The following is a 72,089-nucleotide window of genomic DNA, read 5'->3' as shown; positions in this document are numbered from 1 at the left end:
CTAGCAACAGGAGAGATCGCTACAGGGGGCGTCGGGGAGGTGGACAGGAATATGGAGGTAATGGCGGAAATGGGGGACCAGGTCCCAGAGGAGGGCAAGGAAACTGTTGGAATTGTGGGAGGTGGGGACATTTCTCACGTGAGTGTAGAAGCAGACCGAACACAGCTTACCAAGATGATCAGTATTGCGGGCACCCCCATCCAGGGAGCCCCTGCGGACTGCCCCGGGATGGAGGAAGAGAACAGCCAGAACACAGAGGGCAAGAGCAAAATAGGGAACAACCACATAATGTTCAACAACAGCCACAAAGTAGCGAACACCTCCCATACACACAAAATAACCCCTTCACCACGGCACCAAATGGCGCACCAGGCCCATATGGAGGAGTACCGGTAGTGTCAGGTAATGTTTTCAGTCAAGGGGGTACGACAAGACAGCCAGCATAGGACAGTCCAGAGGGAGCACTTGCGTGTCCAATCCTATTGACAACCTTCAATACAAATGAGGAACCATTGATATGGGCAGAGATAGGGAATAAGCAGTTCATCTTTATGGTAGATTCCGGAGCCGAGAAATCATGTATACGTGAAGGTCGGTTTCTGCTATCGAATCATAAATTAGAGACGCAAGGATTCTCTGGGGTGGTGATCGAAGTTCCTTACACAGAAGATTTGGATTTGACAGTGGGGGGAAAAACTGTAAGAGCCCACCTATTGTATTATGAGCAATCCCCTGTCAACCTGCTAGGGAGGAATCTCCTCAGCAAGCTTAACATGACTATTTATTTTACCAGGAGAGGAGGGATTGTTTGCTCAACCCCAGGGATGTGCTCTATATGTGTGATGCTAGTGATATATTCGCGAGCAACATGCCCAGAGGTGCGCGGCATACCGGTGGACCCAGATATGTTCATCCATGGATTAAAAACATTGGCACGGGTGGTCCTAGAGTTGAAAAAACTGGACGGAGGGCGCCAGCAGAATTTGTTTTTCGTCCAATAGCCCGCCCAGAAATAGTGCCAGGGACAGTCATGTCACTGGACATACATGCAGTCCAAATCTCAGCCAAAAGAATAGCTGTAATTGCAATGGAAATACACGGTTGTGAGTGACGTACAGTGTTATGCATAAACGCTGACATTGCACTACAAGATCTGTCAGATGAGGAACTTTTTTCAGATTCAGAGAGTGATGGAGAAATCATAATGGAGATAGCGATCCCTTGTGAAATAATGATACAACAAAGACAAGTGCCAGTACAGCTCATGGCGGTAGTGGGGGCCCCACCGTCATTTTTTAAGGATGACATGCAATCAGTACCCTGGCAGTTATGGACATCAGGACCCCATGACCTAGGGCTACTGCACGGGGTCACTCTAGTGAGAATTAACCTCAAGCCTGGAGCCTGGAGCCATACTGCCCCGAGTAAAACAATACCCTCTGTCACGGGAAGCGGAAGAAGGGATAAAAGAAACAATCAACGCACTATTGGCACAAAGTATAATAGTACCTTCAAACTCCCCATGCAATACATGTATTTACCTCATCAAAAAAGCAAAAGGAGGGGCATGGAGGATGATCCAAGATCTACGCTCACTTAATGACGTAATTCAGAAAGAGTTCCCTTTGGTCTCAAATCCTGCATCTATTTTATGCAGCATCCCAAAAGATGCATCTCACTTCACCGTGGTGGATTTGAGAATGCATTCTTTTCCATACCACTCGCAGAAGAGTGTAGATACCTGATAGCATTCACCCTAGGGGGGAGGAGGTACGAACACTGCAGATTGCCCCAGGGTACTGTGAGAGCCCCAGCATATTCAACAGAATATTGCATGAAGACCTCAGAAACAGACTGCATTGCCCTCTTGACATTGCTGGCTCAAAAGGGGTACAAGGTAGACAGAGAGAAATTGCAATACTGTCAATGTGAAGTACTGTACCTGGGGCAACTGATTTCGAAAGACGGCAAGAAAATAATACCAGCCCGAGTGGCAGCCATTTTAGCTGTAGGAATACCAAAAACAGTGAAGGATATGCCAAAATTCCTAGGCATGTGCAACTACTGTCGTGCATGGATATTACACTATGCTGCATACACATGCCCATTGCTTCAGGCACTCAAAGAAGCCCAGGAGGAAAATACAGAGATACAGTGGGACTCAGAATTATGTGATGCATTCACCTCACTCAAGGAACTCATTTCAAGCGCACCAGTGCTCGCGAACCCCGACTATGAACGTGAGTTCTACCTGTTCTCGCACTGCAAGGGAACACTCATGACAGCAGTCCTAACACAAAAACATCACTAGGTCACAAGCCTCTGGCATACTACAGCGGGACACTAGACGCAGTAATGCAGGGACACTTCGCGTGTGAACAGGCCCTCGCAGCCGCCGTGTTCGCCATTGAGAAAAGTGCCACCATAGTAATGGGACGTTCAGTGACACTATGGCCCTCATTACAAGTCAGGCGGTGGACCATGGTGCTATTAGCACCATGGTCCATGCCGGATTCCGCCATGGTGGATGGTGGAATTACCGCTCCATTCCAAGGTGAGTGGGGCGGTAATTCCCCATTCACCATTTGCCTTTCCCCATTCCCATTTTTGCCCCATAGGGCATAATGGGGATGGGGAAGGTGCTAATTACGGCACCGTAAATTACGGTGCCGTAATTAGCACCAAGGTCGCTTAGCGCCTTGGACTTTAACGCCTGCAAAAAGCAGGCGTTAAAGTGTGAATCAGGCGTTAAGGGTTAACGGCGCCGACGGCACCGTTAAACCCTTAACGCCTGACTTGTAATGAATAGCTATACGTGGAACATTCTTTGTTCACCATACTAGAGCGATCAAAAAGCACAATGACCACACAGAGAGCCACTGCATACGAGGTAATTCTGTCAAGCACTAACCTACATGTAGTAAGGTGTAATGTAGTAAACCCAGCAAGATTCATTTCAGAACCATGCACTTTTGAGGATGTACAAGCACATGACTGTGCAACATATCAAGGAGAGGAATAGGGAGCAACAATAGTGAGTGAAAACGCACTAGCTGAAGGTGAAATATTTTTCATAGACGGATCAGCTTCCATAAACTCAGAACAGGAGAAAAACATGTAGGGATGGCTGTCGTGCATGATAGTGGTAGTGTGCCCATTCTCAAGGTGGGTGGAGGCAGGACCATGTGCACGCCCTGATGCGAAGTGTGCTGCAAAGTTTCTAGTGAGGGAGGTATTCCCCCGCTGGGGGATTTGTGACGTAATTCGCTCAGACAACGGCACCCACTTTGTTAATGACCTCTTTAAAGAAGTGACATCTATGTTGGGCATTTAGCACAAACCATGCTCGATTTATCACCCGCAAAGCAACAGCGTGGTAGAAAAAATAAACAGCCTGCTTAAAGGAAGACTCTCCAAGCTTTGTTTCACTCTTAAAAAGAACTGGGTGCACTGTCTCCCCTTGGCCCTATTCGAGCTGAGAAATCAGCCCAGCAAGGGCCACCATCTGTCACCCCATGAGATTGTGACAGGAAGACGAATGCACACAGCAAACTCACCCCTTCGCAGACACTCCGACGCCCACAGGAGCACAACAGTGCTGGGAGAGGAATTCAATGAGTATCTGACAAAACTCACTAAAGCATCCCGCATGATAGCAAGGCAGCTTGCACTGCCATTCACAGGCGAGGGAGAAGCAGACACATCAAATACAGAAAAAGAAACTCCAACAGGGCAGCTAGAACCCGGAGAAATTGTGTATGTCCGAAGCTTTGTACGTAGGTGGAATGCCCCAAGATTTCATGGCCCATATGAGGTAATTTATTGTACACCGACGCGGTAAAAGTGAAGGGCCTGAGATACTGGATACATTTAACAGACGTAGGGAAAGCTTATGACAGTGTGAACACAATTAACAGCACTGAAACATATCAGATTCAGGACACACAAGAATAAAAGGGCAAAGGGACAGCTGCACGAAAATTCACTTAAGTATGCACATGAATATAAATGCTGATATACGACGACGAAAAGTACCAGTTAAAAAATAAAAATAGTTGAAAAGAAAATCATAAATAAATGTTATATATATAGTTATTGTATGTGTGCCAGTCGTCAGGAAAAAGTGTAAATATGTGAAATAATGCTCTATTTCACTTTTTCCCCCTCTCTCTCTCTCTCTCTGTCTCTCTCTCTCTCTGTCTCTCTCTCTCTCTCTCTCTAGAAATGTAAGTTTTTTATGACAAAATGCTTAATACCCCTTTATGTTTCAATATGTAGGAGAATCCATGGCAACGAACAGGCCGCCTGAAACGACTAGAGATAGAGAATTTAGGAATGGACATGTACAATGTAATCTGCATACTTATTCATATGAGTGTGGCTTGACTGTTTGTGCAATTATATTTTTCACACTAATGTTCAGACTTGTCACTTACTGGGCCGCTGCATTTATCTCCATTGAGATAAATGGGGGGGAGGTAATGGAACCATTATGGAGAATGCAACAAAGCCATTTAAGGAGGGTAATTATTTGATATGGGATGGTTTCCAGCTGGTATGGGGGTACGGCCCTCACCCCGACCAGGCTAAGAAGCAAAATGTTACCAGTAATAGCCCAACTATGCTCCCAAAACCCCAACTCAATGCACATTTTTTTAGTGTACATGATTTAAATGATCGCAATCCCTCTGCTATATCATGTCTATATGACACCACTGCTACCCTGCCCACTCCAGCAGATAATCAACCAACAGAAAATGTTTACATCACAGATAGAATGAAAGAAAATGCAGAAATGACTAATACCTTCATAACCCTGTACGACGAGTGGGAAAAGGGGGGGGGAGGGATACACTACTACGAGTTGCCAGAAATTCAAAAGAATTCCTTAAAAGCAATAGAAGGAGGAGAGAAGCAGGTAGGAAAAGGTATGATGAATACTCCGGCCTAGGGCTAGATACAATAGAGCACCCCAGACACCCACACCAGTCTAATAAATGGTATGCAGACATGAGTTCCCGAGCAATGCGAACAACAAATGAGAGTCGCTATGCGTGCTCAGTGATCCCCCATGCCTCAGGTACACCTAAAGTCTTGCTTCCACAAGAATTGCCTCTCACAGATGCCCAATGTCTCCTTCATCTTACCCTGTGCAGAATTAAGAACAGCTTCCAGGCACACACGGTATCTTTTGGAATGATGCAAAATGAGAAAACATGCTACTCCATAGCAAAAGGAGTGGTGTGCATGAAAGAACCTTTTTTCTTCATACAAGGAACATTGTTTTCTGAAAACAAATGGAAGGATGACGTGATAACATGCAAGGCAGAAGAGCTGTGAGGATTGCCAGCAGAAAAATTACAGTGGATCGAGAAAACATGCACCCCGGTCTGGGCCGAACATATCTCTAAGCTAACATGGGTGAGCGCAATCGAAAAACCATTCAAACTGCAAAAAGAATTAGACTATGAACTGCTCTTCCAAGGGGAAGGAAAAATGGACATGGGAAGAAACAAAAACTGCAGTAAAATGCTCATGATTACTGATGTGAGGAAGGGAACGGCAGCACTCATGGACACTTACTGGGTGTGCAGCAAACGAGCATACCTGCACCTCCCTCCATCTTGGAGGGGCACATGCTCTCTTGCAATGCTGCACTCTGCTCTAATAGTAATACCAGAGAGCCACATCAGAGAAGGGCGAACACCAGCAGCTCGAGACACAGAGAGTGTACGACCAACTGAAGAGCCACCACTGTATGCCCTGTCGAAGGACAACATCCAAGGGGAGCTGATCCAACTAGCCAAAGACACTGAAGAAGGGTTCAACGTGATCAAGGTGGAATTAAGGGCTCTGAGGCTAATGACGATGCAGAACAGGTATGTCCTAGACCTGTTGACGGCGATGGATGGAGATGTTTGCCGAAAAATCGGGAGCGCGTGTTGCACATTCGTGCCTTCTGAAGACGCAGATAATGGGACACTATCGCACATTATCTCTGCAGTGCACAACTTGGGGGAATGCATGAAGAAGGAAGGCGGTACGAAGGCAAGCACATGGTTCGACAAAATCTTTTCATGGGTGCCTTCCTGGATGGGACTTGCCGTCAAAATGCTGATGCCCCTCATCGTGTTTTTCCTCTTGATTTTTTGTGTGTGCCAGCTGGGTCTTCGCTGCTGCGCAGGCGCAGTCCCCAATGGAGCAATGATGATGGTGACAGTGGGCAACACTAGAGGAGTGGCACGACCGCAACAGGAGGCACACGTGCAGACTGGCCAGGACTCTGAGGCAAAGTACAGAATGGTCCCAATGTACTATGATGGGGATATAGTGGATAGGTTATATCACACTATGATAAAGGAGCCTTTGAAACTAGAATGGTACACGGAGGTATGGGTAGACCTCGAAGGAACGGGGGACTGTATATATATGACCTCCACACCACATGAATACGCTAGAAGGGGGGAAAGCCTCCGGGGAGTATGCAGAGCCTGGATGCCTATAAAAGGAACACCAGCATGGGAGGAGGCAGTGTTAGATGAGCAGGAACGTGAACGGATGGGGGAGCGAAAGGGGGGAGATGTAGGGGAGGATAGGTCATTAGGACCCCCCTCACATGCATCTCTGGCCCAGGTGGAGACTCATGACTCGTCGGCGGCTCCCTCGCCCTAAGGGCCCAGGAGGAGGGGGGCTGCGGATTGACACGTGAGGCTACACGACTACAGGATAAGGAATAACATAGACTCCAATTTGTATTTAGACAACTCCATTTTGTGTAAAAAGGCGCTAAAATCCAGTCCATGCAATGTTGCTCACACACTCGAACACACAGAAAGATGCAGCCTGACCCCTGCTTGACTGCGCTCACAGAAGCATACACGTCCCCCCAGCCTCCACCTCATGGTAGATCCGCTGAAGGCCTGTTCTCACGAGCAACCAGACAGAAACAAACAACAAAATAAACACTGTATCACTTGGCCTTCCGCAGTGCATCATTTGCCCCAGCCGTGACCAGGCTTGGTAGAAGGTAACTGAAACCAGCCCGATCCTGCATGCCCTGACCTTGTACCAAGCCCTCTAAGTTGGACTGTGTGGCGCCCCTCACCCCCATCAAGCCCGAGGCACCTTTCGTAACGAAATGAGCATTTGTGTAATATATGTCGTGTTGAGTAATGTTTACTGCTATTCTGGTGACATCTGATTTAAGAGTAATATGTGATCACTCCTGTCCATGATGTAACAAAGCGCATTTGTAATGATGTAAATATCCAGTGCTCTTTCTTACACACAACCCAACCTAATGCTACCTCATGTTCGTATGTCAACTACTGATGCGAAATACTGTGTTAAATGGCAAAACCCTCTCCAGCCTGTGTTCCCATATGAATGTAAAAATATATGTATAATACCAAAAACTCCAAGTGTTTCCACCCACCCTTGCCAATAGTGCGGGAAGCTGCCCTGTGCAGGGAAACAGGCCCAGAGCTGCAAGGTTGTCTCCCTCCTCCTCCCCCTCCCAGGCCCACTAGGGATAGCTGGTGTTCGAACAGCACAGCCTCGCCTCCCCTCCCAATCTTGCTGGACCCGCTTCAAGCATTCACCTCCCCCATTTCAAAAGGCCGCCACATCCTGACTCTGTGAATTACGAGCTACCTGGTCCTAAATCCCACCATCTCCCGGGCACCGGTTACATGCCCCCCATGGCCCATTGGTATCCCTGTTCACCCCAAGTTAATGACCCTCAAAGGGGGGCGCCCACCCTTGTACTAACAGATCGTAATACCGTCCTTCATTATAACCACCAGGACAGGGCGATCAAATAACCCCTCCCCTCTGTGCCCCCGACCCTGCATATGGACACATTGGACTACCATACCTGAACCCAAATGTCACTACAACAGATGGATATGGATACCCCCTATCACATATCCATGTCCCTGTCTCCTCCTTGAGCTAAGGTCAATGTGTCACATGATGTATCAGATACCTGACATTGTAGAATGTGCAAATGATTGCGAATGTGTGACCACAAGGGCTAGTGTTAGAGAAGCCACCAATCATCAATACAAGTTATGTCCGACCGGTAGCTCCAACCCGAAGAGCCCAGCTGACCCATCTACCCCGCGTGGCACCGCACAGACGTCCACCAATCCTGGAACAGCAAAAGTATACATTGTACACTGGCTAGCCTTCACCACCCAATCCCTAAGACTATGTGCCCCCTAAGCTTGGTTCATGCGTGACGTTAGTTCTGAAATAAGTAGGACTGTCTTTGCTATTGTCAGACAGAGCGCTCTCGGAGTTTGCAGAGTCCTTTGCATGCCCTATATTGATTATATAAAACCCTTTTGATCTCACCCGCACTTGGTCCTGGTCTCATTCCCCTCCTGGAGTGTTTCCTTAACTGCCTCTCACTAAAGGGGGTGCGTTTTTATGGAAACACTCACATTCAATCTCTATGTCTTCGCTCTCACCGAGACGTGGTTCAATGCCTGCTCAGTGACTAATTTTGACTCTCTTTTCCCTGATGGCAACAAGATCATCTCTAAGCCTCACCGTAACAGTGTTGGCGTTGGGGTTGTTTTGATATTCCCTGAGTGGGTCCATTCTTCATGATACCCACACAGCCCTACTCCTCTTTCAAAAGCCTTGTCTGCAAGCTTGGCATCTCTCTTACATCCTCTCTGTCCCTTGCCACTATCTACAAGCCACCTGGCACTATCTCCCTGTTCCTCTCAGAATGTGCTGATAATGTCTCCTCTCTCCTGACGTCTACCCCTAGACTGCTCCTCCTAGGTGACTTCAACATCTACCTTGACTCCTCAATCACAGATTCCACTCTCTTCTGTGACCTCTGTACCTCTCTCTCCCTCTCTGCCCCTCTGGTTTTACCCACTCAGCTGGACACACTCTTGATGGCTTCATCCATGCTGACCTCTTGCTCTCTGCTCCACTCTCCACCCTGCTCACCTGGTCAAACCCTTCCCTCCTCTCCGCCCACCTGGGTCCCCTCGGCCCTCTGACCACTCCTCTCCCAGCTCTGCCAGCCTTGTTCACGGACCTCCGTACGATGAAACAAGTGTTAGTTGCAGCCTTCACCTCTACCTTCCTCCCCCCTCCTCTCGCTGCTGTCTCAGCTCTCAACAACCTCCATCTAGCCATCACTAACACTCTCAACATTCTTGCCCCTGTCATGAGGATCCACTTTAAACCTTCCACCAAGCGTAACACTTGGTACGACTCTGATCTAGCAGCCCTGAAACTCAAGTGCAGAAATGCTGAACGGAAATGGCAGACCTCAAACTCATCTTTTGATAAACCGGCCTGTCACCTTCTCCAAAGGCAAGATCATCTCTCCACTTGTTCAAATAAGAGGAGCCACATCTTGGTTTGCATCTCTGGAGCATCCAACAACACAGCTGAACTCTTTAAAATTTGCAAGGAGCTAGCCAATACTTCTGCAGTCTCCACCTTGCCATGTCCTTTCCCGGGCCCTCTAAACTGCACTGGCCGCCCACTTCAATGAACAAACTAAGGACATCATGAGTATGCTTTCTTCTTCCCTTTACCCTCCCCTCCTCCCATCTTCCGGCCACCCCTGGCTTCTTATTCTCCCTCATCCTCTCTCTCCTCCTTCTCTCATATCACATTAGAAGAGGTCACCAGAGTTTTCCTCTCTATTAAGGTCTTCTCCAAACAGGTATCCCCTGTTCTTCCAGAACTATTAAGAACAATATCGGCTCCCTTGCCCTTGCCCTCACTGATTTCTGTAAACATTCTCTTGCTACCCTGTCTTTTCTCTCTTCCCTCAAGTACTCCCTTGTGCACCCCTTCCTGAAAGATCCTTCTGTGGCCCCACGTGTCCGGCTAACTGCTGTCCCATCTCTATCACTCCCTCCCTTGGGAAACTCATGGAGAAGTTGGTCTTCCCCCAATGTACCCTGCATACTGCCTACAAGACCACCAATCTGTATTCCAAGCATCCAGAGGCAAAGAAACTGCTCTTCTGAACAACTGTGAACAACTGCTCTCATCTCTTGACTCGAAACTCACCCATTGTTCTCATTCTACTTAATCTCTCCTCTGATTTCGATACAGTCAACCACTCTATCCTCATAAGGCGGATTCATAATACCCTGGGTATCTCGGAGTGGGCACTAGACTGGCTGACCTCCTTCCTCACTGACCGTCCCTCACAGGTTATCCTGGGTTATTTCTCCTTCCCCACCTCGATCTCCCCTTGTGGCGTTCCCCAATACTCTATCCTCTCGTCCTGGTTCTTTAACATCTATCTCACCCTACATGCTCACATTACCTTCAATTGCTCCCTGCACTTCCAGTGTTATGCAGATGACACCCAACTCTTTTTTAAACTTCCCACTGAATGCCATCCCACGTCTTCTACCATTCCACAAAGCTTGTCTGCTCTCCAGTCTTGGTGCACCTCTAATGTTCTCTGTCGCAATGCCAGCAAGACTGATATCCTTGCTATTCCTCCCTTTACTCTGGCCAACCACTATGGACTCTCCCACCTCTCCTTCATCTGAAGCCAGAAACCTTGGAGTCATCTTTGACTTCTCCCTCTCCTACCTTCCTTACATCCTGGACCTTGTCAAGAAGGCCTATTTCCAACTCCACCTCTGCAAAGTACCCTCCCTTTCTTCACGTTTCCCCAGAAACTCAATCTCTCCATGGCTATGGTACTCTGTAGGCTGGACTATTGCAACAGCCTCTTCCTTAATCTATCCTCTTGCTCTCTATGCACCCTCCAGCTAATCCAGAATAGGGCTGCAAGGTGTATTATTGGCCTTAAGATCATGGACAGCATCTCTCCAGTCCTAAGTTGTCTCTACTGGCTCCTGGATCCCTCTGCATCATCCATAAGGCTGTCTGAGGCCTAGGATCACGCGATCTAGAACTTGCTCTCACCAAATACTCTCTGGCCTGATCTCTCCGATATTCTGGCTCCAACTCTCTGCTTGTCAAGCACTTGTCTAAGCAGCAAGCGGGTACCCAATCTCTTTCCTCAGCTGACTTACTCTTCTGGAACTGCCTCCCCCTTCCTCTATGTCTTGAGCCAGATCTCCTCAAATTCCACACGCTCCTCAAGACTCTCCTCTTCTCCTCCTCTTTCCCCCGCTCCCTCCTCTGCTATCCCCCAGCAGCTGGAATTGGTGCCCTGGGCCCTTTTTTGTCCTTCTGGACCCGAGCCTTCTGTCCAATTGGCTGCAGCCTCCACCCTCACCCTGCACTTGATTTTGGGCACCAACTGGCCTGTGGTGTCTCACAGGCCCACACTTATTGTACCTGTAGGTGACCACTATCCTACCAAGCGGTCACTGCCTTTCACTTTCCAGCTGCCCTGCAACTGGCTCTCTGACACTTCCCCCTCTGCGGAACCTCTAGCACTTACCCCCCTCCCCTGTCCCTTCTCTCTCGCGCCACTATGACATCATGAATGTTCACAAGGCCTAATAGGACTGCCTCTGCCTTTTGCTCATCATTGTTACGTTATTCCATTTGTCTTGTTTTGTTCGCTCCCTTTACCCAGTGGGCGTTTTGAAACACAATTTCTTGCACTATAAATACATACATAAGATAGTATTGTACAAGTATAGTGGCAGTGCTCTAAAAAATAATATAGTGGCTGTGGCTGAACGTTGTGCATAATGCCCATGGCTTAAGACTTTGGCTAGTGTGACAGAAAACAATATACGGAATAATAAAACCCTTGAAATTCAAAGGAACACATTTAGTTGCAGGGACGTTAAGGAGTGTAAATCATTGTGAAAAAAACCTTGAAATTCAAGGTTGCTGGGACGTTAAGGTTAGAATTTAATGCAACAAAACCCTGGATATTCAACTAAGGCCACATTAACATTGCGCCCCCTGTTGCTCAGCCTATGATCACAAAGATGACATCAAAGATCACATCACTGATGACATCATTAATTACATGTTGTATGTTAACACTGATGACATCACAAATTGCATCACTGGTGAAAACCCTAATTACATTGTATATAACAGATTACATCAAAAATGGCATTAGACATAACACCATTAATAAATTATATCATAAAATCGAAAGTATAGATGAGTATCATCTGCTTATTTGTGTAGCAAGATGTTGGCATCATTGATGAATGAATGTAGTGGATCCATATACAGATTGAAAAATCACTGTTTGATAATTGTGCCCTTTCTGCAGGTAACCAGATTACAGTAGGATCTGAAGATTCCCATTTGAACAGCTTGATGTATGTCTGATAGATTAAAAGAGAGCCAATTGAAAATGCGTTTTAGGCACCCATTATTTGGCCAAGGATGGTGTTCAGATTGTGGTGGCTGATTTTATCAAAGGTGTCAGAAAGGGCCAGAGGGAACAGAATGAATTGTCCCCTGTATCTATGATGTGATCAGTGTCTTTTACAGTGATACATAGGGTGTGTAGCCAGATTATGGGCTGATATCTTAAAACATTAGCGTAGTCTTGTGAGTAACAGTCTGTGCATCGGTCTGTACATCCATTTGGATTAGTCCTTGCCCAGGTATTTTTATTTATTTATTTACTTATTGGGTATTTATAAACCACCAATACACAATGTGTTTGGAGGTGCAATAAGACAAGACGGGGGCAGGGGGGACACAAATAAAAACGGCCCTACTAGTGACATTCAGATCATGCAAGTGCAGTAGCAAGACATGCATGTGAGAGGAAAAGGGGGTTGCTGATCAGGGCGGAACTGCCCATGAGAAAGCGAGTGCCAGGGGAGGCCAAGAGGACAAAGCCAGGGGAATGCAGAGAGTGCAGGGGAAGGAAGGTCCATGAGCTAAGTGCGAGGTAATTGGCCGGAGAGACTCAAGGGTGCCTGTCGAGCCACGCTAGTGCAGGAGGAGGGGGCCCAGAAGGGGAAGTGCAGGTTGTTGATGGCAGGGTCAGGGGAGACCCAGTGCAGGGGAAGAACGGACAAGGGGGTCTGGAAACCTCTAAGAATCTGAAGGAACCTGGCAGCCAGTCAAGCGGCAGACAGGGACATAAGCAGGACATGGGGAAGGAGGAAGAGAAAGGAAGGTCTTGAGAAGGTTCCAGAACTCAAGGAGATCCGGCTAAAGTATGAGAGGGGCAGAGAGGCCATTCCAGAGGGAGGCACCTGTGGAGAATAGAGATCTACCCCCCACTCTCTGCTCAGGAAAAGCATTTGATCTGCAGAGAGTTAGAGCTAGAAGACCGAACGGCTCGGGCAGGAATGTATTTAGGTGTTGTCAGCAAAAGCCAAGTTTTAAGAGATTAGCAAATTTAGAGAATTGTGGGGACATTCCAAGCCATTATGGGGATTGAGTTACAAAGGGTGGGTGTGTGACAAGAGGAGGATTGTTTGTGAATCCTCTCTTTGCAAGTGAGTTGTGATTTGAGCCAGTTGATTGATTTGCTGTGCAAGGTACATATGCCACTGGATATGTGGAGCTTTTACAAGCAGATGATTTGAGTGTCCAAATCAAACATTTCCCTAAGAACTATTAGTTAAAGTAAATGGAGCTGTCATAGAAATTAGCATAATGCAAAGATAATGTGTCCCTCAAGTAAGTGTTGTTTCAAGATGGATACATATAACATGTCTATTAATTCAAGGAAAAGTAATGGCTTTTCTGCACCAGAGGTCTCTTGAACTATGATATCAAGAATGCATTTTTCTGCATATTTTAGATCATATTTAATTACAGACTCTGATCTACAGGCTCGGTTTATGAAGCAATCCTAGTCTGACTTTAACCAGATTGATTGTCAACGATATCCTGGATTCCGATGTACATTTGTGCTACACATATGTGTGTGCCATGTTTAAGTCTCTTGACTTAGCGGAGTGCTTCAACATTAGAACTGGCCGGAGTAAGAACAGTGAATGACAGTGGTGAAGTCATGCTTAGCTTTTATGCATAATCAAAGGGAGGACTTTGAGTACCATGAATCTAGTATTCAGGGATATTGTGCAATTAGGTCTATGTTGGGTTTACCCAAATATATTTTTTGGTTCTCTGATCCCAGAAAGAGGGCCATTTTGTTACGTCTGAGAATGAACATCCACTTTTGAATGGGTACACCCCCCCTCTGTTAACAAACGTAGCAAAGAATCTATTTGATTTTTTGTGGCTGGCATGATGTAGATAACCTGATGTATTTCTTACTTGTTTACCCCATAAATCCTAGCTTGCGACAAAAGTGTCTTTGTTCAATTCTTACAATTTGGGGGATTAGTCACTTATCTACAGCTTATAACATGAGGGTATCCCTTCCTAGTATACATTGTGCATATAAACTGTATCTGTTTGTTGTGCTGTAACTTAGAATGTATTTATTGCTCTGCAAATAATTTAATTGGACACTGTGTATTGTTTGGTGTTTTAAAGTTTTACTATGTGTTCCTGTTATGTCTTGTAGGCACTATTTTTATGTGTTTGGTTATCACCTTTTATGGGTCTTTGTTCCCGAAATAATGAATTTTCCAAGTTATGATGTGTAGAATTCATCTCTTCAAACTAACATATGGAAAGCAACTTGAACAAATTGCAGCAATGAAAATGCTTAATTTTAATGGTCCTTTCAATTTGAAGAATATTAATAACTTGATACTGTCTTGTTACAAAATTATGGCATGCACTGTTTTTTTTAATTATGTATTGCAAAATATACATATGTGTTAAGAAAATGCACATGCAACTGTTGAATTCTGATATAATAATGCATTTTGCTGAGAGTTACAGTTGCCAAGAAATATATAAGGTTATATAATAAATAAATAATTGAATAGATATGAAAATCGACCTTAATATTGTGGGTGTGTCAAAGAAGTTATAAATGCATCCTGATGACATTATAAACTTTAAGACAAATGGGAGCCAGAAGATGGACATTCTGGGGGTGTCTTAAAGACAACATGCCAACCAGAGAGACCATCCAATACACAGATCCTTTTATTCTTGCAAGCTGACAATACAGAGGATGTTAATGAAATGAATGACACACTGGCACACAGGGAATTGAGTACATTCATTTCAGAACAAGAAGATGTGCCCGCAGAACCAGGAATAGAACAGAGCTTGACATACACAGGTACCTGGATCCATGGGCTGGGAAAGGGAATTTGATGTCCTACTATCCAGTGATTTGCTTTCCCTTCACCAATGAGAGGTTCCAGAGAGTTGACTTCCTTATGCTTTTTTTCTGCTCTAAAGAGATTTCCATTCAAGAACTTCACATGCATGTCCACCAATGCCCTATTTGTTTACTCAGATGTTATTTTCCTTTAGAAATTAAATATTGGTAAGGTCAGGTATTGCACTATTTGTTTTTAAAGACAGGATTCTACCTTAATCTGTGGTATTATGATAGCCTGTTAACTTCACGGATTGATAAATGAATTAAAGGACTCATAGGACCTGTAGCAGCCTTATGCAATTAAACACCCTAACTAGTATTCAAAACATTGGGTAGAGGGCTCTGTTAAAGAAATAGGATCCACATTGAGAGCTGGTTCAGCTATGTTATCCTTCTTAAATGGCCTTAATTTCAAAGACACAACTATTATTAATGTTTCATTAAGTGATATTATTAGATACTGTGAGTATCTGGAGTGCAACCATGCATAGTTTAGGTAGGAACAGTGATTCTCCCATACAATTTTCAAAACAATTCTGTTCAATGACATGTAACGTAAGTAAAAGAATGTAAAATGTTTCCACGTGGATTCACCATAAAATAGCTAATGTACAGTACAACAGTACATTATTCTGTCAACCATACCTATTTATGTAATTATGTTTCATATTCTTCTGCTCTTCAATGTTATGTCTGGTATGATTTATTGAAGAATGTTCACTGTATTTTCTCAAAGTGCAGCGAGTTGACCTTCTGAAAAGGTTTTTCGTTTAAAACCTAAATTGAGTATAATATAATCTAATCCTCTGTTTTATCAGGTCTGATAATCTGACAAAATTCAAACATAAATTGTTAATCTCAAACAGTTGAATTTAATTATCGTAGCCACAGCTGACATGTGTTTCGACTCGTTTTTTTTCTCAAGGCTGATATTCATACGACATCGAGTCAATGCTGCTACTTGAAGTGTTCCAATGTTAAAGTAAGTCGCATTTTTTATGGGTGTGCCATACTTTCTTTTAAAGAACATAGAACATTTCTGATTAGATTGTAATTTTCTATTTGCATGGACACATGTTACGACCCATGGTATTTCTCAAGGCTGATATTCATACAATATTGAGTTTTTCTTAATGCAAATCATATACAAACAGATGGGTATGCTGAGAGCCTGACACTCTTCTCAGAGATTCTGAAGAAGCATCTGGATGATATTACTTTTCCAGATGAATTGGTAATAGTGTAATAAGTAGATCACATCCCAAACATGTGAGGGGTGTATGCAGGACATGCTAGTACACCTTGCTGCATTAGTTAAAAAAGGGCATAAAGCAGACAAACAACAATTTCAGTTGTTTAAATCTAAAGTGCATTACATTGGTCATGGTATTTATGTGAGCATGCATAGCCTAAATGGCTCAGAGTATAAACCATTTTGAAATGACATAAGCCCACAATAATTGCACAAAAGTGATTCTAACTGCAACAGTTTACTGTCAGCATTGGATATTGGGATATGCTAACACAACGCTTTATATCTGCTGACCTGAAATAATACCCCTGAACACTCTTTTTTTTTCTTGTGTGCATAATGGGGTCAATGTTGGCAAAGGGGGGTGTTGGCTGCTATTGTGTGCAAATGAGATGTACCAGCCTTTTCCATGGTGGATGCACAGCACTGCAGGCAATGTTTTGATATGCAAGAGACACAAAATGGACAACGAGAGCAAGAGCATTCATGTTAGTTAAGCACCCTTTCCTCCCACCCCTGGGGCATCTTTTGGTAATTTCCAATGTGACTTCATTCAAATGTAAAATTTGCTGGGTGCGAATATGTGTTAGTTATCATGGACATGTCTTCTAATTGCTCAAGGTATGTCCATGTCTCCGAGTTAACACAAACACAAGGTGGATCACGACTGCAACAATCCTATGTTAACTTCACCTTTCGAAGTCAATGAAAGCCAGGAAGTATTTAGGGGGTAATTCATGGATTATTTGCGCCAAAAAAACGAGATTTGTGCGCCATTCTGCCCGCAAATCCCCATTTGTTAAACAGGGATTTGCGGGCAGAATGGCGCACAAATCCCATTTTATTCGGCGCAAATAATCTATGAATTACCCACTTAGTCTTAGCGTTGAGGGCCTTTAGCTTGGGTATGTTTAAAATGAAGAGATTGAAGGTGGTGCTGACTCCCTTGATGAATCCAGTTGGTCTAGGGACTAATCAGCCGCTTTTTTGGTGCCCATGTAGTGAGCTCACTGAGGAGGATGGATCCAAATATTTTCCCCATTACATCCAGAAGTGCAATTGGTTGCTAGTTTTTAGGCTCTTCTTTGTTGCACGTCTTGAAAATGGGTATGATGATGCTGTTTCTCCACGAGGTGGGGATTTTCTTGGTTTGTGTGATTTTTCGAAATAGAAGACTTATGAAGTCTGACCAGGGGCCACATGCCTCTTTTAGCATTTAGTTGTTGAGTCCATCAGGACCACGGGCTCTCGATGCATTTAGTTTGCTGATCATTCTTAATATGTCATTTCTAGTGTAGTTGAAGTTCCATTGCTCTATAGATTTTGTTGGTTCCCACTCTGCTTTCTGTGTGATTGGGAAAACTAAGGTGGTAAAATGAGCGACTCCGTTTTTCTCTGAATCGTTGGATATTTGAATAAAGGGCTGGAATCTGCCATTATTTTTAGAAGTTCCCATACGTTTCTGGTGTTTTTCTTTGATATAGTTTTCATTATGGTTTCAACGTCATTGTGTGCTCTTTGTGCTTGTGCGGCTGTGAGCCAGTTTCTATAAATTTGTTTCCTTTCTTCATAAGGCAGAATGTAACTATTTTGTTGCTCGGCCTGGGGTTTCTCTTCACTTCAACTACTGTTCTACCATAGAGATGCATTGGTGTGAATGACGCGTTCTCATATTTTTTCGTTGTTTCCTTGAAATTAATTAGCAGCCAGGCATATTATGGTGTCTCATCAGCTGGTTCATTGTTACTGCCGAGTATTTTGGTTATATGGGTTACGCCCTTCACTTTTAGCATGAGTCTATTTCAGCCTTGCGTAAGTTCAATCAGTGTTTTGGGATTTTGACAGGGGAGCAGAGTTGTTTTTTCCCAGGCTATTTCTATGAGGTTGTGATCATTCGTTGGCATGTATATCACATGTAAGTGCATTATTGACTGCAACATGTTTGTTGAGACAAATATGTAATCTAGGCATGCATTAGATTTTCCTCTAGACCAAGTGTTCCTGGCTGGGATGTCTCCCTCGGTTTGGGCATTGAGCATATGGAGATTACGTTCTCTCATCTCCTCCACCCATTGACAAGGATGTTTTGTTAATTCACTTTTATTTATTACATGGCCCTGTTTGTTGAACAGTATCATGTTCAAATCGCCAAAAAAAGATGAATTGTGGGTCTTTATATGTACTTGTTATTTCATCAATGTAATCCATTATAGTTTTAGTGAATTTTTCATGGTTGCACATGTTTCCACTATAGCATGCATTGCATACAATTGAAATGTGTGTTCCTAATGTGCGTTGGGTGTCCTTTGAATTATAAAGATTTGCATGTAGAGTTTTAAGGCTACTAAATCTTCTACCACAAGACCAGCTCCTTTCCTTACTAGCGTTAAGAGTCCGGAGAAGTGTCTGACCAAAGCTCATTTTTTTGTGGGATTCAGGTAGCATTCATAGTCGTCGCAGCAGCAGGGTTTTCTGAGCCATGTTTCTTGGAGTCATAGTATTTTGTATTTTTCGAGGCCTAAAGTTTGGTTGTTGAAAAGATGGAAATAGCCTCAGGAGTTCCAGGATCCTCCATAATGGGTAGAATTGATGGTATTTACCTGGCTACAGTCGTTCACTTCTGGTGCCAAGGCTCTTGCTCTGCAGCTCTAATTTGATGAATAATTTTTCATATTGGCATTTACTACTAGTTTTTGTATTTTTATTTTTGAGGTGAAATGTGCGTACATGTTTATCTACGATAGATTTTACCTCACGGTTGTCTATTCACATTCCTTGCTTGGCGCTTGCCTGCTAGGTTGGTGTTGTGAGTTTTGGGTTCTTGTGTGACCTTGCCTATTGGTTTTAAATTATCAAGGATTTTACTAATCTTTGCAGAGTGGTCTAACATTTCAAATCCTAGTGGCAGTAAATTGGCAGCCTTTTCCAGCAGAATGTTTTTACTTAAGGGTGAATTTAGTTGTGAAATCACCTAATAAGTTATTTTTTTCATTCATGAATTGCACTATTTCGATATCTTTTGATATGATGTGTCTGAGTTTGGGGCTGTGGTGTAATAACTTTATAGCGTTCCTAATGTTTAATATTGGTTTATCTTTAGAGTGTAGGATACTTTCTTTCACAGTTGTTCTCTTTTTTCCTAGGGTTAGCAATGTTTGGCTTGATGGTTTTACATATCTTTGATCTCCTGATTTTTCTGCTTTGTTGAATGAGGGACATTCTTATCGCTTAAGGCTACAATCTTAAGACTAGATTTTACCATTCCTGTTTCCTCTTCCCTGAATGTTTGATCCTGTGTGTCATGGATCGTGATTTCATTAAGTAATGCAGTGATTTCGTCATATTCTCAGTCATTTTAGATGAGTTGATGCATACATTACTGACGTTCATGATCTCTAGTTATCGCTCATTCACATCATCTTTGTGCTGTTCGTCACTTGTATTTTGAATGACTCATTTCTGTTCTTTATTGGTCATTTTCATCACCAGTGCTCTCTTGTGTTTTGGTTGTCCAGTTTCATGTGTGGGTTCTGTTGAAGGAATTCTTAGTTTTCTCATGAAGGCTCTGGATCTGTTACATTTGGGTGTGTGTATTGTTTGTTGATTCTTTGATTTTTTTGGATTGTGCCTCTACAGGTTTTGGATGAGATGTTCCAAGATCCTTCTGACTTGGTTGTGTGAAAGGCTTTACATTCTTTTTAAATATTGAGAAGTAGGTTAGAAGATCTTTGGTTTAGGGTTGTTTGTTCGTCTGATAATTCATTGCGGCGAACTGTCCAAAAGAAAACTGCCCGCATGTGATCAATTATCAGAGGAACAAACTGCAACCCAAATGCACCCACCCCAACCCTCACCCCTACCATCCCTCCCCTACTTACCTGTTTGCTCACCACCAGGTCCCCTTAACCCATGTGGTGTCAGATCCGTTCCTCTAATGCGGGTCGGATCCATGCCGCAGGGTCCCTTTTTCTTTTTTTGTTATTTCTTTTTATTTATCGGTCACCCGCCTCCCATGCTGAGGAAACACGGGACACCCCTGCAATCCCCCAAGGCTTAAACAAACAGAACATGGATAGCGGGGGACACCCCCGCAACTGCTGCTCCACCTGTTCAGTATGTATTATTATTTATTTTTTAATCAATCAAGGGTTCTGGCCAAATTCAGTGAAATGTACCATTCAATCAATTAAAAAATGAAGAATTAGGCTAATAATGGATCTTTGGGGGGTCTCTTCTCCTTTATCTTAGTTACTGTGGTGAGAATTTGTTTGGGGTTCACTGTTCCTGTCAATTCCAGTACAATGATGTCTCTGTTATCAGTCCCATCCAAGACTATGGGCCTTTGACAGCGTGCCTCCTCCTCGCGAGTCTCAATTTCGAGACTGTCACTGGAAATAGCATATATTGTTTGTGTTGAAATTGTTCTTTCCCACTTTGCGATTTAGTCTGCGTTGTCGATTTAGTCTTGCATGAGTTCTCAAAGGATTTCTTCTGTTTAGGTTGTGCAAGATTTTTCTTGAGAGTTTTTGCATGCCTTGCTTCAAGCATCGGACAGTTTTCCATGTTTTGTTCAGTCTGTGATTAGCGGGTTTGCTGTCTCATCCACTTGCATTTTTCCAAGAGTGCAGTAATCAAGATGGAATTATCTCCTTCTTTATGTCTCGCTAAGTCACCCAGTCTGTTTTGCCAGGTTGCAGATGTTTCAGCCCCTTTGTCTAGCCTATGATAGAGTTTGTCGACCAGGCCTTCTAAGAAGATCAGTTTTGTGTGCGACATTGCCAGTAATGCAGTTTGATCTTTTAATGCATCATGTAGTGCTTTATAAAACTTGGTGAAAGGTGCCATCAAGGTGGCCACTATAGCTATTATAATGTTTTGCAGTTGTAGAATTGACTCTTTTGAACGTTGCCCTCAATGTCTTAGAGTTTCATGATGGAATACAGAGTCATCCTGTGATGTATAGTTCAGCGTTGTCACCTTTGCAATTCCTATGTTTTAGTTTGAATATTTAGAAGAGATGTAGCAGTAACTGCTACCCTCATGAGGTCTGTGTCACTTGGGTTTAGTTTCTTAGTGGTTGACATTCTCTGATTTCCATTTCTGTTGGATTTGGTGCTGTTTGATTTTTGATGTGATGCTAGATGTACTTTAATCTCTGCTATTTCGTGACTTAGACACTCTGAGCGTGCAGAGCGTGATTCTTCTGTGTTCTCAAGTTCACGCTTAAAAAGCGAGTACTGGTTGCTTGTGACGTTCAGTTCAACCTTTGTTTCCGTGGTTATCGGGAAGCTAGAGATGGCAAACAAGCGCTCTAATGACATGCATTTAGTGGTATAGGTTTCACTTGAGTTTGAGTCTATTGCCTGGGCTGTTACAGGCAAAATAACTCCCGTGAGCTTGTCTTCGCTGTGTGGTTCTAGTCTAACTTCTGTGGCCAGCATTTCCGTGCTTGGAGTTGGAATGAATGAGGTTCATTTATAACTGCCGGTAAATGAGAGACTTCCTGTTGTAACATGTCACACACGTTTTTTGCCGGGAAATGGGAATTATAATGGCTGGCACTATCTGCAGGGAGTGTGATAAGGCAGATAGAATAGGTGAGGCTAGCGGGACTGATCACAAAGGAGTAAGGGTTTTCTCGCATGGAGCACCTGGTTTGGTGTTCAACGTGCACGGTGGACTTACTGATGTTACAGGTCGTGGTGGGAAGGTGTCGGTGAATAAATTCAGCTGATCGGGACTGCTGCTGGGTGGGACTGCATGTCTCAGGTTCAGCAGACATGGGTCTAATTCATGATTAGAGAGCGAGACACTCACCTCTTCTCGGCCAGGACACCACTGTCTTCACTCAAATGTTGCAGTTTGTGTCGCATGAGCGGCCCCTCAGATAACATCTTCTTTCAGTTGTTCTCTGCAGACACAGGGCAGTAGTGAACATCTCACGATTTGATGAATGAAACATCGCTGCAGGAGACGTTTGGAGACTGCTAAGACTGCATCACCTCAGCACCAGCTCTGAGCCTGCTCTGCGGTAGAATGAGTGTTTTAAACAGCAGACTCCTCCTTCAACAGGTCCAATAGGTGTAGAAACAATTGACAGACTGCTGAGACTGAACAACCTCAGCACCAGCTCCACGCCCCGTCCGTGGTAGAATTGGTGTTTTAAAGAAAGGGCTCATCCTCCAACACGGCCAATGGGTGTAGAAATAATGGACAGACTGCTGAGTCTGCACCACCTCAGCAACAGCTTTGCTTATAGCCAGAGTATTTGTGAGGATGTGTCCGGTTTAAGCAGGATATTGATCATGAATTTGTGTGTGGTTGCCCAAAGTCCTCTCTTTTCCAGTAATTAATTATGCATACATAGGAAATTTGGGGTAATTTATGATGCAGATACTTTGTAGAATTCTGCAGATAATCTGTCGCAGCCCGGCAATTAATTTTTGGGCAACATCCAAATCACCTATTTCCCCTCCTCTATCTTTATAGACGAGTTCAGTTGCATCCCTATCTCTGCATTCAGCATCTCAGTGTTATCTGGTCTAAGAAATGGCGGATGCTTGACATGGTCTCCATGAGCCTAGGTTTATACAGAGTGATGTATTAAGAAGTGAACTCAGCATTTATGATAATATTATCCCTCAGCCTTGTACGGTTCATGTCCTCAATGTTTACAATATCAGAAAGATGTTGTTCTGTGCGTATGATACATGCTAGAGTCCTACCAGGTTGGTCACCCTCTCCGTATTGTCTCGCTCATTGAGGGAGTTCTAAGTAATGCATAAATTGACCACATGGAATCCGCATTGAGGGGGCAGTTGCAGAAGAGCAGAGACTTGCTATTGGACACATATAAGCCCAGTAGTACACAATACCACAGCCCACATTCTGGTGATCATTGGCAGCTGATGTGTGTCGCCAAATCCCCCAGGATTGGAAATAATGGGTTTGTTTCTTATTATGAGGTACATAGTCTTCTGCATTGTGACGTTTTCTGCCTGCATCATAAGTGAAAGCCGACGCTGCCTTTGGATCCGTAAAGACAAGCGCTGTGCCCTGTGATGTAGCTATAATCTTGGCCAGATAAATCATGGCATACTGTATCACCTATTTGCAGAGTAGGAATTTCACCTCTTTTGACAGTATTTATTTATTTATTTATTTATTTATTTATTTATTGCGTATTTATAAGTGCCTATACAGCAAATGGTGGTTAAGGCACAAGACAATGGTGCGGGGGACAGGGATGAAGAAAACAAAAATGGCCCTATTAGGCCTTATGTCATTCGGATCGTGCAAGTGCAGTAACAAGAAGTGCCAGAGAGTGGGAGGAGGGGGAAGTGCCAGTCGGAGCGCAATGCTTAAATGCTAAGGAGGGAAAGAAAGTAAAGGATGGAGTGGCAAGCATGCAATTTCCTGGTGGGTGGGGGCAGGAAGAGGGCCGGAGAAAGAGGGTCCACGTAGTAAGTGCGGGGACAGGGCTATATGGGGCTGAATAGGGGTGAAGGCCCAGATAGGCTAGTTCCGGGGGTGGGGGGGCATCATGGCAAGTGCATTTCAAGGGGGAGGTCAGGGGAGACCAAGTGTTGGGTAGACTTGTCGAGGAGGGCCTGGTGCCCTGTATGAATCAGAAGGAACCAGGCAGCCAGTCAAAAAGAGGCAGAGGGGGACATTAGCAGGCTGGGGGATGGAAGAAGGATGAGAAAGAAGGGTTTTGAGAAGCTTCCATAATTTAAGGAGATCTGGCTCAAGTCTGAGAGGGGCATGGAGGCCATTCCAGAAAGGCACCAGGGGAAGAGAGAGATCTCCCCCACTCTCTGCCTGGAAAAGTGTCTGATCTGCAGTGAGTTGGAGCTACAGGACCAAAGAGGTATTTAGGGCAAGATAGTTGGATGTAGTGAGGTCCCAGGGCCCATAAATCCTTGTGGATGATGCAAAGGGTCTTGAACTTGATTCTCACAGCTAAAGGGAGCCAGTGGAGAGAATTTAGGGCTGGAGAGATGCGGTCCATGGGATTGAGGTCATGGATTAGTCTTGCAGTCCTATTCTGGAATAGTTGAAGGGGGCGAAAGGGGAATTTAGGCAGATTGAGGAAGAGGCTGTTGCTGAAGTCCAGCCTATAGAAGAGTAGAGATCTGGTGACATTGAGTTTCTGGGGGTAGGTGGGAAAAGGGAGAATGCCTCTGAGGATGTGCAGCTGGAAGTGGGCCTTCTTGGCAAGGTCTTTGAAGTGAGGAGAGAAGGATAGAGAGAAATTGAAAATTACAAGATTTTTCCCCTCACAACAGGGTGAGGGAAGAGGGCCTTGGAGGGCAGCCAGAGAGCAGGAGGAAAGATGGGAGCTGGGGGCCCAATGAGAAGGATCTCAGCCCTACTGACATAAAGGCAGAGATTGTTAGCAGCACACCATGCTTCAACGGCAGTCAGACAGTTATGATTGAAAGAGGAAGAAGAGGAGGAAGTGGAAGGAAGTTTGAAGCAGCGTTGCGTGTTGTCCGCATAACACTGGAAGTGGGGACAGAAGGCACAGATCAAATTGGCTAAAAGGGCATGGTAGATGTTGAAGAGCCACAGCAAGAGGATAGACTCCTGAGGGATGCCACAGGTGGAAATTGTGATGGAAGAATGAAAAAGGCCCAGTTGAACCTGGGATGGTCGGTCAGAGATGAAGGAGGTCGACCAGTACAGTGTCAGGTCTGGGATGCTGAGGGTATGGCCGGAATAGTTTACAAAAAGGTGGCATGATTTACCTTTCCAAAGGCATAGGAAACGCTGAGAAGGATGAGAACAGAAGGAGAGTTGGTATCGAGTTTGAGAGCAAGTCTTCACAGGTGTTCAGGACTGTAGTTTCTGTGCCTCTGGCTGCTCTGACCCAACAGATTCAGTGTGGTGAATCAGATGGGAAGGTTTGTCCAGTAAGGGGGTAATGGGGATAGGGCGGCAGGAGGGGTCGGCAGAAGGCTTTTTGAGGAGAGGGCGCACAAGGCAGCGCTCGAGGAGTGGCGGTAAGCAGACATTGGCAAAGGAGCATTTGCAGAAATCAGCCAAGCCTGGCGCAAGGGAGGCAATGTTGTCATTGATAGTTCTGGAGAAGCAGGGAACCACCTGTATGGAAGAGACTTTCATAGAAAAGACTTGTCTAGAGACCTCATCTTGTGATATGAGCGAGAAAGAGGATGGTAGGAGGGAAGGGGAGACAAGTGCCAAGGGAGCCCTGTGAGCTGGACAAGGGAGAAAGGAGGGGTGTAGAGGAGGGTGAGGATAGGATTTGCTTAGTTTTGGTTGTGATGTGAGAGGCCAGTGCAGTGCAGAGGGTAAGGAATGACAGAGGAAAAATGGAGATTGTAGTAAGATTGGTGAGTTCCTCGCAGATTTTGAACATTTCATCATGTTGTTGGTTGCCCGGAGTTGCAGGCTTGGATATAGGCCTTCTTCTGCAAGCAATATATTGCTGTTGGAGCAGACGGCTCACCAATCTCTCAGAGGATGTGCTTGAAGCCTGCTACTTCTGCTCAGCAGCTCTACATTTGCATTTTAGAGAGGCTAGGTCGAATCAATCCATGAGTTGCACTTGGAGGCAGGTTTCATGCAGATCCTCATGACAGGGACAATGATGTCCGACGTGTTGCAGAGGTGAAGGTTAGCAAGGGCTGTGTCAGTGTGAGAGTCAATGGCCTGAGTGAGAGGGGGAATGGAAGTGCAGGCAAAATCAGCAATGGATACTCACTTCATTGGTCTAATGACAGAGAAGGAGACTGGCTGTGCAGGCGGAAGCTTAGCCGGGGGACCCAAGAGATCCAGGTGAGAGGACAGGAGCGCATGCTCAGAACAGGAAAGAGATGTAGTGATAAGGTTGGAGATGGGGATGTCATCTGAGATGAGAGCATCCAAGATGTGTCCGGCAGAGTTTGTCAGACCAGAGGTAAGAATGGTGAGGGAAAGAGAGTCACAGAGGCTGCTGAAGAGTCCAGAGGCCACATCAGAGGACTCGAGGTGAATATTGAAGTCTCAGAGGAATGGAAGATTGGAGGTGGAGGCCAGGAGAGGTAAGGTCGGACCACTCTGAGTAGAAGAGGGAGACCATACAAGGGGTCCTGTAGATGGTGGGAAGAGTCAATGAGAGGGTTGGAGAGACACCAGGTCTGCAGACTAGGCATTTGAAGAAGGAATATGACTGAGTGGGAAAGGTAGTAGCAAGGACCCAATTATGGAAGATCAGACCCATTCCGCCCCTGGACCGGTTAGGCTGGGCCTTAGAGAGGAACTTATAGCCATCCGGGAGGACTGTGTCAAAGGTAGTGACAGAGCTGGCCATGAACCATGTCTCAGTGAGAGTGAGGATGTCAAGGTCAAAGTTCTGAAGGAGGTTGCAGATGTCAGAAAAGTGATCAACGGCAGAGTGAGAGTTATATCTTCCTAAATACCTTCCTTTTCTGCCTCCAATTCCCTCAGGGTCAGTCTCTTCTCCAAGCAACGAGCTGGTGGTAGATCTCTCTCTTCGGCTGGGGCCTCCCTCTGGAACAGCCTCCCTGAAACTTGAGGAGAATCATCTTCGGTTCCGCAAGCACCTCAAAACGTTTCTCTTCTCATCCGCTTTTTCTCCTCTTCTCCCCTGCTGATTCCCTGGCTGTCACGGTAACTGCACTGGTTACCTGGCCACCTCCGATTCTCGGGCCCAGATCCACTCCCCAGCTAGTCAGTTCCTGACAATCCCTGCACATGGTGACTGTTTCTGTATCCCTACGGTCCCACTACCTGCACTTGACACTGACGTCTGCACTTACCTCTTTCACTTGCCACCTGCTGGCAGCACTTCATTATTGTTTACTTATTGTTATTTATTTTTAGTTCTTTATCCCATGTACTGCACTTTCCTCTTCCACTTCCCCCCCCGCACTTCTCCTCCATCCCCTGCCTTGCACTTGCACGATCGGAATGACACCTGGCCTAGTAGGATTGTTGTCTGTCTTCCCCTGTTTCCCCCTCCCTTGCCTCGTCGCACCTTGAAACACTTGTGTATAGGCGCGTTATAAATGCCATATCATATCATATCATATCATATCATATCATATCATGGGTAGTTAAGTGGAACTGGTTGCCACCTTTGAAGGTCTTCTGAGGAGAGGTACAGGGATGTGGTGCACCCGTTCTGATAGTGAAGGGGTCAGAGGGGTGGCAGAAGGAGGAGTTGCAGGAGAAGGGATTAAGTTGATGAGAGGCGGAAGATGCCTATCAAGAAGGCGGAGGTTGGACTGAGAGTCTTGGGCCATGACAGCACCATTCTGGTAGACATTAATGATGCCCCTTGATGATAGGAAATATGCCAAGAGTACTTCTTATTGGGTTGCACAATTGATGGCCGAGTTAGAGAAAGGGGAGAACACTGAGACAATATAGGGATTCCAGAGGTCTGGAGAGGGAATGACAAAGAGGATGTTAGTGACAGTCTGCCTGGAAGAAGTACTGACATAGGTGTCAGCAATGGGCAAGCCTTGACTGGAGACCAGGAGATCTTTCTTGAACTTCTTCTCTTCAGAATTCGAAGGAGAGTGAATGTAAGTGTCCCCAGAAACGCACCCCCCTTAGTGAGAGTCAATAATGGACACAGCCAAGGAGGGGAATGAGGCCAGGACCAAGTGCGGGTAAGATCAAAAGAGCTTTATTTAATTCAATATAGGGCATGCAAAGGACTCTGCAAACTCCGAGAGCGCTCTGTCTGACAATAGCAAAGACAGTCAGTTATATTACAAATACACATCATGCATGAGGTAAGCTATAGGGGCCACAGAGTCTCAGGGATTGGGTGGTGATGGCTAGGTGGTATACAATGTACACAGTTGCTTCTCCAGGATTGGCAGACGTTGGTGCTGCGCCACGTGGGGTGGGAGAACAGCTGGGCTCATCGGGGTGTAGCGCTGGGCCGGACATGCCTTGTAACAACGAATGATAGCAAAACTAACATTTGCCCTTTTGGTCACACAATCCCATCCATTCATCACACTTCATGTGTCCTGTTGAGTTGTAACTCTTGTAAGCACTGACCTAAGATCAATACATGGCTAGGAACATTGATATGCAATCTGGAGTGTCTCAATACATCAGTTTGGGAGGTACCTTTGATTGTCTCATGGACGTAGTTAGGGGCATGGCCGGGGGTGCTTGACTAACCATCCTTGGCAATTTCGGTGAGGGATGATATTATGATCTGCTGGTACACGTGTGGGCGCCCCCCTTTCTAGGGTCATTAACTCGGAGTCGATGGAGGTATTACTGACCCGTAGGGGGCATGAGACTGGTGCCTGAAAGGGAGTGGGATTTAGGACCAGGTGGCTCGTAAGTCACGGAGTCAGGCTATGGCGGCCTCTGGCGCGGGGGAGGGTGGTGGATGCTTGAAACGTGTCCAGCAGGGTCGGGAGGGAAGGCAGGGCTTTGCTGTTTGAACACCATCTATCTCGAGAGAGAGCCTGGGCAGGAGGAGGGGAAATGGCCTTGCAGCTCCGTGTGTGGCATCCTGCATGAACCAGTTTACTGTTGTGTGGGTGAGGGGCGACTAACAACACATGCAGGTTTCTAGAAGCACTCATATGTATTTGCATTAACATGGGGTATTAGCTGGAGATCATCTTTTGTTTACATAACATTTCACATCTACAGTTGACATTCGAACATGAGGTAGTGTCAGGCAGGTGTGTGTAAAGAGCATATAAAGAGAGCAGCACAGGTTATTGTTTACTGTTATCAGCTGTCCAGTCTTTATACATTTTGCCATTACATACAATATCGGTTGCACCTTTTTCTCTTTACCCATTCTCCTTTACATTAGCAGCGAACGTTAGTCAACAAGGCACATATTATATAAATCGTTTCTACAAGCTGCAAGGGTTTTCGGGTGGGTATGGGTGCGAGGCGCCACGCCGTCTGTAGTTGGGGGGCTTGGTACAGGGGTCAGTGCCTGCAGGGTTTGGACTGATCTCAGTTACATCCTGATGTTCCCGTTCATAGCTGGGGCAATGATGTACTGCGGAGGTTAACAGCTACAGTGTTTTATTTTGTTGTTTGTTCACGTCTGGTGACTCGTGAGAACAAGTCTTCAGCGGATCTGCCATGCAGTGGGAGGTGGGGGAAGTGTGGACCGCTGTGAGCGCAGTCAAGTGGGGGGTCACTCTGCAGCATTCAGTGGCTCTGCCTTGAGTTCAATATGCACATTTCTAACAAGATGGGTATGGCTAAATACAAGATGCCGTCTATGCTCTGCCATATAACATGGTGGTGCAGTCCCACATGTTGGCCTGCAGCCGCCCTGCCGCATGGGCCCGGGAGGCCGGAGGGCTGCCGACGAGTCATGGGTCTTAACCGGGGTGGGACATGTAGGGGGAGGGGGATCCTATTGACCTACCGTTCCCTACATTTCCCCCCTTTCGTTACTTAAGTAACAAATACTTTAGCTCCCCCAGTTGTTCGCTCTCTTTCTCAGCCAACATTGCTTCTTCCCAGGCTGGCGTTCCTTTTATTGGCATCCAGGCTCTGCACACCCCTCGGAGACTTTCCCCCCCTTCTGACATACTCATCTGGGGTGCAAGTCATATAAATACATCCCATATCTCCCTCCAGGTCCACCCATACCTCCGTGTACCACTCTAGCTCCCGGGGCTCCTTTATTGTGGTATGATATAGCCTGTCCACTATGTCCCCGTCATAATATTTGGGAACCATTCTATACTTGGATTCTGAAACCTCTTCAGTTTGTACGTGTGCTTCCTGTTGCGACTGTGCCTTTCCTCCAGCGTTGCCCATCGTCACCATCATCATTGCTCCATTAGGGACTGTATTTGCGCAGCATCAAAGACCCAACTGGCACACACAAAAAATCAGTGAAAACACGATGAGGGGCATTAGTAATTTCACAGCGAGCCCCATCCAGGTAGGTACTCAGGAAAAAAGGCTGTCGAACCACGTGCATGGGTCAGTGCCACCTTCTGTCTTCATTCGTTCCCCCAGTTTGTGGACTGCGGCGATGACGTGTGATAGTGTCCTGTTATCAGCATCTTCCGAAGGTACAAAAGTGCAACAGGCACTTCTGATTTTTCAGCAAAAACCTCCGTCCATCACTGTCAACAGGTCTAGGACATACCTGTTTTGCATTGTCATTAGTCTCAGTGCCCTTAGTTCCACCTTGATCACGTTAAACCCTTCTTCGGTGTCGTTGGCCAATTGAATCAGCCCCCATCGCGTGATCTGCAGCCATTTTGCATTTGCTCGGGCCTGAATGCTTGGAATGAGGGAGGCAAAGAAGCTTTCCGCTGAGCTGAATAACCTGTACCTGTCTGGGATCTGTGCCAAGAGTTCTGAGGAGGTCTTTGAGATATAGTTTGATGACTTCTGTTTTCTGGACATGATCTCATCGGCGGTTCCTTCTGATAGGGCATAAAGTGGTGGCTCTTCAGTGGGTGAGACATTGGTTGTAACTTGAGTCGTTTTCAGGCCCTCCTGGCCGAGGTGGCTCTCCAGTATTACCATTAAGGCTGAGTGCAGTGTCACCAGGGAACATGTGCCCTTCCATGATGGTGGGAGGTGCATGTACGCCCACTTGCAACAGACCCCGTAAGTGTCCATCAGGGCTGCTGTTCCTTTCTTCATGTCTGGGATCATTAGGCTCCTGCTGCAGTTCGTGTTTCTTCCCATGTCGATTTTCTCTTCTCCGGGGAAGCAAAGTTCACTTGAGATTTCGTTCTGTAGTTTCAATGCTTTTTCTATAGCGCTCACCCAGGTCAATTTTGCCACATGTTCTGACCACACCTCGGCACACGTCTTTGCAATCCATTGTAGTTTTTCGGTTGGCAGCCCTCGCATTGCTTCAGCTTTGCACGTTACCACATCATCTTTCCATTTGTTTTCTGAAAATAGTGTTCCTTTTATTACTAAAAATGGTTCTTTTAAGCATACCACTCCCTTTGGTCTTGAGTAGCACGTTTTTTCGTTCTGCAGCATTTCAAAAGATACTGTGTGTGCCTGGAAGGTGTTCTTAATTCTGCACAGAGTGAGATGGAGGAGACACTGGGCGTCTGCAACAGGCAATTCTTGCGGCATTAAGACTTTAAGTGTGCCTGAGGCATGGGGGATCAGGGAGCACACGTAGCAACTTTCATTAGTTGTTTGTTTTGCTGTTGAGCTCATGTCTGCATACCATTTATTTGAATGGGGTGGGTGCCTGGGATCCTCTATTGAGTCAAGCCTCAGGCCATAGTATTCGTCATATCTCTTCCTACCTGTTTCCCTCTTCTTCCTGTTGTTAAGGAATGTTTTAGCATGTCTAGCTGTGTGCAACAGGGACTCCCTCTCTCCAGCCCCCTCCTTTTCCCATTCCTCATACAGAGTAATGAACTTGTTAGCCATTTCAATATTTTCCTTTATTCTCTCTGTGGTGTAGTCTTTTTCTCGGGGAGGACTGATTGTCGTTGTAGGCGGGGTAGCAATGGTGCCATATAACCATGATATAACAGATGGGTGTCGATCATTTAGTTCATGTACACTAAAATTTGTGGTGTGGCTTTGGGTCTTCAAATGGGTGGTCGGTTTGTTGTCAGTATAATTCTGACGTTTGGCCTCATCTGGATGTGGGCCATACCCCCATACCAGGTGAAAGCCATCCCATATTAAATAGTTGCCCTCTTGAACGGTTTTCTTACATTTTCCATATTAGTTGCATTACCTCCCCCCTCATTTATCTCAACGCAGATAAATGCTATTATGTAATATGTTGATACGCCAAACATGAGTGTAAAAAATATAATAGCACAGACAGTCAACCCACATTTGTATGAATACGTTCGTAAGTCAAAAACATTTCTACTCCTAATGTCCCTATTGCTAATCGTTGCGGGCTGCCTGTTTGTTGCCATGGTTACTCCTATATGTTTAAACATACAGTGTAATTATTTTTTGCATTTTCCACTCTTCAGTAACCTTTTAGACAGTGCGAGAGAGAGAGAGCGAGAGAGCGAGAGAAAGAGAGAGAGATCATTTTATGCTTGTTCACATGTTGTCATAAACATTATTATAATATAGTTGTCAGTTCAATACATTTTGCATGCTTTTGTTTTCACATTTCTTTTATTCATGCACATTTACCCCGTCTAGGCCCTCTGCACCTTCTGCTACCCCACGCTGTCATATGCTTTTCAGACGTCTGTTAAATGTATCCAATATCTTAGCCCCTTCACTTTCACCACTGTGGGTGTGCAAAACACCACCTCGTATGGGCCATGAAATCTTGGAGCATTCCACCTGCGCACGAAGCTCCTCACATATATCTTTTCCCCTGGTACCAGCTAACCTGTTGGGCTTTCTTTCTCTGGTGTGTGCGTTTCATTCTCCTCATCACTTATCAATGGTGGTGCAAGTTGTCTTGCTATCATTCGTGCTGCCTTAGTAAGTTTGGTCAGGTAATCATTAAATTCTTCTCCTAGTACAGTTGCACTTCTGTGTGCATCTGAATGTCTATGGAGGGGTGAGTGTGCTGTGTGCATTCGTCTCCCAGTCACAATTTCGTGGGGCGACAAATGGTGGTCCTTGCTTGGCTGATTCTTTAGCTCAAAAAGGGCCAAGAGGAGGCAGTGCACCCAATTTTTCTTACGTGTGAAACATAGTTTTGAGAGTCTGCCTTTTAGTAATCCGTTGATCTTTTCTACCATCCGTTACTTTGCGGGTGATAAATCAAGCACAATTTATGCTTTATCCCTAGCAATGATGTCACTTCTTTATAGAGATCGTTTACAAAATGTGTGCCATTGTCAGAGCGGATTACGTCAAAAATTCCCCAGCAGGGGAATACTTCCTGCACGAGAAACTTTGCAGTGGCCTTCGCATCTGGGCGGGTGCAGGGACCTGCCTCTATCCATCGTGAAAAGGGCAAACTACCACTATCATGTACCTCGCTCCGTTACATCTCTCGCCCATATCCGCATAATCGATATGCAGTTCTCTGAAAGGTCATATTGGCTTTGGTATAGTTCCCCTTAGAGTCCTCAAAGTCATGCCGGCGTTGTATATTTGACACGTTGTGCATTCCATTGTTAGCTTGGAGAGTTGTTCCTGTAATCCTGGAATAAACCAGTTTTCTTGTATCTCTGCTGCGATATGCGGCCTTGCGTTTTGTGCTGGGAAGTGTAGCTGCTGGAATGGTACTTCTAACAGCTTAGTTGGCATTACTACTTTACCTGTGTTGTTTTGCCACCATAATAAATCAGTTGCCGACTGGATGCATCCTCTAACTCTTTTTCGTCCTCAGGAGCCTCCTCTTGTAACTCCAGTATTTGAGACACTGGCATGGCATTGTACCCATCCGGGACACTTTCCTCCGCTTCTCTTTGCATTAAATACTCACCTGTGTTTTCTTTTCTCAAATACGACGCCTCCTTGGCAGCTGCGTCTGCTGCCTCATTTCCCAAAGAGATAAAGTCAGTATTATTCGTATGGGCCTGGCATTTCACTATTGCTACCATTGTGGGTTCTTTTAATGCTTCTATGAGTTCCCTTAACAAGTCCGCATGTTGTACGGGTGAGCCATCTGTCCTGTTGAACCCCCTTCTTCCCCACCTGCCAAGCCCTCCGTGTACCGTTGTGGCCAAAGATGCTGAATCCGTGTAAATCGTTACCGCGCATCCTTTTGCTGCTCGTAATGCTTCAATTAGCGCTACCAGTTCTGCTGCTTGTGTTGAGAAATGCGCCGGCAGTCGTCGCTGTATAATGACCTCGTACTCACCTTCTTCCATTCGCACGACTGCCACCCCCACATGTTTTTGTCCTGTTTCTGAATTTATGGAAGCTGACCCATCTATGAAAAATGCCTCTCCTTCTGTCAGTGCGTTCTCGCTTACCACAGTTGTGCCATTGTCTTTGCCTTGATATGTTGCGCAATCATGTGCCTGGATATCCTCTACTGTGCATGGCTCTGAGATGAATTTTGTGGGGTTAACCACCTTGCATCTTACCACGTGTATGTTAGCGCTTAACAGTATGACCTCATATGCGGTGGCTCTCTATGCTGTTAATGTGCTTTTTGATCGCTCGAGTATGGCGAACAATGAATGTTCTACATACAGTGTCAGTGAGCATCCCATTAGTATAGTGGCGCTTTTCTCAATTGCGAACGCGGCGGCTGTGAGAGCCTGTTCGCATGAGAAATGTCCTTGCATTACAGCGTCCAGTGTCTCACTGTAGTATGCCAGAGGCTTGTGACCTAGTGACGTTTTCTGTGTTAGGACTGCAGTCATGAGTGCCCCCTTGCAGTGTGAGAATAGGTAGAACTTGCGTATGTAATCTGGGTCGCGAGTACTGGTGCGCTTGAAATGAGCTCTTTAAGTGATGTGAATTCATCGCATGTTTCTGAGTGCCACTGTATTTCTGTTTTTTCCTTTTGTGCTTCTTTGAGTGCCTGGAGCAATGGGCGTGTGTATGTGGCATAGTCTAATATCCAGGCCCATCAATAGTTGCACATCCCTAGGAATTTGTGCATGTCTTTCACTGTCTTTGGTCTTCCTACGGCCGAGATAGCCGCTACTCTGTCTGGTATTATTCTTTTGCCATCTTTTGATATCAATTGCCCTAGGTACAGCACTTCACGTTGACAGTATTGTAACTTTCTTTGTCCACTTTGTACCCCTTTTGCGATAGCAATGTTAAAAGGGCTATGGAGTCTTTTCTACACTCTTTCTCGTTTTTGCTGCAGATTAATAAATCGTCCAAATACTGTATTATTGTGCTGTCTGCAGTCATGTTTCCAAGATCTTCATGCAATATTCTATTGAATATGCTGGGGCTTTCGCAATAACCCTGGGGCAATATGCAGTGTCGTACCTCCTTCCCCCAGGGTGAATGCTGTCAGGTATCTGCACTCTTCTGTGAGTGGTATTGAGAAAATGCGTTTTTTAAATCCACTACAGTGAAATGAGATGCGTCTTTTGGTATGCTGCATAGAATCGATGCCAGATTTGGGACCAAAGGGAACTCTTTCTGGAAGACTTCATTTAGGGGGCGTAAGTCATCCTCCAGGCCCCTCCTTTCGCTTTTTTGATTGGGTAAATACATGTGTTGCAGGGGAAGTTCGAGGGTACTATTATCCCCTGTGTGAGTACAGCATGTATTGTTTCTTTTATACCTTCCTCTGCTTCCCGGTACAGGGGGTATTGTTTGACCCGGGGCAGAATTGCTTCAGGCTTGAGATTGATTTTTACTGGTGTGACCCCCGTGTAGTAGCCATACGTCATGGGGAGCCGTCGTCCACATTTGCCTGGGCACTGACTGCATGTCGTCATTAAAGAATGAAGGTGGGGCGCCTACCATGGCATCAGCTGTATTGGCACCTGTCTTTGCTGTATCGTTATTTCTCAAGGGATGGCTATTTCCATGATTATTTCTCCATCACTCTCTGAATCTGTGAAAAGCTCCTCATCTGACAGATCTTGGAGTGCAATGTCAGCGTTTATGCATAATACCGTGCGCCACTCGCAGCTGTGCATATCCATTGCAATTACAACTATTCTTTTAGCTGTGATTTGTATGGCATGTATGTCCACTGACATCACTGTTCCAGGCACTATCTCGGGGCTGGCGATTAGGCGAAAGACAAATTCTGCTGGTACTCTCCATTCTAGCTTTTCCAACTCCGGGACCACCCTAGCTAATGTTTTTAGCCCATGAATAAACATATCTGGGTCCACGGTATGCCTTGCACCTCTGGGCACGTTGCTCTTGAATATATCAATAGCATGGCGCGCATAGAACACATCCCTGGTGTTGAGCACACAATCCCTCCCCTTTTTGTGAACGAGATAGTCATGTTCAATTTACTGAGGAGGTCCCTTCCCAGCAGGTTCATGGGTGATTGTTCATAATACAATAGGGTTGCCATCACTGTTTTCCCCCCACTGTAACGTCCAAATCTTCTGTGTAAGGAACTTCGACCACCGCCCCAGAGAACCCCTGCGTCTCCAATTTACGATTAGATAGCGGAAACCGGCCCTCACGTATATATGATTTTTCGGCTCCAGAATCTACCATAGAGATAGGAAATCTACTATTTCCTATCTCTGCTCCTATCAATGGTACCCCGCTTGCATTGAAGGTTGTCAATAGGATTGGACATGCAAGTGCTCTCTGTGGGCTGTCCTTGGCTGGATGCCTAGTTGTTCCCCCTTGGCTGAAAACGTTACCTGAAACTACTGCTACTCCTCCATAGGGTGCAGGCGCGCCATTAGATGTCGTAGTAAATGGGGTGTTTTGTGTGTATGGTATGTGTTCACTGCTTTGTGGGTGTTGTTGAGTGTGGTGTGGTCTTCCCCTGTATTGCTCTTGCCCTCTCTTGTCTTGCTGTTCTTTTATTCCATCCCGGGGCAACCCGTATGGGCTCCCTGGATGGGGGTGCCCGTAATACTGATCATCTTGGTAACTCGGGTTAGGCCTGTTCCTGCATTTGTGTGAGAAATGTCCCCACCTCCCACAATTCCAGCAATTTCCTTGCCCACCTCTGGGTCCTGGTCCCCCATTTTGGCCATTACCTCCATATCCCTGTCCACCCCCTCTTCGCCCTCTGTACCCACCTCTTCTGTTGCTGGGATGCCACGCTTGCCACTGCAGTCCTCCATACTCCTCCTGTCCATTCCACTGTCTTTGTTCGTTGTCTGCCCAGTTTGCAGCCATCCTCCCCTGTATTGTTACTAATCCCCCTCCTCCTCCTCTGTGTCTCTGTCGTGTGGGAGTGCGGCTACAGCTGCTGCAACCTTCACCAGTTTCATTTGTACTAACTTGGCTTCGTCTGCCAACCTCTTTTGCGCCACCTCCTTTTCTCGTTCCTTAATTCTTTTGCAATGGTGCACTATTATGCTCTGTATCTCTGGCCATCCTTACGCTTCGATCTCTGCTATTTTGTCAAGCGCTTTTTGCACTTCTTTCGGGAGTCCTCTCTTTATTATGAAGTAAAATAACGATGTTGATTGGTCATAAGGTGTACCCATTTCAGCTCTCCACATCTCATGTACCTGACAAATGTAATCCGTAACTTCTTCCCCATCATTCATAGTGCACTGCATTACTGACTGTAAATCTGGCGTGTCTGGGAATGTTTCTCTCAATGCGTCCCAAACGCGCGCGCGCACGGTATTGAAGGCAGCGCCATCATGTCTGTCACTATCCAGCGTTATTCCCGGGAAACCTGCTTTTGTCCACACCCTGTCTGATTGGTCCCCCACTGCTGACACAAGTAAACTCTTTACATCTCCAATGGCCAGGGGTACCCCTGCAGTGTGTTTCTCAAAGGCGCATATCCATTTGCTAGCTCCACCTGATAGCGGGGGCAGCACAATTTCAATAAGTTTGCTTTATCCATTGGGCCCAAGGTATGTAATTCAGTCTCCCCGCCCCCGATGTATTAGTGGGAGTTGTAGTCGTCCCTTACATCCTCTCCCAATACTCACCTTTGTTCCCTTCTTTCCTACCATAGCTACCTTTCCCGTCCTGTTTCTTAACCTCCCAGTCCATTCTTGCTCTAGTGTCCTCCCTGATGGTGTTTCCCCTAATTCCACTAAACATCCACCTGCCGCTATTCCCAATCTCCCAGCGTCCTGCTCATCTTCATCTAGGTCACACCACAGCTCTTCTCTCCCATCACCTTCCACTCCTTCCACCCCTACACTTCCTCCTATATTGTTCGCTGATAGTTCTACTATCTACGTGGGCTCCTCTTGTATTCTGAATAGTATCTCCCCTTTCTTCCATCCTTCCTCATTTGACTTATCTAAGGGGTGTGACCGGGACAATCGTTCTGACCTTGTTGTACTTGGCTCACCTTATTCGCATAGGCTTTGTATCCTTGACAACTCTTCCCTTGCTATTGAGAGTCTTGTGTCTAAATCTTCTGTCAATTTACATATGTTTACCGAAGGGGTACTCACCTGCCCATTTGATCGGGGGCACTCGTATGGCGGTGGCGCAGTTGGTCTTGCTGTGGGTGTGCCCGTGGGCACGTATGTGGCATCACTGTATCCTTCGGCGGGTGGGGGTTTATTTAGAAGTGGGTACAATCGAGTCACCTCTATAACTCCCTCTTTTCCCCTGTCCTCCTTGCTACCCTCTGCTCACGCTGATGGGGTTGCCGTGAGGGCAGTTTGATCAAGTGTGATGTCTATTTTCTTTGGTGGAGGTATTTCCTCGAACAATCGCCATAGATCTAGTATCTCTCTCCTATTATGGAATTGTTTCCCCTTGTATTTTAGGAATATACAGGTGGCTACCATATCCAGAACGCTTTTATCAAAGGATCCTCCTTGTAGCCAGACCTGGGGGAGACCCTCCCCCTTCAGTTCCGTTACCCATTGGTCATGGTACTTAGTTATTCTTTCTGCATGGGCTGGTAAACTCTTACAGATGTGCGCTACAGGTGTCTCCGCTCCCATGGCTAAGTCGGTGCTACTCTGTTCTCCTATACTATGTGTGTGTTACTGTGTACATGTGACTTCAACCCCTTTCAGGTTATAATAAACAACTCACTTTGTTCAATGAAAAAGGTGCTGGTTTGTCAAATCTTACCAGGCCATACTTACAATGACCGTACCCCCCTAGAAAAGTGCTTAAAAACAGTGCAATTATATAGTATCACGTAATTACAGAAGATCACAACCATACAATGTGCACAACACACCACAGACATTCATCATACCGCAGCATCCACATATAGCATTTACCCTCCCTGTCTTGCCCTTCGCCTTCTACGGCGACCCCCTCTATCCCTCACACAACTTCTTTTGTTTGTGTATATATATATATATATATATATATATATAAATTAATTTTTTTAAGACCTTATTTCTACCCCGAATTGAGAGGAATTTATAGAACAGTAAGAAGAAAAGCTAGTTCTAAGGTATTTTCCGTGTCTCTTCACTTAGACACCCTTAATTCATCTTTTTACAGTTTTTTTTACAGTTTTACTTATTCCCAGCACTAGTCGAGATAGCACTACGCGGTGCCGCCTTGTACTCCCTTACAGGGATAGGTTCCCGTCCTCTTTTCCTTTTCACTTTTGTGTCCTAATGGCCATATGCAAAGAAAGAGAAAGTATTAGAAGTAAGAAAGTTCCCCTTATATTCCCCACTCCCTTTTTCTCGTTTCCCCTTGTCCTTTAAAATTAAAAATGTTCCCCTTTTAATATCACACTTAATACTCACGTGCCCGTCTTGAACCGAGACTCTCCGGATTTGGTCCGTCCAAGGAGCGCGGCCTCACACTCAATGGCCCCACCCGGCTCTGGCGAGCGGTACTAAGGGTTTTTTGAAACGGGACCCGTACCCTCTCGCCCTAACTGCGTGCACACGTCTCTGTGTACCAGTTGCCGTAGGTGGGCGGCTCTGTTGAGCGGGTGCGACGTGCGTCTCCACTGCAGCCGGGGTCGTCTCGTGGGGACAGTTTAAAGTTAACAAAATGAATCACGTCTACGTGGTCACCACTGAATGTAAGTGTCCCCAGAAACGCACCCCCCTTAGTGAGAGGCAATAATGGACACACCCCAGGAGGGGAATGAGGGCAGGTCCAAGTGCGGGTAAGATCAAAAGAGCTTTATTTAATTCAATATAGGGCATGCAAAGGACTCTGCAAACTCCGAGAGCGCTCTGTCTGACAATAGCAAAGATAGTCAGTTATATTACAAATACACGTCATGCATGAGGTAAGCAATAGGGGCAACAGAGTCTCAGGGATTGGGTGGTGATGGCTAGGTGGTATACAATGTATACAGATGCTTCTCCAGGATTGGCAGACATTGGTGCTGCGCCACGTGGGGTGGGAGGTCAGCTGGGCTCATCGGGGTGTAGCTATGGGCCGGACATGCCTTGTAACAACGAATGATAGCTAAACTAACATTTGCCCTTTTGGCCACACATTCCCACCCATTCATCACACTTCATGTGTCCTGTTGAGTTGTAACTCTTGTAAGCACTGACCTTAGATCAATACATGGTTAGGAACATTGATATGCGATCTGGAGTGTCTCAATACATCAGTTTGGGAGGTACCTTAGGTTGTCTCATGGGCGTAGTTAGGGGCATGGCTGGGGGTGCTTGACTAACCATCCTTGGCAATTTCGGTGAGGGATGGTATTATGATCTGTTGGTACAAGTGTGGGCGCCCCCCTTTCTAGGGTCATTAACACGGGGTCGATGGAGGTACTACTGACCCGTGGGGGGCATGTGACTGGTGCCTGAAAGGCAGTGGGATTTAGGACCAGGTGGCTCGTAAGTCACGAAGTCAGGCTATGGTGGCCTCTGGCACGGGGGTGGGTGGCGGATGCTTGAAACAGGTCCAGCAGGGTCGGGAGGGAAGGCATGGCTTTGCTGTTTGAACACCGTCTATCTCGAGAGAGCCTGGGCAGGAGGAGGGGAAATGGCCTTGCAGCACCGTGCGTGGCATCCTGCATTAACCGGTTTACTGTTGTGTGGGTGAGGGGCGACTAACAACACATGGGGGTTTCTAGAAGCACTCATATATATTTGCATTAACATGGGGTATTAGCTGGAGATCATCTTTTGTTTACATAGCATTTCACATCTACAGTTGACATACGAACATGAGGTAGTGTCAGGCAGGTGTGTGTAAAGAGCATATAAAGAGAGCAACACAGGTTATTGTTTACTGTTATCAGCTGTCCAGTCTTTATACATTGTGCCATTATATACAATATTAGTTGCACCTTTTTCTCTTTACCCATGATTCTTTAAATTAGCAGCGAACGTTAGTCAACAAGGCACATATTACATAAATCGGTTCTAGAAGCTGCAAGGGTTTTCGGGGTGGGTATGAGTGCGAGGCACCACGCCGTTTGTAGTTGGGGGGCTTGGTACAGGGGTCAGGGCCTGCAGGGTTTGGGCTGATCTCAGTTACATCCTGATGTTCCCGTTCATAGCTGGGGCAATGATGTACTGCGGAAGGTTAACAGCTACAGTGTTTTATTTTGTTGTTTGTTCGCGTCTGGTGACTCGTGAGAACGAGTCTTCAGCGGATCTGCCATGCAATGGGAGGTGGGGGAAGTGTGGACCACTGTGGGCACGGTCAAGTGGGGGGTCACTCTGCAGCATTCAGTGGCTCTGCGTTGAGTTCAATATGGACATTTCTAACAAGATGGGGATGGCTAAATACAAGATGGCTTCTATGCTCTGCCATATAACATGGTGGTGCAGTCCCACGTGTCGGCCTTCAGCCGCCCTGCCGCCTGGGCCCAGGAGGCCGGGGGGCTGCCAACGAGTCATGGGTCTTAACCGGGGTGGGATATGTAGGGGGAGGCGGGTCCTATTGACCTACCCTTCCCTACAAGGGTAGGATAGTTGATAGAGTAGCAGTTAGAGAAGATAGGAGAGATGGAAAGCACCATGGAGGGAGAGATCTTAGAGATGGAAGGGGGAAAGAGAAGAAGAGAGAAACTGCACAAAGCACGACAAACACACCAGGAACCCTAGCAGTAAGCCAGGTGCTGATGGATCAGGATCACAAGAAGGAAGTCCAGACCAATGAAGAGAGTCCTGTGGCAGTTGGGGGTGTGCTAGAAAAATAGGCCAAGCAACTTGATCCCTTGCCAGCCTTCAGTGGTGGATTACCTAGACTGGGAGCACAGTGCTGGGTGGAGGGGAGGGCGTCTGAATTTCTGGATAGAGGGCGGAATGCCTTAACCTCCAACATAACAGCAGATGCAAAACACCTAGATTCAAGTTTCATGGATAGTGGTAAAGAGACCAAGTTTCAATACAGGATTAAATGAAAAACATCTAGATTCTAGATTACTTGATAGAGGGGGAAATCCTACATTTCAAACACAACAGCAATGCAAAAATATCTCGATTCAAGATTCCTAGATAGAGGAAAAAAGCATACACTTCAAATACAACAGCAATGCAAAAATATCTAGATTTGAGATTCCTTGATAGATGGGAAAAGCATACATTTCAAACACAACACATTGTTCTTTTAGGTGGGGTTCAAAACCCGAAAACATTCTGATGGGTATTGATGTGAGAATTGCCTTCTGTCAGAGCTGCAAACCCTGGCTTTTTTGATTTCTAGTACATAAAATGTTGTGGATGAGTCCTTTCCCAAAGGGGTAATCTTCTAACCAGATCCCCCTTTGTCGCAACTTCGTCCCAAAAGCATAGAGCACTTGTGCCCAGCTGCATCAATTGGTCGGAACCATAGCACCCCTTTGCCATGAAGCAGAGCAAGTTCAAAGGTCACAAGATGCCCACATGAGCACTGCAGTGAAAACATCCATGATATGCCCCTACTGCCCTCTATGATGATCATGATTATCTTATGCTGGTGGCAGGGTCATCTCTAAGAATAAGATGTACCTGAGTTTATGAATAGTGCATAGTGATACTTATGATCAGGGCACCACATCCCAATTGATATTGCACATGTGTCAGCTCCTGTGAGTCAGCTCTGCTCTGGAAGGGAATGTATATTTGTGTCGGATGGACCAATACTACCACATGACAGGACAGAAACCCAGAAGACCCAGCCTATCTTTGATTATCTTTTTGAGGGCTGGTAGCCCCCTCCGCCAGAGACAGCAACAAAGCAGGCAGCTGTCCTGAGCACTGGTATAAAAGGAGCACACCAATTCACTAGTAGTAGTGTCACATGAGTGTGCTGCATATCTTTTTTGACAGTAGCAGGAAAGGATCGGGAGTAGGATAGACAAGAGTGCTCTGGGTACTGGAAGAAGTATTCCTCCATATTTTTCTCACTTTCTCTTTTTCCTTTTCCTGTCTCCTCCACTTCCTGTGGAGCAAAGCACTTTGGGTGCAAGATCAACAGGGAAAAGGCAACTTCAGCCAGGAGCATGGATTGGTCCCTTAAAGCAGGTTAGCTTTAGAACAATACCCGGAGGACTTGTGCCTATAAAAGAAAAAGTCTGGCACCCCTTCAGCAGATTTCCCTTAGTTCCTCAAGGATCCTTAAAGGCTGTAGAGATGTTCTGAACATTCTCACCTGGACTTCCTATGGATCAAGTGCATTGTCCAAAGTCCTCTGCCAGAGGTGAAGAATGATCCGGCCAAGACAGAAGGACGATCTGTCCCTAACCACTCCCAGGGAACATTGGGAGTGACCAGTGCTGTGAACCAGGACCTAACATTCTGCACCAGATCTTCTGTGCCAGAAGAGCAGATTCTGAACTGCAGTATACCTGTCATTGAGTCCTTTGCGAATGTCTCACTGCAACCGGAGGGCCAGACCAGCAATAGCTTGCTGTTCTCCTGCAATTAACTGGTTGCTCCATGTTCCCTGCATCTTGAACAATAGGGAAGGTTCATGTGCTTGCGTTTCTCCAAACATCTGGACTGTTGCTCTACATCTAAACCAGCTCAACACTGCATTATGTTCTAGCAAAGCTTGTCACCAGCTAGGCCCAAAGCGACTGTTCAATGCAGGAACCCAAACCGAATCTCTGGAAGATCACTTGCCAATGTTAAAGGGGGTTGCAGCCACGGCTCTGGCCTAGCTAGCCAGTAAACTGCTGCCTCATTGATTGCACATCGACACACTCTTGAATACCATTTCAATGACCATCACCTGCTGACTTGAGCCACTGAAACATCACGCTCTGACCTCTGCCAGCGGCCAAAGCCTGACTCAGCCTGGCCAACTGTGAAACATTCTTGGGACCACTCAGGCATCACTTGAACCGCTGCCATTCGACCGCACAAGGCACAAGCAGTAGTATCTTCCTTACCACCCTTAGAACCGCACTCAGAGTGCTACTTTCTCCAGTCTGTCATTTCTCTTCTGGTCTTTCCTTTTGGGTGGGTTTTTGTATAGTAATCTCCTTGTTCTACCTGCAGTTGGTGTGTTTTATTAAAGTGTTTCTATTTTCATAGAACCTTGCCAGGACATGCCGGTTAACCCCAACATCTATTTAAAAGCCCCTTACACATTTGTAATTCTTGTTCTCCTTCAGTTAGACCAAAATATTCCAAAGTTTTTGATGAAAATAATGAGATTTTTAGATCTCTACCTAAATTCAAAAAATGTAAAATATGTTATACTGATTGCATTACATATATTGTGTAAAGCACCAATCATCTCTTAAGGGGTACTCCACTGCTCTATCGGAAACACTTTCTGTGTAGGGCGAATAGCCCAAGTTTTCAAAGTTACATTCCTTATACGTCATAATAACTAAAGTTCACATCTGATCTACTTCTGAACACCTACATGCAGGAAAAAAGTACTGTTCAAAAATACAAAAAATAAAAAATAAGTCAATGTGAAAAGCACCAATCAAGAAAAAGAAACACAAAGGTGTGTACAACAAACTGCTGATGATCCATCTACAGCTGCCCTGAATGCTAAACAAATTACATCTGCTGGAGATAACGACTTGCAGAGAACAATATATAAAGGGCATTTTGATTGGCAACCAACATATTCAATGTTTTCTTATCAAATAAATATATTGTTTGACAAATCTAGCAAAAGCACAACTTCATAAAATATCTGCTATTACATTTTTTTTTTAATGAAACATGCATAAAAATGCATTTCCAAATCCCATACACAAGAGGTTGTGCTCCGCCAGGTTTGAGCACTGTGATAAAGTAAGCACACTATAGTTACTAAACAGGTGTTTACTAACCTATACTAACAAGGCTGAACACATAGAAGGTGCTAGAAAGGCAGTTTATGAACTAGGCCATGCATCACTGAATGTTCTTACTGTAGAAGTAACTATCTACTGAGTTAAATGGAATATCTACATAGAATATAATACAGCTGCTGTTTGGACTCCGAATCTTGCTGACAATGCCATAGTAACATTTTAAACAGTGATGTACAAGACAGGTGACTCGAATTTCAACTTTGTGCCAGAGGTAAAACATCCCATAGTATTAATACTCTCTGTAAAATCCATCACTGTCCCTTTTAAACCGTATTGTGTTTAACTCAAACCAGACTTTTTGAAAAATCAAAAGAGAACAAACTCACCATGAATAGAAGAAAGCAGATAAAAAGGAACAGCACCTGCTAAAGTACTCAAAACAAAGGTTTCCTGAATGCTGAACACAATCAACATCTGCTTGAGGAATCTCGTTGCGCTGTACAAACAGTTGAAACATAATTGCAATGAATAAACAGTCTATGCATAGGGTTTGCAAGAAAGCAATTTAATTTCCGTAAGACTTTGAAATACATATTTTCATTTAATTTTCAAATGACATGCAAAGCAGTACACCCACTTAAAAGCATACTTCTAAAGGTTTGGGATAAAAGTTTGTGGTACACTAGGGAAACAAACTAAATGGTGTTGGAGTAAGCACAGGCTTCATGGGAAATGAGGTGGGCTATGAACAGACCTATGTCAATAACCATGTCTCTCATGATTCACCTGCCAATTTACGCACAACTGTAATGTAATATCACTCATTAAAATGATTTTCAATTCTTTTTTCACATTACATACTCTGTATCAAACTGCTACAAAACATACCACAACCAACTTTTAATTTAATTTTACATTATCAAAATTAAAATAATTAAACAGAATAGCACATGAAATATTACATAATTATTCCTATCAAACCTCATACCTTCCATGTAAAATCATATGTGCTGCATATGTACAACCTAAGCAACTATCAAATAACACAATTGCATTTACATGCTTCACATGTGACACCCTCTCTTAAATATTGGAACTATACTTGAAAAAAGAATATCATTAACCTTTACAAGTGAGACACATGTACACAATATAGGTACAGGAACATGTTAGCATATTGTTGAAGCACTGTGAAACTTAATGCAGCATTTCTTTCACATGGTAAAAGAAAAATGGCAATGTTGTTTTATTTCTTTAGAACAATGAATGCAAAACATACTGACGTCATCTAAAAAGTAATTTCTTAGAACAACATAATAATTAAGTCATCCAAAGAAAGGAAACAATACATTTTTTCATTTATTTCCGAAATATGATTTTTCTTAAGAGTATCAACAACATATGAAATGCTGATAGAGATCAAGAAACTAGAAGCAGAAGTGATCTAGGTGTTGTAAAAAAAAAGAGGTCCATGGCCAGACATCTGCCTATTCTGCAGCATCCACAGATTCGTCCATTTCCCATTTTACCTGTGGCCATTATAAAGCATGAATCTGCGGGTCTATAGAAGGTCTGCAGATACCACATGAGTACTCAATCCAAAGGATCTGCAGAACTTCCACAAATCTAAGGATCACAGTTAAAACCAAACAAATAAATACATTTATGGAAAACACATTGCAGAGTGATTCATCATACCTCCCCTCCTGAGCCACTAACATACCCCAAATATCCACTTTTTACCCCATGCAAACATTTCTCCCGCAGCATGAAATCTGCAAACTCAGGAAGAATCTATTTCATTCACAAAAGAACACCATATACCATTCCTCCGTGTCAAGTTGTTAACTGCACTGGGGTCATGAGTAACCGTCAGTGGGTTCCTATGTTACCCTTTTTAAATCTTTTTGGAGTGCACTCATCGTTCAGGATCCAAGGGCTCCTCGTATTAGGATCCATTATTCTGTGAAAGGACTTCAGATACCATGGGGAGAACAATACTTCTAAAATACACATTCCAAAATGGTCACCTTACCCTATCACCATACACCATCGTTTAACTGACACTTTGCATCCCCCAAGTGATACAGGTGTATCCACAGCACCATCCAGAGATCTGGTATGAATATATTCCAGCAGCCAAATATTGCTGTTGTATGTTTCTCAAGACCAGTCCCTGGGGCTCTCGCTATAACCCTTTTCAAACTATTTACACTGCATTTCTTGCTAGTGGAGGTGTGGGTCTTGCAGCGGGTTGCAGATGCATGACAGCTGGCACATCAAATTGATCAAGCACAGCTCAGCCAATCAAAAGACATTCCATTCCGATGTATCAGATATGGGACTAGCCATGTTTATCTGTGTATCCAACACTAACCAATAAATGTGAAGTATCTTCTCTTGAGACACTCAAATTAAAGCTTTTCAGTTAAAAAAAGGTATATGTGATTTAGCTGTCAAAACACATATATGCCAAAATGCTTCAGATGTAAAAAACATAACAGATGCTAGATGCATTTTCACCAGGCAAAGGAAGCCACTCAATTTGGCATAGATGCTTACAGCTCTGAAAGCTTTCAATGATAATTCAATTGCGAGTTTATTTTGTGCAGATTGATTGAAGAGCACCGAAGGTATAAGCTTTATAACATTTCCACTTCCTACGGAAACACTAACTTAACTATAACTACAGACACAACTGCAACACTGTAGAATTAATATTATTTCCTATAAAAAGGTCATGTTTAGATATACTGGGAATGCCAATGTTAAGCTTTCAACTATTAATAAACTTTGTGATTAAGTTTCCTGCTTGACTCTGTGCATAAGTGATGAGGTGACCATGGGGGCTTTGTGCTGCAAGGTTGTTTATTTTCAGAGTATCTTAAAAAGCTAAAGGCTGATTTTATTTAGGAGGTCTCCTCCAGGATATATCTCTATTCTGTTGAGTGCCACAATTACTACTGACATAGGGACCCGATGAGACCGACTTGAACACATGCTCTGGATACACATATTCAGAGAAGTGATATACCTCTCTCCCTATGTTGGAGCCCAGGATACTCTCTCACAGGGCACAGATGACAATCATGGTTAGCTGACTTTGGGGTGACAATTCAGCCACAGAGCAACAGAGATTTAGAGGTCATGCTTGACCTATTGTGAGAATAAAGCTGGCTGATGTTGAAACCCATTGAAATACACAGGACAGTTCAAACATTGATTTCCAACATGAGGCCTATCTGCAAATAATACTGAAAGTAAGACTCATTTCTTTTTAATTGTTGTATTAAAGAAGGATTTCATTCCTGGACAACATGTTATATGTTTAAACACCTCTTATCACTTTAACATGCTATTTTGTTAGAATTATGTATGCAGCTTGATTTCACCACTGAAATGAAAGGTCTGTGCCTCTGAAACTTTGAACTTAGGTCCTTGAGGCTGAGGGCCCACCAGGAAAAGCAGGTTTGTTTCATTAAATACAAAGGAATACAACAATTTTAGATCAAAAGTATGTAAGGGTCAGATAAGCCAGCCAACAGAATTGACCTCTTGGACTAGCTTGACCCCAATAAAGGGCCTCCCAGAGCCACTAATGGATCTTCAAGGATTGTGTAGAAACAGACCATACTGATAAGGAGATGTGTAGGTCACATGTTTCTGAGGAAAACAGAACTGTTTTTATTTTCTTGGAATATGAAACTACAACTTTTCATATGAGTGGATGAACATTTGATTAACATTGCACTCCTTTTTCCTTAATAAAAGGATAACCGTGTATCGCAGTGAGCTCGCCCAGGACTCATATTAAAGATCACCCATAAGTTCTATGAATCTCTTAATTGCATGTGATGTATAGAATTTGAGTTAGGAAGAAATCATAATCCTGACTGTCTCATAATTCAGAGGAATTCGAAAGTTGGTGAACTGATAGAATGCAAAATTAATGTTTGAATTGTGAAGTGGCATATTTTTCACTATTTCAGCTCAGGAGCAGATCGTGAAAACAAATATCTCCTCCCAGGAAGGGCATGCCAAAGTGAAATTAGTATTTCTGATTCAATATAAAATGTAGAATTCAAAAATGTATATGTTCATGCAGTTATCTGAAAAATAAAGATATTTGCCATGTAGGGAGATGTTCAGAAACCAAAATTATAAACCAACATGTCATTTTGGAGTGATGCATTTTTCTCATACCTTCAGTCTCCATAATCCGCATCTCTCAACTCCTTGTCCTATCAGCAGGCAGTGGTCGGAATTGGTGGGAGGGGGAGGGAGACAGGTAGCCAATCCATACTGTGGGAATATTGATAATGTGTTAGTGTCATTAGCACTATATAATATCAATTTCCCATCTGCGAGGGTAGTCTAGAGAGGAACAACTAACCCCAGAGGCGGGAGAGCTACCAAAAACATCAGGGTACCACCTTGCCAGGTGTAAGGTTGTCTACTTGGAGAGGCCTTAAACCTTGGAGGGGAGGCAGAGATGGGAAAACCTAGAAGCTAACCAGGCCTGACATGGTAGGAGCCAGATGAGGTCTGGATGCTGGTGACTATCCTTGACAGAAGCCTTTGACCAGGTCTGCACTTTCTCATGAGAAAGTTCTGCTGTTTCCCTGAGTGCTCAATAAAAAAAGGTCTCCAATGTAAGTAGATTGATTCTGATGACAACAGAAGTGTGGGTGGATTTTGCCTGCCTTCATCTTTTTCTTGCAAAGCGGATAGGGGGAAAAAGTGTGTTGACCCTGGCCATATTTGACTCAAAAGATAACTCAACCAATTCCCCATAGAAAAAAACCCCTAACCATTTAAATTGAATTATGTTGTGAACTACGTGCCTTAATCCTGTCCATTTAATTGTGGGTGAGGGGGGCACAACTGTGTAGACCCTTAGCACATTTAATTAAAGTTAATTCAATTATTTCCCAAATAGAAAAGATCACGGGATGAGTTTTGTTAAAATTCGAAACTAACAAATGCCATGCCCCGTGTGTGACATCCAGTATAGTCAATAAAGTCAATGGGTGACACTGTTTTCCTGTAACCCCTGACTCCCCTACAGAAAAGGGGTGTTGTTAATCCCTAAAAATGTCTCTTTCAAATGAATGTAGTGTGTGTGCAAAACAAATGTTCACATGTATTCCCATTTACTCCCAAATCTGAAGCCCAAATTCCTGCATTTCATGTGAATGAGTGTTGAAAAATGATTTTTCCATTGAGTTTATTTCCCAAAACCTTGCCTTTCTAATAAAAAGCCAACACAATTTCCCCGTTGAGTTCATTTTCCAAACCCTGCCTTTCTACTAAAAAGCCAAAATGATTTTCCCACTTCATTACCACTCGCTGTACCTTGCCTTCAAACCAAAGGGGGCATACCTATTTGATGCTTGGAGGGTGGGGGTTGCTGGGAGAAAATAGATGTGGGATAAACTAAGCAATCACTGTGTTTTTTAAATATTTTCTATTAGTTAATTTGCAAAGGAATCGGATGTAAGTTGTGACTGCAAATCTCTTAATTCTACCTGAGTTGTTGTAGTAGCTGAAGGTCTATTAGAAATACATGTCCATCAATTGATGCAAGATATTAGAAGTTGTGATATTGTATTGTGCCATGGAGTCGGTGGCTGCTGTGATTGCAATTGATTGCTTATTCATTGTAGTAAAAGTTAAATAAATATGTATATCATTACTGTACACCAGCCTGGTTCCTAGCTTATTTGTGGTTTTGAATGGTATTATATATTTTGGAGGCCTCATTCATATTGAATGGGTGTTGAAAAATGATTTTCCCATTGAGTTTATTTCCCAAAACCTTGCCTTTCAAATAAAAAGCCAACATGATTTTCCCACAGCATTACCAATCCCTGTACCCTGCCCTCAAACGAAAGGGGTCATATCTAATTGATGCCTGGAGGGTGGGGGTTGCTGGGAGAAAAGAGATTTGGGATAAACTAAGCAATCACTGTGTGTTTTAAATGTTTCTGTCAGTTAATTTGCAAAGCAATTTGATGTAAATTGTGACTGCAAATCTCTGAATTCTACCTGTGTTGTTGTAGTAACTGAAGGTCTATTAGAAATACATGTCCATCAACTGATGCAAGAAATTTGAAGTTGTGATATTGCATTGTGCCATGGAGTTGTTGGCTGCTGTCCTTGCCACTGATTTCTTATTCATTGTAGTAAAGGTTAAATAAATATTTATAATATTACTATTCAACGGCCTGTTTACTAGATTATTGGTGCTATTGAATGGTATTACATAGGTTGAAGGCCTCACTGAAGTTGAATCTGTTAAGCGCTTTTTTGTGTGCCACCTTGCTTGGGAGGGTGACTCCCTGGGTTGAGAGTGACGTATCAATAAACCGTGACATGATCCCATTTCAGACAACACTTATCATGAAGCTGACCAGGAATAAAATGTGTAGGCATCTAAAAAGTTTGGTGTGAACATTCCTTTGAGGAAACAAAAGAAATATATATGGATGTGTTAGGTAATTTAGGAATAACATTTTATCTGCACCACGTTGCTTCTCTTTCCCTCCCCAAGCCCCTCCCTTTCAGACCTGGGCATACTATGGGCTAATAGATAGGACTGACAATTGGGTCACAGGTGACAGTTGAATGCGAGTCTTCCTACTGAGACACGCAAACACCAACCAAAAAGGGGTTGGCTATTCGATGAACTTGTATTTTTACTCTGCACAAAACAACCACCACATGGGCCAGCAAAAAACGGTGCATTTTATGAGGTTGTAAAGCAAGCAAAGTAAAAGAAATGTATCCTATTTAATTCCATTAACACATATAAAAATATTTTCCTGGGCCTTCATCAGTCTAAACTATCAGGGATCATTCCGGGCTAAATCAGAGCTAGAAACAGCTCCACCCAGCCCAGCTAGCATCCAAATCCCAGCTGGAAGCCTCACATCCTAAATGTGTGAACTTTAACCTCTTCTCAATGGTCTCCCAGATATGGATGGGACAATACAGAGAGGGCAATTAAGGATAACCATGGTGATTGAACATCTTGAAAGACGTGACGGGAACACTTAAATGACCAGGAGAAAAATTCCAGGGGAAAGGGGAGGGAGCAGTGCTGTACATGGGATCAAAACAATAACAAGAAGTGCGGCCAGCAGGTGGCAGGTGGCAGGTGCAAGGGTAAGTGCAGACAGCAGGTGTCCAAAAGTGTGGGTTGGGGGACTGTAGGGTTACAGATTCAGATCGAAGTGCAAGGGTCGCCAGGAGGCAGTGCAGGTGTGCAATTGGGCGGGTAGCGACCTGGGCCCAAATTTAGAGGGTAGCTGGGTGACCAGTGCAGTATCAGACAGGAAATCAGCATGCGAGAGGAAGAGAGAATGCAGAAGCAAAGAGGAAGGCCTTGAGGTGCTTCCAGAACCAGAGATGGTTCTCCTGAAGCTTCAGAGAGGCAGGGAGACTGTTCCAGAGGGAGGTCTCAGCCGAAGAAAGATATCTACCACCAACTAATATCTTGGAGAAGCGGCTGACACTAAGGGAGTTGAAGGTTGAAGAAGTGAAGAGCTTGAGTAGGAAGGTATTTACGAAGAGAGAGTTGGAGATATTGAGGACCCACCCAGGCTCCAGAAGGCCTTGTGGACAATGCAGAGGGTCTTGCACTTCATCCTTGCAGCCACTGAGAGCCAATGCAGAGATGTCAGTGCTGGGGAGATATACGATCCCTGGGCTTGAGGCCAAGGACAAGTCTCGCAGTCCTGTTCTGGATTAGTTGCAGAGGGCGGAGTGTAGAAGCAGGCAGATTTAGAAAGAGGCTGTTGCAAAAGTCCAGCTTGGAGAGCACCAGAGCTCTAGAGACAGTGAGCTTCTGGGGGCAGGAGAGGAAAGGAATAATACAACTGGGGAGGTGCAGTTGGTAGTTTCACTTCTTAAAGATGTCAGAGATGTGAGTAGAAAAGGAGAGTGTGGAGTCGAATATGACCCTGAGGTTCTTAGCTTCACAGATGGGAGCAGGAACAGGGGCAAGGGAGGCCGGCCAGAGAGTGACAGGAAAGGAGGGTGCAGGTGTGCCTAAGAGGAGAATCTCTGTCTTTCTGGCATTAAGGTAGAGATTGTCGGCTTTACACCACGCCTGGATAGCAGACAGTCAGAGATGAGAGAAGGAGAAGAGGTGGCGAAGGGGAGCCTGAAAATTAGCTGAGTGTCATCCAAAAAGCACTGAAAGTTGGAGCAGAGAGCGGCAAGAGGGCGGCAATGCAGTGGTCGAGAGTTGCAAGGCATTGGTTGAACAGCCAGGGAGAGAGGTTAGAGTGAGATGAACGAGGTCAACCAAGCCAGGGCCTGATCGGTGATACCCAGGTCATCACAGAGATGATTGAGCAGGATGGCATGCCAGAAGAGAGATTGGATAAGAGAAGGACAGAGGGCAGATTAGAATGAAGGTTAGAGAGCAGGTCTTCAGAGATGTTCAGGGGAGAGGTTTCCATGCTTCTAGATGCTCTAAAGCCAGACTGATGGTCATGGGGACAACCAGCGGATTGAGTGTGAAGATTAAGCTGGGAGATGGATAGCTTTCTCAGGAGTTTACCCAGGAAAGGAGTGATGGAGATCAGGCGATAGCCCTCAAATGTTATTTCAAGGGCTTGTTAAGCTCCCAACAAAGTTGTTTTTATTTTCTGTTTACTGTTTTATAACAGGGTACATCTGAACATTGGTATTTGTGTAGACTTCAACTTATGTTGGTTGTAACTTTAACCTTTAAACACATACATCCTACTAATTATCTTGTTTTTAAAGTGAGTATTGAATGATTATGTAAAACAGAGGAGGCTCTGGAAAACTCTCTGGGAGATGCCTTCTCTGTGAAAGGGACAGTGAGATAAAGACTTGGTAGCGTCTCTCCCAGGGGTTAATTACCTAAGAACAGGTCATTGGGCTGTGTTAGTGCTGGTAGAGAGACCCCTTTGTTCTGTATGATTATGTGAATTATTTTGACAGATTTGCACAGGGTGTGGTGGTCTAATTTTCGTTTTCCTATCTCCCTTTGACGCTACCGCTCATGCGCTATAGCCCTATGGATGCAGGCAGTTATCCTGTGATTTTCATGGAATATTTTTTATTTTGCATGATGTTTTTAAATTTTTGTTGTTCCTCTGAACGTAGTGTGCATTTTCGGTGTCTATACTGAGTGTTGGGTATGGACAATCATTGCGTGTGTTTCAAGGAACAATTTTTAATTTCACAAATAGTTATTAATTTACTTGTGTCCCCCATGCGTACTGTATATATACCGCAGCACTTCTGTGTGTTGGGTGCAGCCAATCAACCTGTGTGTTTTAAGGGCATTGTTCGTTTCAAGTATTTTTTTTTAAATTTAGATTGCCATATTTTAACCCACTATGATAATGGTATGTCATGTATTGTCCATGTAATCATTGTGTGTGTTTTGGCAGCCCTAGTGCATTTTGGGTACAGCTTGTGTTGTGTAGAGTGTCCTTTTATCATTTCACAGTTTCTCATTTAATTTTGGCTCACCAACCCTGCTGCACATGACTGAGGTGTGTTTGAGCATGTGTGGGCGTGCATGCACGCGTGAAAATGTGTTGGTGGCTGCAGGTTTTGTCTGTGCTTTGAAGCTAACTTTGGTTTGGCTGATGCAATTTCTGAAATTATTTCGTGCTGCACACTTTCAGTATATAAGCTACTTGTAGTGGTGCATGTTTTATTACTATTAATAAAGGCCATTAGAAATGGAAATAAAGTTAACCCTCAGGGAAAAATAAATAAATAAAAAAACAGAAATGCAGATTTATTTAACCAGCAAAGTCAACTTGTAACACGTTTGCAGCAAATTAGCAGGATATAAATCACGCATCTACAAATGTGACAGGCCACAGTTAACAGAGGTATAAATCCAGAAAGGTCTGGGTCTTCCATAAATCACACTTACTAAATGTATATGAAACCATTAACATGATAATGGCATGTCCATTTCGGATGTGTCCACAAAATGCTTGAATGACATGCATCCGTAGAGATGGCGATATAGCCAACGTACTGATGTGTATAAAGCAATCAAAATATCCCACCAACCCCCCTTTTACTCATGTCAAGCGTTTCTGACTAGAGTAGGTGTCGTTTTTTGAATTTTATAAGCCAACATCTAAACATGGGGCATCATTTCATTAAAATACTTTGGTAAACATTGCGTTCAGTGTTAAATTGAGGGTAGGCATAATTGACCTTAACAAAAATTAAATGAACACATGTGCTGTGTTACCATATTTTAAAATGTGAAAGGGGAAAGCGCTAAACAAATGAAAACAAACATTTCATTAGTGTACACTTGTCCTCAATTGTCCATTTGATTTCATCTACCATTTGTTTGAAAACGTTAAGATAATAACACCCAATTACCCAGAAGCAGGTTTATCATCATAAATGGAGCTGGATGCCGAACAGTACACATGAGTTGAGGTTTCGAATTCCCTGTGAAACGGGAGGAACGTTGACGGTGTCTGGTTCCATTTTATTCATCATCAGCGTGTATATATAAGGGGTGCCTCACAGTTCCGCAGCATGCCGTTAGGCTCGGTATAAGTGGCACATATCTGTAAGCAGAAAAACAGAGAGCGTCAACCAATTAACCCATATAATGTACCGGAACTTGAAGGGGAGCCGAGGTCATGTACCCCCAGGAAATTCATAAAACTAACGGCAAGTTCTGCATTCCGTTAGGTTAAAATTAGATGTTGTTTTCCTTTTGCTGTTCTGCATGACCAGCAGCCTAAAACATTACATCCACTCAACGGTCTGCATAATACAGAAAATGAACTGAATATAAATGAGTTTATGTTGTTCAAATATAATTTGCTAGAGTATGCAAAACACGTTATTTTAGGCACGTCTCAAGCGAAGCCTTGAAAAAAAAAGATCAGCAAAGTACATAGTTTTATCACAAAGGACGACGGGGAATGCAAAACAAGAACAGCGTTGTTTGTGCGATACAAATATGTTTGCAATTTAGAACTTGGAATTGGCAATTATGTCACGAACGATGGGAGACAAGTAACCTAAAAAGACTTAAGTCAATAGTAGAAAATGTACACTTCGGACATATCTTCATTCAAGGAATATTGGGGATTGGGTAAGGGCAGACGTGTTCCTTCGACAGGCAGAGGAGGTGGGGACTCTGCAGACAGAGCTATGTGATGTTTAAACAGATGTCTGTGCATAGTAGGTGTTAACTGAGGGGCACTAGCCGCTTTTACAACTACGCTTAACGTCGTTGAATGTCAGAGATTTTAAGCAAAACTTTTTAAAACATTGTCAATTCTTGTTACTTTTGGTATGAGTTGATTTTTAGTTGTTATTTTGGGATTGCCGCTTGTAAAAGATGCGTCTTGTGAAGTTACAGAGGAATTACAGTGGCAGACTCATCAGTGAAAAGGGACAGAAACGACACGTGATTCAATGAATCTGTGAAACGTGAATGGCGAAGAACTAGTCACAAGGCCAGAAAAAAGGAATCACAAGACCCCATCAAGAAATTCTTTCATGTGTGTTAAAGTGATACCTCTTTATTCCAGAACAATAGAAAGCAATCTACTAGACGATTGGAAACTCATGAGCAGTACCCCTGATTAAACTTGGGCATATGCCAGCCCCCTAACCGAGTACGCAGGTGGTATTTGGATGACTGCCAAGGCCCCTCAGCACTAATTGGCAGCCCAAAACAATATCTGAAATAGCACGTGGGTTCGGTGTTGCAGGTTTCCTTTCGGCAAGGCAATTAAAGTCCTGAGGAGATTCTGGCTGGAGACCATGCAAATTCCAGCAGTGTGTGTGGTAAACATTCAAGTAACATAACATCACATGAGATAACATAAAACATTCTGTGGAGGATCGATGACCTTAAAAACAACCAATTCACATTTGCTTTTAGTGTACTCACGTTTTCTGTCAGGCTGTAAGACAAGGTGGTACTTTTGAGGAGATTGGTGCCTTTTGTTCTCTATTTGTTGTCTTTTCTCTGGTACGCCCCCTTTCACATTTCTTCTTTTTTACCCTTTGCATCAAACCCACAACAAGATTTCCTCTGTATTTTCCCAGTTCAATTTCCACTTTGCTTCACCGACAACTGTTTAAAAATTAATACAAAAGATTTGTTTTTTCTCGTGTTTAATCCTAATCACATTCTGGTAGGTGTTTGTTTTAACAGGCCCTTTGTGTGCATCCTAAAACAACCATGCCATGACAGTGGGAACCGAACAATCCTTCAATTTGTTCACTAATCTTCCTTGTGTGCTCAATTACACTTTCCTGTTGTTGTTCTTCTGTGATTCTCTTTCCGTGCCCTAGTCTGTCACTTTCAATTGTTGTATTTCTTTATAGCAAGTCCTTTCTTAGAATGGAATTGCAATGAAGACTCCAGACTGGATGCATTATTTGAAGGGAGTGTTGGAGGACGGGAAGTATAGGATCCCTGTTCGGGGATGGAGATGATCATTCCCTAGTGTAGATATCTGAGCATATTGTTAAGGTTCTTGAGCTTGTGAGACCTGTACCTAGTACTACATGTCCAGATCCAGTGAAGATGTTGAATGATTTAGGAAAGTCACTGGTGGATCGTCCAGATAGAGGTGAGAAGACAGGTCTGACAAAGTGGGTTCACCACTGCCACAGGAGAATGAAAATTGTTGATGTGATGGATGGTGCAGTGCTGTAAGAAGGGGGCCATGCGGGCCATGCTGGACTTGGTGTATTTGGGCCACTGCACCTGTGCCTGAATTTGTAGAAAGGGGAAGGTTGGCGTGGACATCCCTTGTCAAGTTTCAGGCAAGTCATGGTCACCCACCCCACCCATGACAAGGCCACATTGTTATGGACCTGGGACTATTTTAGCTTGCCAGACAGGAACACGTTCATGAAGTAACCACTGTGCTAGCCAACTAATTCAGGATGCCAATCAAGCAAGATATACCAGGCAAGGGTTACTCACACACTTGGCCCAGAGGCATGGCCAGAATTATCCTAGACATTTCATCTACCATAGCATCATGGAGAGGTCTACTGTTTCCACATAGGAGGACATTCATCCTTGGGCTAGACACACCAGTACAAACAGCCCTGAGTCTCCCCCTCTCTTTGAGCCTATGTTAGGAAAGATGTCATAATTGTAGGTCATTTTCCTTCCATGTGGCAACCCCCAAACTTTTTGCTGTTGTTTTACACCATGATCTAGACTTTGCCAGAGAAGCGCAACCTTCCGTCGCACTCCTCTGGGCTTTCGCTCCATTCTTACGGGGAAACTGACATGCCCTTAAGACAGTCAGTACCGGGAGACTCGTTTCCCTTAGTCCTTTCCTCATGTTGCAGCTTTTGAGCAACATGAAACAAGAGTGCACCGTAACTTACATTACCGCGCTCTTGGGTCTCTCGTCATTCCAATGGCCCTAGAAACTCTCGCTGGACTTATCATGAAATGTGCAAGTGTGTCACGGACGGGACTGGTGGCAGCTATTGTTTCTTTCTGTTTTGAACCCCTTTTTGCCATGTTAACTGCGCTTCCCGCGTTTGGCGCAAATGGGTGGCCTGGCCTCCAAAAGGGCCATGCCTCGAGGTTCTTTGTCCTGTCCGCTGACCGTCTTGCCCCTTCACCTTCCCCCAGGTCGAGCCAACCCGGGGCAGTCCTTATTTGGTCATGCACTTTCCCGCGAAACACAATGCTTTTACGGGTTCTGCATGCCTTGTGTGTGCCTCCAGGATGTGGGCTGGGATGTCTGTTCCCAATACACATCCTGGTTGTCAGAGAGTCTAGAGTGTCTTGAATGCCTGGGACCACCGTGGTCTGTGATAGGTCCACGTATGGTGTGAGTGTTTTGTGAGCAGATCTCCCATTGGGTCTTCTCCATTTTGGGGCAAAGGGAACTTTGGATAAGAGGAGGCTGGAAACACCAATACCATGTCGATCTCCTGAGTTCTAACGAACAAAGGATAAGGAGCCAAGTATCCTGCAACTAAGAAGCTGAGTCGAGGAATCGCTGGTGATCCGCTGAAGGTTTGGCACCCTGCACTGCTGTCGTCCTGTGAGACCCCTCTGCCTCTGATCGAACAAGAAGGCCTGTACTACTGGCGCTTCGACCCTTTAGAATAGTGGGAACAACTATTCTCGGCATCTTCACCAAATCCTGTACGTAAGCCTTCGGATGCGTCCCTGGGCCATACAGTGGACTGACCAGCCTACACAGGAACCTTGCTCTGTCACCGCCGTCTGGCTTACTGCTAATCCCGTGTCCTCGGCACTCTCACACGATTCGTACACTTGGCATTCCCAGGTCTGAAGTGAGACGTGTGCTTTGGGACCGGAATACCTGCGGTTGCCGAGTTGCCCTGCTGTGGTAACAAACCTGTGCATGTTCGCTGCATTTGGGACACCCTCGACCATGACTCCTGCTGTCGCGGAATCTACACGGCGTCGAGACATTTTGCTGATCGCATCTGAACCTACCAGTACCGAAATGGAACCGGAGAAGCCTGGGTCTGCCTGCATCGGGGACCGGTGAGTAGTCAATACCCTAACCGGTCGCCCTCCCGCAGGAGCCTGTGGCTCTCCACCGCTGTCATAAACAGCAATCCTTTTCCGCACTTGCGCCCTGGTTCTGCCCACAAGTGGAGGCCGCGCTTGAGTTGTGGGGAACTGTTCATCATCGTTTTGTTCACCTCTCTGAACTGCCTGATCTCCCTGAAGAGACTCTCCTTTGCCCGTTGGCACCTGCGTGTGCAGGTACTTTTGAGCACAAGGCTCCACTCTTTGTAGGGCTCAGACTTCCTTCTAGTTAGGTGGGCTCTGATGTCGAACTGGGTCTAACGATTACTTGCACTGCCTGTTTTCCTCCCCATCTAGGTGGTCTGCATATTTTGTGCTTCTAACTCTTTAGACCCCTTGGCCTTGTATATATATTGTATTGAGTATGATGTGTTGGTTTACTTGAGTTTTATTGTGATTCTTTACTATGGTCGATGTTACAAAGGCCTTGTAAAAAAAGTGTCTATATTTTTAATATAACACCTGTCTGGAGTAATTTGTAAGCGTCCTTGCTTTGTGTGCTCATTGCGGGCTTTCAGTCACCCTCACCCCTCTTGAGACCAAGGGCCTCATTACACGTAGTGCGGTAAGGGTTTACCGGTACTGGTAAGGGCACCGGTAGCGGTAAACCCTTACAGCCTTACTACGAGGTCCCTTTGCGGGTTGGTACTTTAACGCCTGCTAAACAGCAGGCGTTAAAGTACCAACCCGCAAAGGGAGCAGGGTGCTAATTACGGTACCACAATTTGCGGCACCGTAATTAGCGCCTTCCCCATTCCCATAGACCCCTATGGGGCAAAAATGGGAATGGGGAAGGGCAATGGGGGAAGGGGGAATTACCGCCCCGCCAACCTTGGAATAGGGCGGTAATTCCCCTTTCCTCCAAGGCGGTGCCGGTATAATAGCACCTTGGTCCTCCGCCTACCGTGTAATGAGGTCTTGACTGCCACCATCACTACCCTGATTAGTCTGGCTTGTCCAGACGTTACCCTGTTCCAAGAAACTAGGCTGGCCTTCTGATCCTCTTCTCCTCCAGAGAGTTCAGAAATCCATCTTAACAGCCTGCTTGTGCATATCTGAGCTCATTGCATGCTGCGCTTGGACACAACTAACTTAGAGAGACCAGAGGTAATATTTTCAACGACCACTTGTGAACAGCCCTCTACAAAAACACTTGTTTAACAATACACTATGTTCGCTCAGTCACTTGCTTCCCCAACTCCATTTGTGGTTGTTCCTTTTCATATATGATTAGTAACCATTATATTCTCATACATTACACCAGTTTGTATCAAAATAGTTATTTATTTTTTATCACATATCTTCAGTAAAAACTTGTTTTCTTTTTCACATCTACAATTTTAGAAGAATTTTGAATAATTTATCAAACACTTTATAGACAACAAACATTACTCAATAATTTCTGTGCACATTCAATATCCTGTAGTATTCCATCATTTGCCAATTTTTGAGATTAATATCTTAATCTAGATCTGTAGCTTGTTCTCCTCTCTCATAGAGAAGTACATCCCAGTCCATAAAACAATTCACTCTATGTTCATAAAACCCATGCTTACTATCATACCGCATTCATACCGTACCCGACATGTTTCATTCCTTACACACGTTCATACCACTAACAAGGAAATTCTTCAGGGGTAAAATTATACCACATTCCATTGAACTATACAATTGTGTTTGTCTTCCTTTAGGTTTGTTCTAGGGATCAGCTTTCAATGGGATCCCATTAGTCCTTTCTTAAGGTCCAACCATCAGACGGATAACTTTATAATGCTCACTTCTTATTTCCTTTCATCTTTGTGTGGCCCCTCTGATTCTATGTTCACACCTCCAGATTGCTCTGATGTCTCAAAGGAAAAGCTCTCCTCCATATATGATGTAATGGACCACTTAGATATGTCCCTAGTGATCTTATTTAGCAGGTCCCTGTTCTTGGAGCTGCGCTTGGACACCGTTCACAAGAAGGCCCTTGATGTCACAACCTATGGTGTTGGTGGTGGAAGCTTTGTGGGTGTCTTGCTCTTTTGGAATTCATAGGTACTGACAGATTCAGCAAACTGTCATGTACTGCCACTATCTCGCCATGAACATGAATTGGGAGATGAACCCAAAATAGGTAAAGGGTTCCATGAAGAGGCATATCCTCTGGCATGATCCTGTCATTTTACAAATTACGGCTTGAGCTTTGGACAAGGGCAGGATGAGTTACTGTCCTTGAAGCAACAGGGTCATTTCCAAATGGTTGAGGTAGTGCATCCTCAGTTGCACAAGAGGGTCACAATGTGAATAATACTATGTGATGGGAAACAACATGCAAACATTGAAAGATGCATTAGAGTCTGCAGATTTGAAAATAGTTATACTTAAGGAGTTGCTCTAAGCTAAAGGTGCTAATCCAGAATCAGATTAATTGGCCACATTTCATTGAACCCTGCTATATGACTGTAATAGAATGTATGATCCCCTTGGATCAGATCCTTGTATGATTTGTGATACTGTTACAGTTCCTCAAAAGGATGAAATACAAAAAGGTATATTCCACTAGTTGCTAAATATTAGCAATTTTGAGCTACAGCAGGGGCATTCTTACTTCTGGCATCCTTCCACCATGGACTGATGAAAGCACATTCAGCCACATTTTGATTCGCTGGGTAGGATATATAACTGCATTAAACCCATGCTCTGCCTCTTCTCTCTGCAATGCACAGTTTTGTCTTGCACTTAAAATAATGGTGAACCTTTCAATTGTATTTTACAGGCAAAGTCACCATACTTTCACAGTGTTAGAATGGTCGATAAAGGGTTCACAATGAGAAAGAGGGGTTTGTGTTGCATGCAACCCAGTGCCTAAAAGGTGGGAAGTGAGGAGCTTCATATGCGCACACGAGAAAGAAGATTTGCCATTTTGAGGGGATGTCGTTGTCTTAAACACACATTTACAGACATATATGCACAGGAGTTCAGGCAAACAGGTTGGAACATTTGTGGAACAAGGGGTACATGGTGAATACATGAATCTGTATACCACAGGTCTCTCATAATTGAAGTTGTTGTAGGCCGCAGAATAGTGGGGTGGCAAAATAAACTCTCTGCTATCTGGGAAGCTGGCTCATCTAGTATGTAGGTTAGGGGAACGCAGTTAACTGCTTTTGGGCAGCTATGATAGCATCAAATGGTCAGTTGAAGCCAAACAAGGGTTTATGACTTAGTGATATTGTTGTAAAATATGTTGGTGTGTGTTAACTGTAGCAACATGATATATAATGTGCAATCTTTGTGATGTTTGGGGAGAATCATGTACGTTTGACTCTGTCATCCAGCCCCTCCTGACCAATTGTATATAAGAAACTTGCTTTATAGACAAATGTGCACTTGCTTCTTAAGTAGTGGGCCTATTTTTAGCAAGGAGATCAGAGGTCCAACCACACAACAAGTAGTACAATGGCACATACATTACTTGTGATTTCAGTGTGTTGCTGGATAAAAACAAAACTCCCATATGGAATAATGATACACATTATAGCCATGTTGTAACCTAAAATAGCATCTGAAAATTGAATCTGCTCATATTTGGTACACACATGGGTGCAGAGTCACACAGTTTATACACATAAACAAAGAAATAACTGCCTCCATACCACCCTGCAAGAGCATATAAAAGGCACAATTGCCACACATGCCACAGTCTGTAAAATCCAGCACCGTAAGGGGAGAAGCATATCTTGCCATGCAGTATCTGTCTTTACATATAGCAGCTGCAGTACTGGATAAGCAGTAGCAGCCACCCCAGCAGATAACCACTTAACATACAAAGCAATTGCCTAGAATCTAGCCCCTTATCATGCTAAATGGCCCCCAAACAGGTAGTCCCTTAGCATTCCGAGCTGCCCATTTAAAAAATGGACTAACCGACTATAAATACCTATTAGATAGGGATGCAATTGGTACGTTTGCAGAGATGATAGTCGACCTTAATGCTAAGTTGCATATAGATATTCGGAGTAATATTGGAGGAAATATATCTACTCTGAATGAAGGAAAGAGGCGTAAATATGATTGTAAGATACAGCAGGCTATAAAGCAACTGAGGAGAGATATTAACACTGGTACATAATTGCAAATGTAAGGATTATAACGCACTAATATCTGTGGAAATTAAAAAGAGGCGACATGAATATAAATCATGACTGAAGAATCATTGTAACTGAAATAAAAGGAATGAATGCCTAGAACTGGCACGGTATGCCAACAAGAATGACCAGACATCGTTCTGGCGAGTGATAAATGCAGCAGGAAGGAATGTGCCTCTGCTTATTGGAGAATCAAATTCGGATTTTGTAACAAACATTGCAAACATGATAGGTGACTGGTTCTCAAGTCACGTTCTAAACATGAAATCATATCTTAAAGATACGAAAGATGTAATCAAAAAAATCGAAAATCCCGATTTTGACTCACATTGGCCCTCATTACGACCCTTGCGGAAATTGACTGACCGGACCGCAACAGCGTAAATAGCGTTTCCGCCATTGCACGAAGGAGCAAAGTGCGGCTAATTACGACCCATCGGGCACGAGCATTACGCCATGGCGGAATCCGAAAGGCTGCGATGGCGGAAATGACCCCAAAACGGCCCTTACCGCCGCCGTACGCTGCACCAGGTGCAATACCGCCACCCATCTTAGCGGTCACCGTAATGAGCGGGCACCGTAATGAGCGGGCACCGCAAATTACGGGCACCGTAAATATACGGAAACGGAAGTAAAAGCATGTGGCCGGAACGGGAAACAGCACGCCGCACAACTATAAAATCCGAATCCCAACACAACCATTAAAAATCCGACCCTGACACACATCCCAACCCGTTAGCAACCCCAGTTCAAAAAATAAATATGGGAAAGGTAGCCAAGAAAGCGTGTGATCGCAAGCGGCAGGTCCACTTCTCCCGAGAGGAACTGACCGTGCTGACCGAGACCCTGCAGGAAAATGCCGCCGTCGTCTTCTCCAGTCAAATGACCAGGACGGCCCTTGCCAACAAGAAGGCCATATGGGCCCTTGTGGCACAGCGCGTAAGTGCGGTGGGGACAACACCCCGCACGCCACAGCAATGTCGCAAGCGGTGGGACGACCTGCGGATCCGCGTACGCAGCATACTTTCTGCGAACAGGAACATCGCCACAGCTACCGGGGGGGGATCAGAGTCGCCCATCAAGTTGACCCCCTGGGAGGAGATCTGCGCCTCCACCATAGGAATGGAGAGCATAGAGGGAGTCGGAGGGATGGAGAAAGGAGTGCCGACATCCGGAGAATCAGGTAGGTTTGCCAAGAGAAACAATGCGAAATCCACAAACCACGAACATGTGCAGTACCATGTGACCCCATAGTGCAATACATACTTTGCCCTGACAGCGCCCTCTAAAAGTCAGAATGAATAAACAAATTAATCAAGATGCCATAAACAACCCCTACATGTGCAGCATGCACCCCCTAACTGCAGGCAGCCAAATGAATGCATCCTCAATCCACACGAAAATGAGACCACCTCCAAGGCCCAGTCCCATATCAGCCTCATGTACCACCCCAATGCATTTGACACGTTGCCATTCCAAATCCGACAGACCCATAACTAACGCTCGCCCCTCTTTACTCCACCACAGGGTCCGATACCAACGACGAGCTGCAGGACACCCCTACCAGCACGCCTGCAAAGAGGGCCAGGACCAACGTCCCAAGAGCCTCCACCTCAGGTGCAAGGATCAAGACACGGCAGCAGCAGGAATCAAGTGCCAGCACACTGGAGGGGACTGCAACAGGCACCCCAGCAGCCAGCAAGTCCACAACCCCAGCACCACAGGTCCCCCCAAAGAACGTATCTGATGGCACTGCCTCTGGTGGTAGCAGCACCATAGGTGACACAGCTGTCATGCCAGCATGCTCCGACACGGAAAACAGTGCTGGCGACGTAGGTACCATCCATGACCTTTCCCAATCCCCCTGCATGTTCCATCCCCTACACCATGACGAAACCACGCAGGGGCACCCTGAAGACGACGACTGGCCAACCCCCACAAGTCCTGTGCCAAGGCAACATGTGTTGAGCAGCCCCCCTGTCACACCACCGCAAATGTCCATGGCCCAGCAGAGGCAACAGTCCCTCGACCTGCTGATCGAGCAACAGCAGGAAGCGTCCACGCTACTCAAGGACCATGCAAATGAATGCGGGGGTTCCAGGGCAGCCATGGAAACATCCACCGAGACACTCAGGGCACAAATAGAGAAAAGTAGTGAGAGCCTCAGGGGAGAAATGGAGAGAAGCACCGAGAGCCTGAGAGCACAAATGGAGAGAAGCACCGAGAGCCTGAGGGGGGAACTGCATGCGACGTCCAAAGACGTTTGTGCTGAACTTGCTGCTGTGCGCCGTGTGCTCTCGGAGCTCTCACAAACCCTCAGAGACATGCATGGACGCGAGCAGGCAGAGACGTCATCCGTGGCAAGTTCCGTCCAGGGCAGCCCCCAACGCAGATCTGGCAGGAACCTGCGCTCCACGGGCAGGGGTGCCCCTGATACCCGTAGAGGGGGCTTGCAATAGCGTCTACCCACGGGCAGCATGCATATCTGGACACTGGTGTTGGGGGGGGAGGAAGTAGGGTGGAGGGGGTGTGTTGGGCTTCACTGGGTGGCGGGTCCATAGGGTGTATGAATCAAATCACATTAACAATACAGCACTTCATTATCATCCAATGACATGTGTGGACATTGATATTTGCGTACGAGGCCTTCATAGGCGTACAGTCCACTATGTGCCTGTACTACACACACACAGTGCCACAGGTCCCCTTTCCGTGTAATAGGCACCATGCGTGGTTGCTAGAAGCATGCATCTATGATGCTCTGTCGGATTGCACGTGCATCCTGTGCCTCATGGACTCCCTGGCGTCCCTCCACATCCCCACCCTCATCATCATCATCTTCAGGTGCATGCAGTACAGCGTCAGGGGGCATGGGCACATTCCTACGTATGCACATGTTGTGCAGCATGACACATGCCATGACCATCTTAGAAACCCTCTCATGGCTGTACATGAGTGCCCCGCCAGACCTGCTGAGGCTGCGGAAACGAGCCTTCAGTAGGCCGAATGCCTGTTCAATGACCACACGGCTACGTGAGTGGGCATGGTTGTAGTCCTCCTCATGCTGGTTCTGTGGGTTCCGGATTGGTGTAAGGAGCCATCTCTTCAGTGGATACCCGGCATCACCTGTATGGGACGAATAAAGGGTGTCAGTGGAATGATAGTGCTAAGTAGCCCCCCCCCCCTCCTGCAAGGTCATTGACGCATCAAATGGGCCACGATGTCATGCATGGAATGAGACTCACCGAGTAGCCAGGATCTGTGCCCTGCGTGTCGCTCCATGTAGCGTGGTATTCTTGTGTTCCTCAGGACCATAGAATCATGGGTAGATCCTGGAAATCTGGCACAACAATGCGTAAAGATCTTGTTGGAGTCACACACCATTTGCACATTGATTGAATGAAATTGTTTCCGGTTGCGGTACTGGACCTCCATGGCATGTGGGACAACCAATTCAACATGGGTGCAGTCGATGGCACCAATGCAACCCGGGATGCCGCCAAGTGCATGGAATCCCACCTTTGCGTTGGTAATCTCCTGGTACGTGCGTGGTAGTGTGATGTGGTCGTCGGCGTGCTTCAGGAGGGCATCGTGCACTTGGGAGAGTGTCCGTGAGAACAGTGGCTGTGAAATGCCATGCAACTGTCCCACTGTGTGCTGGTAGGTGCCTGTGGCCAGGAAGTGGAGTACAGACACCACCTTCAGTAGGGGTGGGATGGCGGTTGGGCTATCTATCATGCTCACGAGGTCAGCATGTGTCATGTCCACAATGGCGATTATGGTGTCCCGGTCCAAACGGTAGAGGGTGTGGATCTGCTCAGCAGTGAGGTTGAACGGATCAGCTCGGAGGCGTGGGATTGCGGGCCGCCTGCGTGGTGGTAGTGGCAGTGCTTGTGGGCCTTGCTGACCCTGCCTTGCCCTCCTCCTCCTCCTTCTCCTCCGTCTCCCCTGTGCGCCCGGTTGTTGTACCTGTTGTTGTTCGTCGTCTTCTTGTAGTTGTAGCACTTGCAGTGCTATCTGGTGCCCCAGGCCCAACATCGCTAGTCCTGCCGGTAGCATTTTGGAGTGGGAGTGGTTGTGGGAGGGGTTTGGGTCTGCTATATATGTGCTGTCGGCCTGTATGGCCTCCACCTGTGCTGATTGAATGAATCTGTGGCAGATGCAATCCCTTCTGGCCGAGCACGTCCCGCACGTAAGGCTGCATTTGGCCGCATGGCATCTTGGGATTGGAATCATGTATCAAATCCCGATGGCAGTGTGATGTACTTTGACTGATTTTCATGCTATGCTCCCATTGTTACACATGCTATGATTGCAGCCGCTTACATACCTGTGAAGAGTCAGTGGTATGTAGGGCTCGATCGATGGCCGACCCTCATGCAGCACAGTATCGTACTTCACCGACGGGCGTGGCGTCCCATTTGTGATTGCAGCCAGTTAGCATTATGACACACAGCCGCACTACATTGATGTAATTGTGAATGCAAGCGTTCACAGAAGCCTTTTCGACGTAATGTTGCAAGTGAGGAATTCGAAGGCCAGGATTTTTGGTTGCGAAGTAGCGGTGAGGAGACGCCCACAGGTCTGCCTGGAAATGTAACGTTCTATTGTTGAATGTCCTTGGGACAGGGCCCATAACGAGCAAGCAATGAATGACATGAATTGAATGGGATGCGCAATAGCGTAGTGGACGATAAGGCAGGACGTTCCCAAGTCCATCTAGCTTCACGACACTACAGATCCGGCCAGGAGCACAGTGGTTTTTGCAGACTGCATTACGCACAGACGCGATGGAAGTTTCACATATTATGTGAGTGAATGTTCATGCGTTTTCATTGCGGGATGAGGGAATGATGAATGGATGCATGGACAGATGATTCCATTTAGGGTCTGCCATGTACATGTGTTTTTTGATTCAATCCCCTTCCCCTGCGCTATGTGATGCAAGGCTGCCATAGTGGGACTTACGTCTATCTGCCCTTGTCGGATCCTCCCTGTCTCGACGCGCCTTCATACACTTGTGTCTAGGCACGTTACTAATCCCATGTCATGGGTTCTATCTTGACGGACGCATGCACAGTAACCGACGTTGCCAATGGTGTATTAACCTCGATTGGTTTCGTTATGTATCGATACTGATTTAGGGGTGTGTATATTCCTTTGGAGTGGGCTAGCATGCATATGGGTGTGGATTTGGTGTGTTGAATGAAGATAGTGATGCATCATGTGTCATGTAGTGCAATCGGTTAATTTGTGTTTCATTTTGGTGACAGGTATCTCCTGCCCTATTGCAGATGCCATCTGTACGCCACTCCTCCAGATGGTTTTTACTCTCGACACCTGCAGCTTCGGGTGAATCAGTGGAGCAGCATTACGATCTTATGGGACGATCGCCAATGGGCCACATGCCCTTACGCTGTTCTGGTGGCTAGGTGCAACATTTCGGCCTTTCAGCTGGACTAGTGCCTGCCTCATGGGACGGACCTGCGGTTCTTGCCGCTTCCATGTTGCCTTTTGGAACGTTGATGTTGGCCCTGTGTGCCATGATGGTACAGGGCGTCACACAAGTGGAAGCTGGTCAATTATTGCAGATGCAGCCCTCGGTGATGATGGATGTTTTGGTGTTATTTTACAAATTGCTGTGAGGCCTTTGTCATTTGGATGTGCATTTAAATTGTATTCCGATATTTGGCGTGTTGCGTTATTCTTTGCAGGTGATGTGGCGATTTTCGATTTGTGGCGGTCTGTATTGCGAGATGATCTGCATTGTGTTCCGCCTTCTGAGTTGAGTTGTGTGGTACAGTACTGGCCGCTTTTGCCTACGTAGCACAGTGTGGTCACGGATAGGGGCTGCCATTGTGACTGTTTACATGATGTGCTGTTCAGGGGCGGGGGATTGGCTTTTGGCCGACTGGTGCCTGTCAGCCAGGTCGATTGATGGTATGATGGGATGTTCAGAATGTGGCTGGTCACAGGTGCCTGTGTTTGCGTGCGTTTGTTGGAGGGGGACTGGGGTCATGTCCATTGGAATAGCTTCTGTATTCATGCCATCTGTGCCCTGCAGCTCCCATCGGCCCCTCTTGGGATGTGCCTGGCTGCTCAGTCACTCTGCCAACTTGTGTGGTACATGCTTCTGCTGATGGTTGGTTTGTTTACTGGCAAGAGTACAGGTCTGGTGCAATCCCCCTCAGGATGCTGTTTTGGATGTTGCCTTGCGCTGGTGGCAAGCGATGGGGGACTACTGTTGTTTTGTGTCATGTGTTCTTGATTTCCATTTTGATGTCTTGTACCTTCACATGCCTGTGCTGCATCAGTACGGCTATGGTGAAATGCCGTACATGGATGCCCACTCACGGGGCGCTTCGAACACCTGCATGCATTTCTACGTTGGCATGCATGGGTGAATTGTAGATTTCACTGGTTGCATGGTGTGAGTACATTGCGCCTGCCAGGAGTTGTGCAATGTGGCCAGGGAGTGGAGTACAGGCACTCAGTGGGCCATTTACGGTTGGTTCACGATGCCGTATTTCTCGCCATGGCGGAATGGTCCATTCCGCCATGCCTGATGGCGTTAGGTACATGTCCGCTAGGGTCGGAATTGGCGTACCGTTGCACCATGGTGGTGTTTGCGGTTTGGCATGGTGCGCGCGCGCGTGCTTAGTGCAGTTAGCGTTGGCGTTCACTACGGTGTCGCTAATGGCTTCGTACTTTGCGGTGACGGGTCATAGTCGCACCGAGCGCTTTTCGATGGCGGTATTGCATTTCCGCCATCGTTTTCCCCTTTCCGCCAGGGTCGTAATGAGGGCCATTCTCAGTTATTTCTGGGTTTAGACATAGTATCCTTGCATACGAATATCCACAACAGGAAACCATCGAAAAAATGGAAGTGATCCTCCTTGCACGCACAGACCACGACCCGGTACCCACTTAATTTATAATGTGGTGCATCACTATTGCACTTACTAAAAACTATTTCCATTTTAACTGAGATTTTTTTCAACAGATAGAAGGTACCGCCATGGGGCCGCTATGGCCCCAAGCCTGGCAAACCTCTATCTCGAGTTCTTCCAAAAACAGTTTCTATATGTACCGAACCCGTTTACACAAAACATCAAAACCTGGTTGCGGTATATAGATGACGTCTTGGTAATATGGCAGGGCTCACGAGAAGCGGCTCAAGCCTTCCTCACCTGCCTTAATAGCCCTAACAGACATCTACAGTTTACCATGTCTTTAGAACAAGACAAAATACACTTTTTAGATTTAACACTCTATCATGCGAATGGTATCATCCTTGTAAAGCCCTTCCATAAAAGTACCGGGAAGAATGCCCTCTTGCATTACCAGTCCCACCATATTAAACATCTAAGGGACAACTTGCCATATGGACAATTTCTCCGACTGAAACGCAACAGCTCTACTAGAGAGTCTTATGAGGAGGAAGCTAATTATCTAACATTACCCCAGGGGTTACCCCAGGAAACTTATAAAAAGAGCAGCGAAACGCGCTTTTAACAATAACCGAGAATCCCTTTTACAAGATCACTTGAGAAACCAGACGGAAAATAAAATAGTATGTGTGAACACTTTCACTCATTATAGCTTAACCATTCGCAACATTATTTCCAAACATTGGAAATTGTTAAGAACTACGCAATCCAATCCTGATCTACCTCTTTTTGCCTATACTAAATCCATGTCCATAGGCAATAGGGTTAGCTCTAGTCGATACCAGGGACCCATATCCACTATGAGTAACATCAGGACCCAATGGGGGCTTCCCCCCGTCACTGGTCATCATCCCTGCGGGAACTGTGCCGTGTGTAAGTTAACCAAAAAAAGCAAGGAGACAAACATTGGCTTAAGTGCTCCCTGGATCCACAAGTCTTTCTCTAATTGCAACACAGAATTTGTAGTTTATTTGATCACATGTCCTTGTGGTCTACACTACATCGGGAAGACCAATCGAAAGATAAAAACCCGCATTACAGAACATAAAAGCTGCTTGAGAAAAAAAGTGATACAGGCCCCTCTAGTTAAACATTTTATAGAGAAGAATCACGCCATAGAAAGTTTCAGATGGACAGTCCTTCTAGTGATCACAGGGAACAACCTAAGTCTAAAGAAAAAAATTGTAATTCAGAAAGAACAATACCTCATCTTCAAAACACAAAGTGACCGTGTGGGTCTAAACAAGTCAATTGAATGGCATAAGATCAAGTAAATCAGCCTGTCACTCATAAAGATTAGCAATATGATCCATCACTAATATAGCTAGGTGGTCTCATAACACTCCTAGAATCAATACCTTCCAATTAAAGTAG

Source organism: Ambystoma mexicanum, chromosome 12 (genome assembly GCF_040938575.1).
Source record: "Ambystoma mexicanum isolate Mex_15411 chromosome 12, UKY_AmexF1_1, whole genome shotgun sequence".
Lineage (NCBI taxonomy): Eukaryota > Metazoa > Chordata > Amphibia > Caudata > Ambystomatidae > Ambystoma > Ambystoma mexicanum.
Note: the sequence above shows the minus strand (reverse complement) of the source record.